Raw genomic sequence first — 72,089 nt, 5'->3', positions numbered from 1 at the left:
TGAAAAAATTCCGAATAGTTTTTCTTCAATTCCTCTCTCAACTTGGAATTAGGTAAATGTAGATGAAATAGGGTTGCTTTTAAAGAAGATGGCATCCATGATGATGTGTAATCTTTTTGTTGGACAGTAGCCCTTATACCTAGTTTGAGTGGAGCAATATCCAAGAAGACATACTTAAGAGCTCTTAAGCTTATCTCTTCATGAATACTTCCGGAGAAAGAGTTTCTATACCCTTAAATTGGGAAAGGACTTTGAGAATACATCTATGGGAGATTTATTCACATGACATTGATGTGTTGATGGGTTATAAGATCATGATTGGAGTGTTCTCCTTTATTATTTGACATTTAAGGGTAGGAATTTTGCTTTCAAATTGGTAGAAACCAATTTGTAACAATATTTGAGAAAATGGAAATGATTTGAAATCTAGATTTTGGAAGCAAAACCCAATTGGTTTGGGTATGGTCATCAATGAAGGTGATAGACCATTTAGAAGCTAAAATATTTTTACTTCTAGAGGGACCTTAAAAGAAGAAGCTTCCATATTATATTAGAATAGGGGCATGATAATATTTTGCAAACTCAACACATCCCACAATGAAAATCATGGGAACCAATTTTATCAAATGATATATGAAACCAAGTTTCAAGAGCAAAATTTGGGTGTCCAATTGTTACAACCATATTATTTCAATTTTAAGGGGTTATTGGTTGGTAACAATAACTATTGGAAAAGGATCACCAATCTTCTATTATGTGTTAAGATATTAGAGTCCACCTAGCTCCTCACCATGCTCAATCATTCTCCTTGTTACTTGGTCCTCAAAAATGCAATGAAAGGTTTGTGTTTGGTCTTGGTATTCATTTTCGATGAAGTTTGATATTAGAAATGAGGAAATTAGAAAATGAGTGATGATTAAAGGATTGGTAATTTAGTCCTAGTTTTTACTGTTTCAAATTCTTTTGTTTTAGCAAGTGGGCAAATATGTATATAAGAAGTGGGATAAAAAAAATATAATTTATTATTCAAGTATTGCCATAAGCTGAGACATATAAATGATACCTATTAGAAAATACATGGCAAGTCACCAATCTAGGGGAAAGACAATAAGTTTGCTAGATAGAATGGTAGAGGCTTAGAAACTGTAATAAAAAATTCTTTAAACAATTCTATTGCTAATCTAATTATACGGGTTTATGAGTCAAACACACTTATCTTCTAATCCCTCTTCTTCATCCAACCTAACCTAAAGAGGTAATTTTTTAACTACTTTGGATGCCATCTCAAGAAATTTCATTCCTTGAATCATAGATTCAGGGGATAAACTCATCATATGACTAGTGTATCAAGTGTATTTTATACTTATGACACTTATTCAAATAGGAAAAAAAATTAAGATTTTTATTGGTCATTTTCTTTTGTTTGTTAGGAATCTAAGATTACTTTATTTTCTAGCCTTGGATCTTGTAAAGTACATGCATCTACCCTAAGCTTTTCTAAATCTAAATCAAAGCAGAATCAAGGCATTCAAAACACCAATATGATATTAAATTTAGAGAATACTAGAAATATACCTAGATTTAGATGCTCCTAGATCAATTCTAAACCATAGAAGATGTCGAAGAATTTGAAATCGCAGAAGACGTCGTAGATCTCATCCACCCAATAGTCTTCCACCCGATCTGTCTAAAAATGGTCTAAGCATAAGAAAAGGATGACATTTTCTCTCTCAAGGGTGGCTAGAGTTTTTCTCTTTGGATATTTAATAGGAAGAATTGAAACCTTAACCCTTAACAAGGGTATTTATAAGACTTCTTATGGGCTTAAGTGAGTTGAGCCCAAAATGGGTTTAGGTCATCTAATCTCAACTCAACTAGATCATAATTAATTAATTAACCCATACTAAAAAGACAAGTAATAAGATTTAGTGCAATCTTGTGTTTTTATTAAAACATCCTTATGTACACTTATGAACCAGAAACCCAAATCCCTCAAAATAAACATGCCTCTATGAAATAAGAGTTGGAGTGGGAAACAATAGACCCATAGGAATACAATCATAATCTAATTTTGAAGTTGATTTAATACTGCACTACAGAGAATCAATTGCAGTCTAGTATCTTATGAAATTACAACGAGCATAGCTTGGGTCCATGTTTACTTGGGTTTGTGCCTTATTATCTACTGCATGAAGAGTCCTTATGAACTAGTGTCCATAATCTAACTGGATAGTGTTATCACTTATCAAGGTTACCTCTCCAATCCTTGAATCATAGATCATGTTTATTATGTGATCAATTGACATACTCTATCACCAAGGTGCATATGTTAAATTTCACTAAGTGAAATGCTATGATCATAGTCTCTATATCACATGTCCTTTGGATCACCCAAGGGAATGCATTGTCTCAATACCATGAGATATCATGATGCCTTTATTATTGATTACTATTCAAAAAGTGCTATTTGATAGCTTGTAATTAACTCTTTTAAACACTTTTGAGTAGTAGTTATTACCTTTTAACTCAATTGGCATGTTAAGGACCCTTGCAATCATTTCTAATCAATTTGTGTAAGTTTTGGTGCTTTTGATAGTAATTTGATCACCAAAGCAATCCAAGATTAAGGAGAGCTCTATGGAATCCATGGCAAAGCAATTGGAAGCTCATTTACATGAAGAACCTAAGCTTTGGAGCTTTATAGTTCTTTGCCATAAACAAATCATGAATGTAAGGATGAAAGCAAAGAGAGAAATCTAACATGAAGAATTCAAGAGGACATCAACTGTTTGACACTTTTGAAGCACTTCCTGAAGTCTATTTGATGCATACTATATGTTGTTTCGAAGCTCGGGAAGTCAGCAATCCAACGCTTCAAACGGTGCACGAATCGGAGTTGAAATGAAGAAGTTATAGCCATTGGAAGCCGATCACACCAAGCTGAAGGCCAATTTCGCAAGCTGCGAAATCAGCCTTTGGCTGCGAAATAATTTCACAGCCATCTTGTACGTCTACGAAATTTCGTAGCCGTCTTGTACATCTGCGAAATTTCGCAGCCATTTTGTGCGCCTGCGAAATTCTCCTGAGTGCTTCCAGATATTTGCGACCGACATTTGTTGATATTTTGCTTCAGATATTTGATGTCTAAATCCCAATTTTCTCCTTGTAATCCACCAATTATAAGATTCCTTAGTTGTTAAGCAAGAACAAGAGGGTGAATAACCTCATATATGTTTTTTGGTAATTTTCAATATATATATCACTCGGGAGTTTCTCGGGTACGATCAACTTTTTGTATAGTTTGAAAGGAAGTAAAATACAGAGCTTTGCTCTGCCTTACCTACTCAATTTGATTGCATTTTTCTTTTAGCCAAACAAGCTCTGAGGAAGTTTCCTCAGAGAATGAGTGGCTAGGCTTTTAGTTCCTTGGAGCTAAGGTTGCCGGGAAAGGTTCCAAATGCAAGAATTAGTAGCTTTGTGGTTTCAACCATTAATGAAGAGAAAGTGTGATCCTTTAATGATTTCTATGTTTTTATTTAACTTAAAACTCCTTCAATTCACCTGAGCCAACACTTGGTAAGGCAAGTGATCTCCGTCCATGGAGATGCACTAGTTTACCTCTTGCGAGCTTTTGTGAGTGACTTGAAGGTAGGATTTTCTAGAATTGCCAACACTTGGTAAGCTTTTGGACTCCAAGGAGACATCCATTAATTATCTCTTGCGAGCTTGAGAAGGGAAGTCCAAAGTTAATGATCACCTTTAATGGAAAATGCTAGGTGAGAGGCACGAGCCATTGCAAGTTGCATCAGTTAGAGGGAATTAGTGCTGAAATCCATTTAAGGGATGCATTTGTACAATACCTGTTAGAGAATTAACTATATGTTAATTCTCTAATGCGAGGAAATGAACCAAGTGACCGGAGCTCTGTTTTTGCATGAGGAGCCTCCCCTGTGAACCTAAACCTCCAAGGAATGTTTTTCTTCATAAGTAATTTCCATTACTTTCTTTTTAGTTAGCTTGAAACAAAACCTTTTGTCAACCAAAGTTTGTGTTTTCTTTCTTAAGCTAACCTTGAAATGAAAAAGCACCAATTTAACTTTGAATTGGTATCAGTGATGAGTTGAAAACCCTTCCCAGTGAACGATCCTAGAGCCACTATGCTATACTAGCTAAAGCTATCCTGATGCATGGTGATATAAGTTATAAATTTTGTTGATTATTCCCTCAATCAAAGAGCACCAGCTAGACATGAATCAGCTGAGATACCAATTGGGAACGTATCAATTATGAATATTTATTGCCACCAACCTCCATTAATAATGACCCTATCCATAGGGATATATAATCACTTTAGGGTCTAATCCATCGATCAAAGCCTCTTATTGATTTTATTACAAGCTCAATATTTTCTGAAGGTTGAGAATTTATGTAGTATAGTAGCTTGGTGAATCATGACAATTGATAACCTTATGTTATGATTTACCGTAGGTCTTGTCCAGTATGTATCACATGCACTAGTATACTTACCATGAGAAAACAATTATGATGACCAAGACAAGTCATCCATCCAATTAGGAGGTAGTGCACTACAACCTCATATGGATTATCCAAATCCATGGGCCGACTATGGACTACTCATCAATTTTCAAGGAACCCATGTGTGGACCCCGCATTTTCGGCTCAATGCGTTTCCCACTCGATGGCGAGCTCGATTTTTAATTTGAAAAATTGATTTATATTGATTATGAAAATGACTTGGAGTCGCCACTTATTTTTGTTTTATTTTTAAAGGGTAAACAAAATAAGAAAGAAAAACCCTAAGTGTGACTCCTTATTTTGGAAAAGGTGGTTTGTGAAAAACCGGATCGGGTTCGGGGGTCAGGTTACTTATCAGGAAGGTACGGTAAAAACCGTAGCACCCTTCTAAGTCCCTAAAAACGGGTCTCTACTAATAAAATGAAGCAATCATGGCAATTGATGAGGAAATCAATGAATACTCAGAGTGATCATGCACACGTGAGAATTTAAACATGCATATCGAAAATGACCCGAGCGGATGTAGATGCGTACCTGGGCAGTGATCCATGAAGCGCTATCAAGAAGTGACGTTAGTGCACAATTAAGAAATAATAGCATGCACGTCGTAGAGCAGGATAAATAAATAGCGCGTGACAAACAAATCAATCAATCATAAAATCACGTATGTGGGGCCCCCACCAAAGCCCGATTGATCTTGCACGAATTAATCTCACAAATTCCATTGTTCTGAAATTATGAAAATGACATTCATGCTTATATAAAATTAAGAGAAAAAGAAGATTATTTGAAAACCAAAGTGGAATTAAAATTGTTCGAGTGAAAACTGGATTTTTGAAATTTATTTGAAAATTGAAGTCCCGAAGATTATCTGAAGAAAATTGGGATTTTAGAGTTTATTTGAAGATCGGACTTTCAGGAATTAAATGCGGGAATGAGAATTTTTAGAAATTAAATTTGAACGAGGTTGGAAACTTTGAAAATGATTTGAGAGTTCGGGATTTTAAATGAGGGGATAAGTGGATGAGTGAATAAGTAAAGGGATGGAATAATAACGATGGTGAAGTAACAAAGTTTAGGTAAATAATTGCGAAAGATGGAATTTTAGAGATTTGAAGATGTGAATTTAGAGATTGAAAACTTAAGAATTTATTTAGAGATGAGATCTTTGATATATGAATAACTGAATAAGCGAGTGGATAGGATAGCGTTAATAAACGAGAATAATCATTAAACGACGATATATGGACGACGGAGCTTTTGAGGTTAGAAATTAGATTTGGAAGTTGGGTTCTGACGAATTGAACTTTAACGATTAGATTAAATAGATAATATGGAATAATAATGCTACTTAATGGAAACAAAATTTTAAACGAATAGAAAGTGAGTGGTGGAATTTTTAGGATTAAAAATTAAATCAGGACGTTGAATTTTTGAAGAGTTGGACCTTAAATGAATAAAAAGATAGAGGATAAGAATTCTAGTTAACGAAAATAACGTTTGGGCGAATAATAGAATTTCTAAGGTTGAAAGTTAAATTGAGATTTTTGAAAGATTGGACTTTAAATAAATATGGGATAATGATTCTAATTGATGAAAATGAAATTTAAATGAATTGTAGGATTTTTTTTAGGATTGAAAAATTAAATTAAAATATGAATTTTTTTGAAGGATTAGATTTTAAATAACTAGATGAATATGAGATAATAACCTTAATTGATGAAAATGAGATCTAAACTAATCATTGAAAAATTAAATTAAGATATGGGGTTTTGAAGGATTAGAATTTAACTTTAATGAGTGGGATTTTAAAAGATGATAAATAGATGCGTACGAAGTAATAATAATAATTAACAATTCTAATATTTAAACTAGTGAAATTGAATAGTATAAATTTCAAGATAAAAAAAATATAATTAACAATAATAATTTGTCTTTTAATTGTCTTTAAGATGAATTAAATAAATTGGTAGAAATAGAATAAGATAACAAATAAGAGGGAATGATTGAATTAATTAATTATGGATAATAGAGGTTTTTAAGAGGATTATTTGGATTTGGGCAACCTAATGGGCTAAATGGATGGGGGCATGGGCCAATGAGGGTGGCTAGCATAGGGGGCATGGGGCCTTTCATCAACATGCTTGGGTTGGGCTCCAACTCAAGCCCAAACCCGTCACCAAGAGCTTAGGTCTGGGCTCCAACTTAAACCCAAGGCACCATCACATAAAAGCTTGGGCCTGGGCTCCAACTTAAGCCCAAACCCGTCACCAACACATACTCCATCACAGCCCACTTATTCTCAAGCCTTCCATTTATATACCTGGGCTGGGCTTCTAAACTCAAGCCCAAATCCGTGCCATGGGCAAATCCAAAACAAACATCCCCCACAACATCGGGCTTGGGCTCAAACCTCCACCCGTGGGCAAGCCTAAGACCCATTCCTCATCACAGCTTGGGCTTGGGGATGGGCACGTCGGGTACAATGGGTATGGAGAGCATGAGGATGAGGGTGGCATGAGTTATGGGCGTGAAGAACATGAGGATGAGGGTGGCATGGTGTCTCAAGCGTGAAGCGATCCTTTATGGGGACTTAGGCATGACGGGAATGGGACTTTAATGGAGGAGTTGGGAGAGGATTCGGGGTGATCCTTGCATGGTGCGGGGATGGGTAGTGGTCATGAACGAAGACGGGTATACGATGTGGTGTAGAGAGAGAGAAGGTGGTGAGGGACATGTGAAGATTGAAAGGGTATATGCATGGGCATTAGAAGATGGTGGCAAGGTGGGTATGGAAAAGTGAGTAGAAGTGGCCATGCGTGGCCATGCAAAGGTGGTGGGGATAGGTGAAGGATGGGTGCATGCATGATGAAAAATTGTGGGAAGGGACCAAGAATGTGTGAGGATGAGTGTAATGCGGGTATGGAGGTTAGGGAATGGATATGAAGAATGAAAAGGGATGGTGAGGTTGAAGAGTGTGAAGATATGTGGTGTAGAGAGAGAAAGGTGATAAGAAGAAGAAATAGGTGTGTAGGAGATGGGTGTATAGTGGCATGGTATTGGGAGATAAAAGGCGGGGATATGCAAGGAAGGCTAGGAATTCATGCACATGGAGGTCATGAAAACGAGTTGATGGGTTAGATGGTGGTAGGCTCGAGTGGATGGTGATCATGAGATGCAACGGATGTGGTGATGGAGGGTTTGATGGGTAAGAAGTGTGGTGTAGTGAGATAAAAGATTAAATCAATCCATGCAAACCCGTGTACACGATAATCTTGAACGGAGCTCAAGAGAACAAGATATTAGCAGAGCAAGCATTCCCAAATAGTGGATGAAAGTTCAACAAACAGAAAAAAAACACATGAAAAGACAATATGGTAGAAAAAAAATGAACTAGAAATGGACCATACCTGCGCTTGATAAAATTCTTCTCCCCCAGAAAATCCTCTGAGCTCCCCCTTTCTTCCCGCTACCTCTTTTTCTTTCCTCTTTCCTCCCATCTTCCTATCTTCTTTGGCAAGCCACTACTTGCCCTACTGTTTCTTCCCTCAGCAAGCATGGTGTCTCTGACCACCAGCATGGCTGTCCATGTCTCTTGCCGTGTCCGATGCAGCTTCCTCGTGCATGGAGGTCCCCCCCCTTCAAATGTCATCCTCCAGGCGCTTCCCAAGTGGCAGGAAGGCTAAATATAAATGCATATATATATAAAAAAAAAACAGAGCCAAAGAGGGGGTCTACACCATGACTTAGAATTTCTATCAAACTCCTAATGCACCTAAGTCATGTACAATGTAAGTGATATGAGCATGTATGGTCAAATAACCAATTAATGCATATGGGATAATAAACGGGAAACCAAGAAATATATATAAATAATATTATAAATGAATCTCGATCTTTACATCATGTCATGCTTTTTAGACTTCAATCCCAATACTATTGTTGGAAATGATTCTACTAAATAGTGTTGCATGTTCCTCAACTAGCTTTTAATCTTCTTTCAACTAGCAAATTGACAAATGAAATCTTAATCATATGACTAAATTTTTTCCTGCATATGAATTTCAAAACGTGTATATGTTGAGAAGAAGATTGACAATTCTAAAAAGGATGATGGACTCTATTACTTCAAGGAGAACCTACATGTTTTAGGGTGTTTGTCTTAGACTAATTATGTTGGTACTTTTTTGTCTTATGGGAATGAAATTAAATTGTGGCATTGTAAATTAAGACATCCAAGGTTTTCATACTTGTAAGTTTTATATTCAACTTTATTCAAGAACAAAAAGGTTATGATTTTCAATGTTAAGTGTGTGAATTGTCCAAACATCATCATACTCATTTTTCTATCCAAACCTATGAATAATCTCAACTTTTTTTACTTGTGCATAGTGAAATTTGAGGTCCTTCACATGTGACCAATGTATTGGGAGCTAAATGTTTTCTTACCTCTATGGATCATGCTTGTATATGTTGAAAATCTAAAGCAGTTAGAGTGTTCCAAACATTACATAGAATGATTAAACCAATCTTAAACTAAATTTTAAGTTTTCAAAATGAATAATGAAAGGGATTTTTTTTTTCTTCTACCTTTTGTACCTACTTGATTAAGAATGAGATTGTTCATCAAATATCTTATGTTGATAGCCCTCAATAAAATAGAATAATTGAGAATAAAGATTTACTTGATGTTGTCCAAACTTTTTGTTATACACCATGGGAGTATCAAAATATTTATGGGGAGAAGTTATTTTAACATCTTGTTATCTCATCAATAGAATGCCTACTTAGTTCCTTAATATTAAGGCACTTTTGGACTCTTTTAAACTTATATTCCAACCTCTCCCCCATTCAATACTCTTCCACTTAAAGTTTTAGGTTATTTAATATTTTTTCATATCCAGAAGTATGATTTGAGTAAGCTTGATTCTTAAGTCAGTTAAGCATGTTTTCCTTAGCTATTCTCCTACTAAAAATAAGTATGAATGTACAAATGTTTTTATCCTCTAAGTAAGACATTTTATTTTATTTATTTTTACTATGAATGTCGTTTTCTTTGAGTCACAAACCTATTTCACCCAAACTTCTCTTTAAGAGGAAAAGAAGAGTATAAAAGATCAGTCTTAGGATGGTGAGAGGTCATTAGGACCTATTACTAATTTTTTGTCTATATTAAACAATCCTTTGCCCACATAACCATACCTTCTACCTTACTTTTGGTTGAAACTAATTGTGAAAAAATTCTTTCTAATGACCAACCAATTGTGGAGTAAGGGGAAACTGAAAAATCCTGTAAGTTTTAAGTGTATTCTTGAAGAGATAAGTTGAAGAAAGGTTACTAATCTTTTTATTCGAACATAATGCCTTTACAAAACATAGGAAACTTTGAGCTTTGTCTTACTATGCCTACTATTTATTTGAATATTCTCTATTGGTCTCGTTTTGGTTTTAGAATATTTATTTTACCTATCGCTTTAAGAAAAATGTGTTAAGACTTTGTACACAACACTTTATAAATGAGTGTTTATTATGAAGCCTAAGAGAAATGGATCAATTGAAAGATACAAAGTAAAACTTGTAGCAAAAGTTTTGCACAAACATATGAAAATTTTTTGTTTTTGTTTTTGTATTTTTTTATTTATTTATGAAAAGAGACTACAACAAACACATGAAGTTTACTATCAAGAGACTTTTGCCTTAGTTGATAAGATGAATTCAATTAGGATATTGTTGTCTATTATTGCATTTGTAGAATGAACACTACTTTAGTTTGATGTAAAAAAGGCATTTCTTTTTATTAAATTGGAAGAAGTGTATATAAACCTCTTACAGGTTTTGGGAACATGTAAGGAAAAAAAAAAGGTTTGCAAGCTTAAGAAGTCCCTCTATGGTTTCAAGTAATCACTTAGAACTTGGTTTGAAATGTGAGAAAATAAAGGCTAATCTTAAATGAGAAAAACACCCAAGAGGGGGGTGAATTGGGTTTTTAAAAATTCTTTTTAAACACAACAAATCTAAGCATAATAGGAACAAATAAATAGAGATAGAGTTAGAGAAATAAAAATCAGATTTTATAATGGTTTGGTACTTCCTTGCCTATGTTCGCTCTCCTCAAGCTCCTAACCAAGTGAGGGTTCCACTAGTTTGAAGCTTCAACCAAGCTTCTAATCTCCTTTACACTTAGATTCCATATCCAATGGGCTCTTACACAATCTCTTCAAGATTCAACTCACTTGAAGGCTTTAACACTCAATTTACAAGAATGAACTTCTCTCAACCTAGCTAATAATAGCTCAAATACAAATCAAAGCTAGGATGAATCACAAATGTACACTAAAGGATACGTAAGTGAAGATTTAATGCACCAAGAAAGAAATGAGAGCTTTTTAGGCAAGAACAAGTGGGCAGACAAATAAATGCAGGTGTTCTCTTGCTCATAAATGAAGTAGAGCTCTTTATTTATAGGTTTCTAACCTCAGGAGCCAAGAAAAACAAAAAGTAGCATCAACCAGTCGTGTTGGGGTCGATTGGATCACTAGCCGTTGGAGCATTTAATGCTTTGGCAGGTTACTGTTGCTTCGACCGGACCATGACCAGAGATCGATCAGAAAGGAAAATACCTCAACCGAGAAGGAAAGACTATTTGAAGAGAGAGAGAATTTTTTGCACTCCTCGATCGGACCTCGGTCGGGAAAAGGGAACCTGTCGATCTGTACCCTGGCCAATTGAGCCAATTGGCCCAGTGCCTCAACCAGTTCAACATTTTTGGCCCGAAAACCTATCTTTTTCTAGTATTTTCTCTTCTAACACTTAGGCAAGGTCTTTAAGTGAATTAATATGCCAATTTTGAAGTAATTTGCCTAAGGTTCATTTGACAAAACTTGGGTTTTGATGGAAATAAAACTTTAAAGAATAAACCGAGTTTTTGAAAGATGCATGAAATGATATGTAAAACCTAAGTGCACCCATGCATTCATCTTACATTTGTTTCCTATGATTAAAGGTCTTCCAAACGTCTTGATCTTGCATCTATTAGGTCATTTGATAAATTTCCAAATTAATACCTGAGATTCTTAATAATTCAAACCAATTAGTAACTTAACCATGGTTTGTTATCATCAAAACCTGATTAGGAGAACCCTTAGGCTAACAAAAGACACACAATCTCTTATTAGATGTAAGTACTATTAGAGTTGAGATGACAACACTATGCTTTATTAGACACTCCTAAGGATTGGATAATAACTATTCTTATGCTTTATGTAGATGACATCATCATGATCAGAAATGATAAGCTTGAGATAGAAAATTTGAAGCAACCTCTAGTTATAGAGTTTAGGATCAAAGACCTTAGGGCATTAAGGTACTTTATAGAAATTGAGGTTCCAAGCTCATGAAGAGGGACATTTTTATCACAAAGGCGTGAGATTTTATTTTTGAACTCTCATGGTTTTGACATGGAAGGCATAGTGGGCTTTTCTTAAAGCTCTTCTAACAATCCTTTGGATGTGGGTTGGGTCTTTTCAATGAAAGCCAATGAAGTCCATTTGAAGGGAGTTTCAGAAAGGTCATTTGGTAAGAGTGGAGGAGGAGTAATAGAAGCAAGTTTAAGGGAGGGTGCTTTGGTGGTCTATCAAGGGTGGTGTGGACCCGCATTTTTCACATGCATCCCCACTCAATGGACGAGACTCATTTTTATTGGTGAAAAATTAGCTTTGGAAAAATCAGAGTTGCCACTATTTTATTTTATTTTAAAAAGGAAAATAAAACAAGAAAAAAAACCCTAAAGAAGTGACTTCATAGTTTTTGGAAAAGCATGTCTTTGAAAAACCCGAGTCTAGGTCTGGGGATCAGGTTACCTATTGGGAAGGTACCTTTAAAAGGTAGCACCCCTTTAAGCCCTACAAAGGTCTCTACTGATAAAGTCGAGGGGAATGTGACAATTAATTAATTGATTGAAGATACCTAGGTAGACTAAGGTGATTTCAGAATTAACATACCAAGCCAGAGAGTTCAATCATGTTCATAAAAGAGAGTCAAAGTGTGTACTTGAACTGCTTCTCAAGCGCTATCATAAAACATCAAAGTTAGTATAGAAATATGGTACACAACATTTGTTTTATCCAAGCAAATCAAGCATGCATCTAAGCACCCAAGAATCACATCAAGTATGGATATCAATAGCATACATGTCCATAAAACTCTCGAAAGTAAGTGTGGAGGAGTGTACCTAGATAGCAAGTTGAGTGTTAAAATGGGGAAACAAGGTTGCTTAATAACAGGTGCAAAATAATCTCACGTACCACAAAGAGGAAACACAACCAATCAGATATCAAGCAAACAACATTGAAGAGAATATGATGGATGTCGGGCCCCCACCAAAGCCTAAATTACTTTTGCATGAATTAATTCTATGAATTCCATTGTTTGGAATCATGAAACTTATTCGTGCTTATTAAAAATCAAGGAAAACATAAAATTATTTTAGAATGGAAGTTTTAAAAAATAAATTCGGAAATTGGAATTCTGGAGAATTATTTGAAGATTAAATTTGACAATTGGAATTTTTATAATAAAAAAAAATTGAGAATTGGAATTTTGAAAATGAGAGTTTGAAAATTAAATTCGAAAATTGGAATTTTGGAAAGTTATTTGAAAATGGAAGTTTTGAAAATTGGAACTTTGAAGAATTATTTGAGAATGAAAGTTTTAAAAATTAAATTTGGAAATTCGAATTTTGGAAAATTATTTGAAGATTAAACTTTTGAAAATTAAATTTGAGAATTGGAATTTTGGAAAATTATTCGGGAATGGAATTTTAATAAAAATTAAATTTGAGAATTGGAATTTTGAAAATGAGAGTTTTGAAAATTAAATTCGAAAATTGGAATTTTGGTAAATTATTTGAAAATGGAAGTTTTGAAAATAAAATTTTAGAATTGGAATTTTGGAAAATTATTCAGGAATGGAATTTTTTATAAAAATTAAATATTTAACATTAAAAGATGAAGAATTAAAAAAAAAAAAATCGAACACTTGGCCCTTTGGGTGGTGCATTGGAGGACTTCCCTTTCAAAGCAGCATGCGTGTGGGTTGTATGGTGGTCCACCTTATTAGCTATATGGAGTCCCATTGAGAATGCGTGGTGATGTGCGTGAAAGGCAGTTGTGTGTTGTCACATGATGCCCCTTTGCATGGGTGAGTAAGTTGACTTTAGGTCTGCCCATCCGAATGCCATGTAATTCATTAACCTAGTTGCTGCCTCAAAGCCAAAATCAATTGAATTTGCATCAGCACTCACCGTCCACCTAACCCTATAGTTTGGCGACAACACCTTACAATTCTCAAACATCATGGGCACCCCATCAATCCTTTTCCTAGTTGTACTCGAGTTGGGCTCCATCGCCAGCTATGACGCTAAATCTGGGCTTACAACAATATTCCCCGATCCATTCCTAGGACTCCCAGAACGTCATGCCCAAAATTTGAAAATGTGGGAATGTCTCAAATGGCCAACACGTCGATTCGATCCTAAGTTAAATTATTCCTCAAAAGAACCACAAAGCTCTTATTTTTATAGGTTTTTGTTCCATTTATCACCGGAAAAGACAAACCCATAAGCGAGATTAGCAAAAAGGGGTCCGAAGGCGCCCTACCAATGGATGTTAGACCTCAAAAGTCCCAACTGTGCATTGTGGGAACTAAGATAAGGCAAAGGCCCACTAACAGTAGATGGCAAGCTTGCAGATGTGGTAGTTGGGCGAGGATAGTGAGACTAAATAATAGCAGGGTCATTGTTTATAGGTGGTGTAGCCTGAACAGGAGGTGAAGACTTAACCTGCAAATCCTTGATGTCACTTCCACGAAATAGGATGTATTCATAAACTGTCATTTGGAATTGGAGAGACTTGGGATCCATCATTTTTTCATCCTTTTGTACTAAATGACCTTATGTTTTGCGATCCGATGCTGGACTCCTCAGTGTTGAACTTTTTAGAGAACGCCCTCGTACTTGATCTAGCTTTTGGATGTCAAGCTAATCAAGCTCCTGATGTAGGAATCGACCGACGAGCTCAATCTCAAAGCTTCTACCACCATGGAAGCAGAGCATGTGAAGAGAGATAAGCCAAGGGTTTTAGAGAGAGAAAGAGAATAGCAGAATGGGGAGAGCGAGCAAAAGAGAAAAATGGTGTGTTTGAATTCAGATTTTTGTTGACTGCCTTGAAGGAGGTGCGATGATGTTAGGGTTAGATTGGGGATGATTTAGTGCTCACATTTAGGGGAGTATAAGTAGATTCCAGCAAACAAAGACAATCACAATTCTCATGTAACGCACAGTAAATAGAAAAACGGAGCCTTACAGACGAAACTCAAAATTAGAGACCTCGAAAGAAAGAAATCAACAACTACAACTATCTAAACAATCTAGTTCTGATGCAAACAGACATACGACCTCTGTCATTCTATACTCAATCATCCAAAGGAGAGTCAAAATCTAACAAAGATTAATACATAACAAAAGGATAATGGGAATGAAGGAGTCTACAACAAACGTACCTGGAAACGTTTCCTTTCAGCAAGAAAATCTCCACTGGTTTGTAGTCTCAAATTTCTCCCTCCGCTTTGTCATCCAAAACCAATTCCCTCTCTCTTTTTTCTTAGCATGCTAAAAGTTTTCCCTCTTGAAAAACTTCATTTTTTCCTATATCTCTTTGCCTGCTCAAAAACCCATCTACTAGTGTTTTTAATAGCAATTAGCAGTCATTCCCTCTGAGGAGTCTTCCTCTCTTTGAATTTTATGTCTCATCCACCAGAAAAACTCTTTTTAAATTTAAAAAATGAATCCATGCATATCACGTAAGGAGTCCCATCTTTTTAAAAAACTTCATTAGTAGTTTTTCCTATAAAAACTTCAAATTATTAAATTATATAAATGAATAAAAAATAAATAAATTAGAGAATGATAAAATAATAATAATAAATAAATGAATAAATAAAAAGATAATAAAAAAAATAAATAAAAAATAGTAAAATAACTAACTAAATAAAAGTGATTGATAACAATAAAAATAAATAAATAAATAAAAATATAATAAATTATTAAATAAAAGTGATTGATAATAATAATAATAATAATAAATAAGTAAATGAGATAAATGAGTCATGCAACTATACAAGTCACGCTGAGAATGTCTAATGGGCCTAAGTGAACCTAGATGGGCCTAAGGTGTCTAAATGGGCTTAAGTGAACCTGGACAGGCCTAAGGTGGTGCCTAATGGGTCCCGTATACTTATATGGGCCTAGGGTGAGACTTGATGGGCCTAACTAAGTCTAACCTAAAGTGCACCTAAGTGAAACCTAATCTAAACTTGAAGGGCAGTCAAGGCCATAATGTGGAGCCGGATAAACCCCTTAACCAAAGTCTCCAAAGTGGCTTAGAAAAGATAAGCTACATGAGTAGTAATGAGCCACCAGGGAATTGTTGTAAAGTACCAAACGAACACATAATGGAGGGTCTACAAGTGGCCTTTTGGTTCTTCCTTGTAGCCCACCCATGGGCTGTAAGATAGTCACTAGTAATTGAAGACAAGAGGATTGGCTAGGGGCATGCTAGGTTTCTAGATTTTTGGGGCTTCAGTTTTGTTTGGGTGGTGGTTTGTTGTTTTTTCCTTTTACTTGCCTTTTGTTTTTATTTGTATACTTTATGCGTACTTTGTTGCATATTTTTCAAATGTTTTTGTTAGAAAAATTAGGCTAATCTAGCCTATGGTAATCACCCTAGAGGAAAGGGGGGGGGGGGGTGAAAAAGGTGATGGTCTCTTTTTTTGTAAATTTAAAATATGTAAATATAAGATACAATTATATGCAAGTATATAATAAAACAATATAAAGGCAATTGCCTATAAAGTAAAAGAATAGGGAAGAGAGAATGCAAACACAAGATTTTATAGTGATTCAGCGCAACCCGACCTACATCCACTCTTCTCTAGCTTCAATCCCAAGCTTGAGGTTCCTCTAATTCAAGGCTTCCAAACCAAGCCTTCAAGCAATACAATTGGATTATGGTTCCAATCCACCCTCTTGGACTTTTGGCTCCAATCACCCTTTACACTTCTCAAGAGATACCCCACTCTTGAACAACTCCTCAAGTGATACCATACACTTGAGAAACTTCCTCTCAAAGATTTACAAATAAATGATCTCATAAAATCCTAGTACAAAAACTTTAAGCTAAGATGATACAAGAAAACTAGGATTGAAAGGTGCACTAATGATATGCAAGTTTTAGAACAATGGTGCACTCAAAACACTCTTCCAAGGCTCAAATATATTCAAGAAAGGTTTGGGAAGGTTAAGTTCATAAACAATGAAGATTTGAAGCCTTTTTATAGAGGAAAAAAGTCAAACTAGTCGTTGGGGGTTGACCGGTTGACTAGCCGTTAGCATTTAATGCTAGGCAGGTGATCGTTGGATCTCGACTGGTTCCTCATCCAATTGAACAACCATTTTAGAAAAGAAAGAAGGTTTTTTGCACCCCTTGACCGATTGAGCTAGGGGTCGACCGATTCCTCATCTAGTTCAATCGGTTGAGCCGTTTTTGGCTCAACAACCAACTTAAAAACTTAAAAACTTTTAAACAAGTTTGAAAAACATTTGACACAAGGTTTTAGTTGAAAATATGCAATCATCCAATTTTAAAATATTTAAAACAAAATAACTCTTGGATGATTTTGGTGCAAAAGTAAAGAATGTAATGCATGAAAATCCTAGTGCACCAACAACCTTACAAAGAGATCTTATGAAGCTTGGGTCTTAAAAAACACTTCTCTTTGAAGTGGTCTTCTTCTTCATGATTTCTCCTTGGCTTGATTTATCTTTGTGATTACCACTTTGGAAATCATCTTGGCTAATCACACTTGAAATATAATCATTATTTCTAAACCTTGTTTTGTTATCATCAAAACCGAGATTAATCAAACCTTGGTTTCACAATTTTTAATATATTTACTTTTTTACTCATAAAAAAATATCACAAAAGGAAGTATGTGTTGGATTTCTTAAAAGAGGTTAGCATGATGCACATGCGCAAACAAAGTGATGCTTCAATTGACAAACCATAGGCTAAGACCTTATGCTGAGAGAAACTTGTTGATAAAGATTGACATTAAAGATTGATTGGGAAGCTAATTTATTAATTTTATACAAAGATTAGTTGTTTTTGCAATCAATATAGTTAGTTAATTTCTATACCCATGAAGTCAAGCTTGTATGAAATTAGTTCCTAAGGTTTTGAGATATTTGAATGTCACAACTTAGGTCTTTTATTTGTAAAAAATGATTACCTATGAGTAGAGGCTTACATAGATGCAACACGCTAGGTTGGATACGAGATGTACTTCAAGGTATTACATATTTGACGAATATAATCTATTGACTTGAAGAAGCAAAACATAAGTAGTTGTGGCTAGGTTAAGTGCTGAAGTTGACTTTAATGTAATGACACAAGGAAATTATGAGTTACTATTGTTGAGAAATCTTCTAGTAAAATTAAGACCAAACATGCAAAAATAGAAAGGGTAAGACCAAAATTGCTCATAACTCAGATCAAAATGATGAGACCAAACATGCAAAAATAGAAAGGAGCTTCATCAAGGAAAAATTAGAGATGGGTTTGCTTTGTTTGTGACAAAAACAATTAGCAGATGTTCTCACAAATGGATTGTCAAAACAAGAGTTTTAATCTCTAATAAGTAAGTTGGATAGGATACACATATATAATGACTTTAGGGGAGTGTAGAAAGTCAACCTCCAAATTTTAATTTAGATGATTTTAGGTGATTGATACATTGTATTTAAATAGTTTTGTAGTTTGCCTATTTTCTTGGTTTTCTATGTGTTTTTCTCCTTGAGTTATTTGAATTTTATAGCCGTAGATTGTTCCCATTGTATTTATGTATGTGGCATCTTGTACCATTTTGTAAGATAATAGAAATATGCTTAGAATTTGCACATAGAACCAAAGATAAAAATATCAGTAATTACAGATATATCGGTATTTCGATTTTATGGATAGATCATAAATATATTAATAAATATTTTGGAAAAAAATTATCGATAAGCCTAAAATTGATCAAAAGTCATGAAAATGTAAGAAAAATCTTATAGAAATGTAATTAAATGTATAACAAACATTTTAAAATTGTTTTGTTAAAGAATTTGATATATATATATATATATGATATTATTTATCATATTTGATAATAATATTGAATGTGTCGATAAACAATATGAATTTTATAAGTATATATTTATTATTAAATTACATCAAATATTATATCATAATAATATTGTGATATTTGTTTATAATATATATATTTTAAAAATATATTTAACATTAAAATTATGATCCATTTAATTCAATTGTATTAAATAATGTAGAATAAATGATGATATATGTACAATTTTTAATATTTAATTAATCTATTAATGCTATTAAAAACACTATGAAGAAAATTATCATGATAATTTTTATATTTTTTGTAATCAATTAAATGAAAATTTTCATTTAATTATAAAATAATTATAATTAATTTGTTCTCTAAAATATTTTGTTTATATGATGACTTTTAATATATATATATATATATATATATGTTTGGTGCAATATATTTAATAAAGGGTACACTTGCCTTAGTGGTAGGCTAAGCCTTTTATTTAGGGTTTGAGTCCCCTTAACTACAAAAATTAAAGGCATTTTTGAGCTTTGATTGTAGCGCCCACGTTGACCAACCTAAAATATTGGGCAATATCGATGATTTTTCCCGAAATTTCGTTTGGTTGATATTTCACCACCTGATATCATTTCCATAGGTCCTGATATGTGATATATCATCGATATATAGCAAAATTTTCATCGTTGTATAGAACTTCCATTTCTAATAAGAATAAGATTTCCAATTTGGAGGCTAAAATAAATAAGAATTTGATAAGAAAATAAACTATTAAAAATAATTTTAATAAAATAAGAAGACACTAAATAGAATGAGGGACTACTAGTGTGGTCCATTGCAAAAGTCTAGAAATTGCTAAACTACCTTTGTTTAAAATAAACATAAGAAATCTTTAATAAAAACTAACTAGGGGCTTTTTTTTAACTAAAACAAGACATATTCTAAAATAGTTGACCTAAATTAGTTTAAGGTTCAAAAGGAACTTAAGTTATCTTTTATGTCTCGAATTAAGAATGGGGCTCTGGAATAGTTCTTTTGTCTTCTCTAGTAAGCATGGTACCTCATAAACAAGCTAATATGAACTTTCCCAAGAGAAGATAGTGTATAGTTTTCAAAGGGTCTATGGAACCCTGTCTTGAGAAATCTTATTATTTTATTTAACTAAATAATCCAAATGATGTCCAATATAGTCCTTACTAAATCAACCTATCTCTTAGAGTACTTACAAGACCCCAAAGTGATAGGTATTAAATCGACAATACAAGAAAATCCAAAACCGCTCATTCAAAGAGTTTGTTCCATAACCTCAAAGCGATAGGATAGGGAAATAAAAGATGATGCTTTGACTTAGTACAATTATAACATAAGATATAATGCTTGTTAGCCCAACTGTTCTTCTAATCAAGTTTTGATGATTACAAAACAATGTTAAGTTTATTAATAATTCAAATCAAGTGAATTTTCAGGTTTAAATGAGAATATTTAGAGAAAGTTCAAGCAACTATTAAAGAAAGTCAATATCATGAAGACTTGGACCTCTTGAAGACTTGAAGTAACCAAAGACATTCTCTCTCTCATGTATAGAGATGGAGAGAGCACCAGAGGTTGTTCACTTATTTGAAAAAGAGGGAGAGAGGTGAATCTTATAATGAGAAAATAAAATGTAGGAAAGGTCATCAAGTTCCTAATTTGATAATTTTTTTTTTCAAATGAAAATTTCATACATACATCACCATTACTGGCCTTGGATTTTTTAGGGTGCATGCAATATATTTCTAGAGCTCTTTAGATCTAATTGCTGCTGAAATAATAGACATTTAAAAACCTAGATCTAGATATTAGGGATGTTTTACCTTTGATCTAGATGTTCCTAGGTCAATTCCAATCCGATGAAGTCGTGTAGAGTGAATTGCAAGCCTTGCCAACCAAGTAGCCTTTCATGAGATCGCTCTCTCTCACAGATCTAGGTGTTAGAAGAATGTGGTCTTCCCTTTAAAGGAGGAGGTTGAGGGTTCTCTTTGAAATCTCAAAGTGAAAAGCACAAAAACGATGTGCTAAACCCTTAAAAGGGTTTATATAGCCTTCCTTATAGACTTTAGTGATTTGAGCGCAACTTGAAGTTAGGTCATTTAATTTAGTCCACCTAGGTCCTAATTAATTAATTAGTCATATTAAGTTTCAGTTAATTAGCCTTATTAAGGTTCAATTAATTAATTAGTTTAGTTCAGAAAGACTATTTATATGATCAAGTGCAATTTTGTATTTTTACCAAAACTCCCTTATGCATACATATGAATTAGAAACCTAAAAATACCCTCAAAATCGTGCCACCATGAATTAGACACTCAAATAGAGACCATTGAGACCTATAGGAAAATACTGGCTCCCTCATAATCTAATTGTGAAGTTGATTGAACATCCTACCATAAAGACTCAATTGCACTCTAATATCCTATAAAATTACAATAAGATACAAATTAAACTTGTAACCTACTATCAACCTCCAAAGATTACCTTTCAAGATTTACTTCTCTAATCTTTGAGTGACAAATTTTCTTATTATGTTATTAATTGATGTACTCTAACTCATAAGAACATATGTCACATTTCACTTAAAGAATTATTGCAACAACAAATTTCATGATAACATGATTATAGGATCATCCATGAGGACACACTATTTCAATCATATGAGATATCACTTTGACTTTTTTTTGTAATGATGATTGTCCTACAAGTAGTTGGACAATCATTATAGTTTTGGGTGGCTGGCAGGTACCATCAGTTGACATCCCATGAGCTTGGACTGTGCAGTTGCTTGTCCCCTCAGCTTGTTGATGGTCTAAAGCTATGTGCAACAATTAATTGACATGGATTTGAGGGTTAGAAGAGGTCCCATCGTCCGTTCACATGTTAGGCGTGAATGATCACGCATGCCAGTGGGTCTTGAAGACTTGACTTGACAGTCCTTCCTGTTTGGAGGGTTTAACCTCCCCTTGTCATCTGGCCCTATGGGGAAAAGGGTCTTCTCATGCTTGGTGCCTGACAGAATTGGTCGTGATCCGGACGGAATGACCCAGACAGGTTGCATGCCTGTGCTAGACAATCAAGGTGTCCGGGTTGGGAAAGGGACAAGTGGAGGGGAGCCCCCCACATGATGGATCCAAAATTCAATAGTGAAACCTTTGAGGGGGATGAAGGACAATCAACCTCTTGGCATTCTCTATCCTAGTCTCTATTTTATCATTGAGTTCATACTTTTTTATTAGTTCCTTGTGTGAAATTTTGACTCGTATCAAGAACCTGATGACCTATCTCATCTTTTTCCTTATCATTATAAGATTCACCACTCTTCTCCCTTGCCAAATTAGTGGGTCTAATTTTGGTTCCTTCAAACTTCTCCCTCTCTCTCTACTAAATAAATGGGTCTAGCCTCTCCCTCTTTTTCAAATAAGTGGGCGTAGCCATTTCCAAATAAGCGGGTGTAGCCATTGGTTTCTTCTAGCCTCTCCTTTAATATTCTTTATTAATTCTTTGTGTGAAATCTCTTTCTATCTCTTTTTTATGACTTCTTCCATTTTTTTCTCTCTCACTATAAGATTCACCTGTCTCCCTTTTTTCCAAATAAGTTAACCTAACCTTTGGTTCCTTCAAGCATCTTGTGAAGTCTTTTGTTATTGGTATAGAGAACTTAAAAGCATATTATAATATAACAATAAATAGAATTTATTAATTTTTATATTTATATTATGATTTTGGTTCTCCTTTCTTTATCTTATTTATGCATGATATATATTGAGCATTTAGATTCAATATCCCTTACTTATATATTACTTAGGTGTATTAGGAGTTGTATGAAAGATTTAAGGTTATGTTTGGTTTTCGAAAAATACCAAGGAAAGAAAAAAATGATAAGGAAAATATTTTTTTTATATTTGATTTCATTATAGAAAACACAAAAGAAAATTAAATATAATTACAATTTGTTATAAATTTATGCATTTAAAATTATTTAATGTTTATATAATGGGGAAGAATAAGTGAAATGAATTTGAAGAAGGATATAAAAAATAATTTATTGACTTTAGATTTATTTTTTATTTTCCTTTGTTTTTTCTTTCCTTCTACTTTTCCTCTTTATTTTCTTTCTCTCACATTTTCCGAAAACCAAATATAGCTTAAGCGTTAGGTTTCTTACAAGTAAATGATTTATTCACAACCAGTTCATGAACTTAGGTAATTCATTTAAAATAGTACACTACCTCCTAATTAGAAGGATAACTAATCTTAGTCATCATAATGAGTTTAGTTTGATAAGTGCATTAGTATGTACGATTATATATTAGACATGACCTATAGTGAATCATGATATTAGCTATCAAGTAATCATGATTCACTAAGCTAGTATACTACATGAACTCTCAGCTTTGTCAACACTACAGTGACATTCACATTAGTACTATATAAACCCTCCAAAAAGCACAAACAAGGTATGCGCGCACATACACCTATCCATTCTCTCCCACTAAGCAGCTTGAGCTATTCTTGTCTGACTTAAGCTTTAAAGGGGCATGCCTAAACCACCTGTCTGGACATCCTTTTGTGCAGGAAATGAGTCCACCCAATGTTATTATTGCTAGGCGGACCCTCTAAGAGGTACAAAAAAAGAAGGAAGGTTGTCTGACTTAAAAAAAAACTGGATGAACCTAACTCAAATTGGCTTAGAATCAACACATCATCCATTATGATATGAGTAAACTGAGAGAGGGTTGAGAAACGCTAGGAAAAGGCTTTGGAGGGCACTTCTATTACGACATAACAACCATGTTCGCACCCCAATTGTTGGAATGCATCCCACAAGCACTTGAAGGTTAAGGATGACATCTCTAGTCACCTAATTAATAGAGTTCTATTCCTCAAGAGATGTCCGAGAGCATAAAGGTAGTTCGTGGGCAAATGAGCTGGGTAGGACTGAATTCATAAGGGGCTTTAGGCTACCAATTCAGTCTATTGGAAATTTGTTCTGGTCCCAAAAGAGAGGGGCCCTTGGGCTTTCCTCCTAGAGAGAGGTGAAGAAAAGTCGGTGGCTAAGCACTCATCTTACAATTTATTGAAGGCAGAAAGCTGAAGATGCATTAATTATACTGCCCATTGAAAAAATCATGGGAGTTGGGTACCATAGAACTCGCTCCTTTGCTTTTTCCCTGGCATTCCTCTTTTCTAGAAACAGTGTTTCAAGTACAACACACTCAAAGCTGAAAAGGGGTTGACTTCGAAAGAGAAAAACTGAGTCCCACTTTTATGCACATCAACTGAGACGCTGCTCAGTGACTGGGGACTGTCTTACTGCGCGCGAGAAATTTCCAATTGCAATGCAGGAATTTAAAGCAGTTTTGGCTGGGGCAACCAGACATAAAATTAATCAGATGCAAGTTCCAGATTCTGATGATTTGCTAAGTTTGAATGGTTATATCCACTGAATGGCTCTTGCTTTTGTTTTTCTCAATAAAAAGAATAATACCACCACTGCTGCATCGCACCAACTAGATTGGAGTATGTTATCCAGCCTGTGTTCCATGCTCCGTGATAACAAATAACAATCCATTTCCAGCACAGTTTGTCAAATGAATTTCATAGAAAATCGGTCACTGACATATGCTTTTGGCTTGCCTACTCACAAAAAAAGGTTCATCTAGGGGCAATCATGGCCCCTGAGGAATTTTTATTAATCGAATTAGTCCATTAGATTCTACTGGTTTGGTTGACTGATTTTAAAAATAAAAAATAAAAAACATATCCAAACAAATATTTTTTTATTAATTTATCTTATATTTAATTTTTTTTTTAATAAAATCAATCATAAAAAATTATTTATTTTAATTTTTTTTTCTTTAGTATCATTCCTTGTATTTTTCCGCAAGTGTGATGCTTATGATGTTAGTTTAACATTTAACAATTTCCTTGCTATCATTTATTGACTTTCTAATTTGTCTTTTTTTGAAGCAAGAGAAAAACAAAAACAGTAAAAAGTCATTGGGTATGGTTGGGACATTAATCCTACTTGGCAATACTTTTCTAAACGTGTATGGTTATGATGTTAGATTCCATGGATAACGTGTATTGATCTTCTTCTTTTTTTTTAAAAAATAAATAAATTATTTTCTTTAAATATGAAAAAGGCAATAATATTTATTATGATTTTTAAAAGGACAAAAAAAAAAATTTGAATCAATTAATTGAAGTTGACCAAATCATATATTTTCTTTTAACATTGATTTTCATATGTGATGTACTTTTTATTTATTAGGGGAGGCCCTCCTATTTATTTCTACCCCATGTTTTATTGTTATTTAATTTCATAAAAGATAAAATGATAATTTGTTAAATGTGAATAAATATTAAAAATAAATAAAAAAATTGGGAAAACTTAAGAGAGTGGTAGTGGGCCCACAGAGTCTAGGGCCCATGATAAAATGGGAGCGTCCATTGCAGTTTGAGAATTTAAAACGAAACCGCCTTTCTCCTGCCTCTAAAACCTAAAACCCTCTCCTGCTGTTGCTGTTGCTGTTGCTTCTTCTCTTTCTCTGTTTTATTTTCTACCAACTTCGAAATCGAAATTTGGCCGGGATTCCATTTTGATTTGCTTTGTTTTTTCTGGGCTGGAATTGCATTCCCATTGAATCTTGCAGATCTTTGTTTCTCGCTGATTTATGGCAGAGAATGCTCAACAGGAACGGGGCCGAAGCGCCTCTACAGGCATGTGAATGTTCTTTTTATTATTTTCATCAATTTTGAATTTCCATGTAAATGCCTTTTTTTTTTTTTTTTTTTCCTATTTTCATTCCTTTTTTTTTTCTTTTTTTTTTTTTTGTTGATTCTATCACGGGATTATTCGTTTATGTTTTGATTTGATTTAATTTTATTGAAGCGGTGACACTGTGCTGCTTCAGTAGGATATTCCTGGAAGAAAGGTTGATTCGTTGTAGTTGAATCATCTGAAAAACCGCATGCGGGGCTTCTAGGGTTTATACATCTACTCCAATTTTGACACGCCCCCTTGGAGATTTTGGAATAGAATACTTTGAAATTGCACAATTGCTCTCCAACTCTCAGAATTTATGTATCTCTCAACCCTTACGATCTGTTTCGATCAGGGAATTTCTGACTTATAGAATGAGGGAAGGAGAATTTGGAAGAGGATTCTTGGAGATTCTTCAATTGCTCTCCATTTTGGATCTAAAAAATGAGGAGAAGGTATTAAGGAGGAAAGGAAAGAAAATGTGATTGAAAATAAAATTTAGTTTTAAGCTCAATAAATTTTTCCTTTCATCTTCTCCAAATTTACCCTCTTTTATATAGAGAATAAAAAATTAAAAAATGTGTAATTTCTTAAATAATTTAATTATGTTTTGTTTTCATTTGCCCTTTTTCTGAAAAACTAAATATGACACTTAGAGATTCCCTATCACCTTCTAGATCCAAATGAAGAGGTAGGCTGACTTTGGAAGAGAGTTTGGGAAAAAGAAAAAAGGAAATGAAATAAAAAGTGAAGAAAAAAAAATCATTTTTTAAGTTAAATAAATTTTTCTCCAATCTTATCAGATTCGATTCTCCTTTTGTATAGAGAATGAATCATTTGAAAATAGTAAGTTTCTGAATGGTTTCATTAATTTTTATATTTTTCTTCATAATTTCCATTGCAAACCAATATTTTAGATTACTTCCTATTTTTCCCATTTCCCCTGATACTATGTAAGATCCAAAGGGAGAGATAGGTATCTTGATATTTTTATTAGGCAATTTCTAATTATTTGGAGCCAAAACTTGTTCCAAGTCTTTATTACTAGTAATCATGCTTCTTTTCTCCTGATACTAGTATAGATTATTATTAGCTTGTTGTAACTTGCTTTCTTGGATTGGGAGAGATTGTGTTGCTGGGTCAGATTGCAGTTAGGCTGACTGCACTGGAAATTGCATTTAAAAATATTAGTGACTTAACTGTTAGTTCAGTTTGAATTCTCATGTTTATCATTATCACCATGTCTTACTCTAACAGGAGTGATTATGTTGCTGGGTTGAGTTGTAATTAGGATTTTTTTAATCTTGTTTTTAAAAAGTTCTTCTCAGTAAAGATTTTTTTTTTTTTTCCAGACTTCTAAGAAGTTTACTACTTATTATGTGAACATATGAATTTAATCCATTCATTTCATACATGTCCCAGAGTAAACCTATTTTTTGGGTTTGGCTCAAGGCTTTTTCTCCCTGGTCAAGCTTTCTAGAAAGAGAACTGACATGAGAAAATATTCTTTTTTTGTAGTGTCTTAACTGCACATTCTATTCTTTAGCTACCTTGTGGGGTTTTGTACTTCCTCTCTGATTTTAAAGGAAGAAGAACTTGCAAGAATAAGAGTTTCTGGTTTGCTTCCATTGAAAAACTTGCAACCTTTAACATGCAATGACTCTTGCACATTCTATTCTTCAGCTGCCTTGTGGGGTTTCCTCTTGTCTCTCTGATGATTAAAAGGAAAAAGAACTTGCAAGAATAAGTGTCTAGTTTGCTTCCATTGAAAAACTTATAACTCTTTAACATATAGTGACTCAAGCCCACAGCTAGAAAGTTTTTAGAAAAACAAGTCTTTTGACTTGAGGATTGAAAAATCTTTAACTACTCAAAGATCATATTTCTCATGATTTATGAGCTTCTGATACAAGAAATACAAAAATAGGTAAGTGATCAACAATATTTATAAGAACTCCTGCCCATGTCCTTGACATCCTTTATTATCATTAGAATTAATATTTTATCTTGTTGAAGTTTGTGAATCTAGTGCCATGTACATGTTTTAGACTCAAAAAGCAGTTACCCATATTGAATACTGCTTCCTTGTACCTACCTGCAAGCAGCAGGCATCATTTTACCATTCTGACAACCAGTATCGGCATTATAATCTGACCAATGGTAATCCCCATATGATATGGGCTCATTTGGCTCCTTTTCCAACATACTACATGCTTTTCTCCTCTTTGCACTTCTGTTCAAAACATGGTTTTTTCTGTTCATTGAACTCCAAGACTCTGTTTTTTCCTCTTTTAAAACATTACCAATGCTTGTAATTTGTTTATGGTTGACACGACTCTCTCTGTGTCACAAGAAGATCCTATTGTTTCATGACACACTGAATTTGTTAGTTGAGTATCATCTTGTTTTTCTTCATGGTATCGAGTTTCTTCCCCCTTTTTCAAATTTGTTTGTGAAATTGGTTAGAGTTCTGTCTATATATGTGCACATATCTTTTATTCTGTTTTCATCATGCCTATACATAGAAGTACATTTTTATGAGGTGTGTGGGATCTTGCACCCCTGTGCATATCCAGACCTTGTATTGTCCTCTTTCTGTAGCTTCCTTTGATTAGTTTTTTGCAATGTCTGTGTTTTCCAGTATTTAATGAGTTGTCAAACTTGTTCATACTGGATACAGGAGAGAGACCTGTTGAACCAGCTAACTTGAGAGAACAGGTACTTGGTTGTTAATCCCCTCTCCAATATTATTTCAATAATATGCATTTCTATGGAATTTGGTTCATTGAGGTGTTTGTTTCCACTTCTGTATTATATTATCTCAGCCAAATTTGCTTGAAGATGAAAGGGTTCCAAGAGTTGTCGCAGATCAACCGATATCTTTTGATGCAATTGGAGATTTTAATGCTGGTTACCCACAGGATGCCTATGCTTCTATTAACCGACCTTTTTATTATGGAGGTTGGTTTCTTTTTCTGGTAACCTACATGGGCCACACCTTATATTCTGGTTTTGACCCATTTTGAAATGAATCAATTTCAACCTTTTCTAATGCAAAATTTACAAGTTCAAGGGAATTGGACTGAAATTCTATAATCCCATTTAGATTTTGAGAAGCTATCAAAATTGATATTGAAATTAAAATTCAAAACCTTGGGAAGTGGATCCTGTTGACTTTCTATGGGAATGGATGAAGGCCATGATTGTTGCACTTATCTTCTAGCTTCTGCATCTTCACATAATCTTATAGGACCTCCATTGGTGCTGTGGCATTTTATTTATTTATTTATATTTTTGTGGTTCCAGGCTATGACAATAGTACCAGTTATTGGGATGGATATCCTCATTATGTTAATGCTGATAGCATGCAAGTTTTTCCTCCGGTTAGTACCCCTCATTCTTTGTCACATATGTTTTCTAGTTAAAACTCATGAAACATCTCTTTTTTATGTTTGATCTGACTCAGGTTATCTACAATGATAATCCATCTCTTGTGTTTAGTTCGGGTTATGGCTTTAATCCTCAAATGGCATATGGACAATATACCAATGTTGCTACCCCTCTTCCTTCTCTAATGGTGGATAGGCAGCTATACTCCCCACATCAAAATCCATTCTCTCAACCTTATTATCCACAATCAATTCCTAGTGTGCCGAACATATCTTCAGCAGTTTCAGTTCCTCAAACTGAGCTGATGGCACCAGAAAGTAGCGTCCAAGAGGGTTTCAGTGGCAACATGCGTTCTAGTCAAGGATCAAGTTATGTCATACAGTTCGGATCTTTTGGTAGAGGGGGCCTTTCACAAAATTCTGCCTATGGTCCTGGTTCATCTAATTTTCAGGGGGAGTTTGTACCACCCAACTTCTTGCCTAATCAATCAAATCTTCCAGAAGCAGATGTGTCTTTGTCTTCAGTGACGTCTCAGGCAGCTCATCCCCAACCAGTTGGAATACTTGGTTCATACGAGCTCAATGTTAGACAGGTTTGTTTTCATTTATATTGCAATGCCTGTTTTTGCTGCTGGAGCAACACAGTAATTGTAGCTATTATTGTCTTTCAATAGCAATATTCTTGCCATTTAGCTTGGGTTTGGTATCAAGTTTGATAGAAACATATTATGATTTTGGGGGAACCTCATAGATGGTTGACATTTGCTTTTGATATTGATTTATTATTTAATTATATATTTCTCAACAACAGAGAGCAGCACATGGACTGGGATTGGTACCAAGTTCCTCTAACATATTCTACCCAGATGGTGGCCTTTATGAGAGCACTAACTTTGGTGGTGCATCTGTTTCTCCGTTGGGAGCTAATGATCGGAACAGACTCATTCTTGACAAGGGAAAAATACGAGAAAGGGATCGAAGTTCAGGTGTCTTTTCAACTGATTCGTCTAACTTCTCCAGTGACCGTAATCGGGGACCAAGGGCTTCAAAGCCAAAGGGCCAGAGCACCTCTGGACAGGGAGTTTCCTCTTCTTCCAGAAAAAGTGATGCATCAAATTCTGTGGTTCACTTTGATTCATACAACCAACCAGATTTTGTTACAGATTACGAGAATGCCAAGTTCTTTATAATCAAGTCTTACAGTGAAGATAATGTTCACAGAAGTATCAAATACAGCGTTTGGGCCAGCACAGCACTTGGAAACCGTAAATTGGATGCTGCTTATCAAAAAGCAAAGGAGATAGAGACCAATTGTCCAATCTTCCTGTGTTTCTCGGTACATCACTTTAACTCTTTAACTAATTTAGAATTTTTATGTCTTTGCTTATAATAACTTAGCTAACTTAGCTAACCAGGTCCTAATTGATCTATATTTAAGGAGGATAAAATTAGAATTGCATTTGGTGCACAGTACAAAGCAGGAATTAAATGGGTCCTTGGACAGATATTTTTTAAATTGGGGGCTATGAGAATGTTATTGGGTTCTGAATAAAAAAGAATATGTGATTGGGTGACACTAAGGTGTTGTTTGGATGGATACACTTCTTGTTTTCTATTTTTAAAAATAAAAATGATAGTAGATCCTATATGAAATGCAAGAAGGCTCAAAAACCTACCTTGAAAATTATGGCTTCTAAAAACTATTTATAGAAATTGAGGTATTAGAAACTTTTTACTGCCTCAAATTTTAAAATTTGAAAGTAATTTTTAAGAACATAAAGTGAGTGTACACCTTTTTGTCCAATAGTTCTTTCATTTTTATATAGAAGTTACTACTATTTTTTGTTTTAAAAAAATACCAAGTGTATTCAAATGTGACCTAAGATTTTTGTTTTTGGCTTGTGAAATGGTTACGTAAAGACGATCATTGAGGTTTCCCCTTTCTTTCTTTCCTTTATTTTTGGCAATGCAGTTCCATTGGGCTACATGGAGTTTTTACAGTAGCTCCTTGCACTTAGAAGTCATTTGAGAGAGCACATGGTCACTAAAATGAAGTTGGTTTATGAGCAAGTCAGGTGACTTTTTCTAGTCTGGCTAGCATTTGTCAATTTACTTGGTCTGCATTGGCTTCCAAACTGGATGCTAGCTCCTATAAATTTTTTCCCAATTTTAAGGCACGTAGAGTGCATGTCATTAACTCATGCCTACCAATATCAGCAAACCCCTTGTGAATTACTCCTTGTTATCCTTTCTGCATTCAAATGCTGGTTTTTGTTATCCTGTGTCAGTTGGTTTAGGTGGTCCTGATGGGTTTGAGTATGGGCCCAATGAAAGGTTCACTTGTAAGTCAGTCATATCAGTCATTGCTTCTTATGAATTAAAGCTGTAAATGGAATGAATCCTGAACTCATTCTCTCAATAAGATGCATTATTTGTTACCTCTTTTCAAATTATTAGATACCTAGAGAAATTCTTTTCCATAGTTAATGTTTTCTATTAGTTTTTATGTCCACTGAAGTTGCTTCTGGTTTAATTATTGTTTTTTTTCCTTATATTTTGTTGATTACAAAATTGTGTAGGTCAATGCTAGTTCGCAGTTTTGTGGAGTAGCAGAAATGGTTGGACCTGTAAATTTTGAGAAAGATGCAGAATACTGGCAGCAGGATAGGTGGAGTGGGTTGTTCCCGGTCAAGTGGCATATTATCAAAGATGTACCTAACAGTCTATTTCGTCACATACTACTAGAAAATAATGAAAACAAGCCTGTTACTCACAGCCGAGACACACAAGAGGTAACGGTGGATTCATTTATTGTTTATTTATTTTTTCTAGAAGGGTTCATATGCCTAACCAAATTTACCTTGATTATTTATTATTTGTTTATTTTATCTAGAAGAGGTCATTTGCGTAAACATGATTACCTTCTTTAGTTGGTTCCAAGTGGCACTTCAACTCCACAGTAAACATATGCTTAATGTAATGCAGTTTGTTCTCTGGCAAAAATTTGAAGTAATCCATTGTTGACATGCTTTGCTCCCGGGAAGGTGCAATATCTATCACAAAGATCATTGGACAATAGGTTCAAAAGGTCCATACACATATTGAACTTCTACAAACGAGTTAGGCATCCCTGCACCAGTGTGATTGTAGGAGTACGTGATGGCTTAATGCTACTCATTGAACATTTACAAATGAGCCAGGCATTCCTTGGTCAATGGCACCAATGTGCACGGTTCTGACAGGATACATCCATGATCTTTTACTAACATTGTTCTTTACTCTGCATTTCATGCTTCTCTAATCACGAACAGTAATGATTTCATGGGTTATAGGTCATCTGTAAGTCACTTTGGAGTTGTTATAATAAGTTGTGGTCCTAAACTGAAATGTAATGTGTTTCAATTTCTTTGTACTTTTCTGTCTTCCTGTCTTCAGTGGTTACTTGCTTATGGTTTAAGGAGGACATCAAACTAATTCTCTTTCTTGATGCTTGAAATATTTTCAGGTGAATTTGGAACAGGGTATCGAGATGTTAAAAATTTTTAAGTCTTATGATGCACATACATCCATCCTAGAAGATTTTGATTTCTATGAACAAAGGGAGAGAGCTTCAAAGGAAAGAAAGGCCAGACAGCAAGCTTGTTCAACAACAAAAAGTCCAGGTTCTGAGGAGTCTGTAAACCATGTTTCCAATAGCTTTTCTCAATCCCTCCAGTTGGAAGAGAGTGATAGGGAAGTAATAGCAACTGAATGGGGTGACAATTCAAGGACAGAATCAGGGGCCCACTGCTTGGAAGAGAGTGGTGAAGCAGTGGAACCTGAAAGGGGTTGTAGCACTACAACAGGTGCTCTGGTTTCACTTGCTGATGACTCCATGAACCAAATGTCTGATAGCTTTGCTCAAACACTACGGTTGGAAGGGAGTATTAAAGAATTGAGAGCTGCTTCTAGCTCAGGAACTGATGCTGAGGTTTCACTTGATGATGCCATAACCCTAATGACTTTAGAATCCAAAAAGAATAATAAAGAACTACCAAGAGCTGGAAGGATTAACAGCCCAAGACCAGATGCTTTTGTTTTACTTGTTGATTACCCCAAGGGCCAAATATCTGATAGCTCTGTTCAATCCCCACAGTTGGAAGAGAGTAGTAAAGAAGTGTAGACAACTAGAAGGCTTGGGTATCAGAATTAATCCTGTCAACCTGATGGTAACAGTTGTATTGACTGGTCAAAGTGGTGGTGTAGCTGTAGTGGGCATCCCAGGAGTGGTTGCATGCATCTTGGACATGCTGCTGTAACCTAACATATTCCTTGTTCTCTTTGTGACTCTAGTCTTCGTCTGCTGACTACATTTGAGGTGGTATTTTGGACACCCAAGTGACCCGGATGTTTTCCATATAAGATGTTGGTTTTTGTGTTTTTTTCGTTTTTTTCTCTTTCCATTTATAGTTCTGTTGATTGTTTGGAGCAGAGAGCCAGTAACATTCAGGCAGGGCTTTGGATGCAGATGGTGTGGAATTCAATACTCATTAGCCCGTCTTTTCCAGAGTTGTTTCCTATGAAGGAAGGTGGTGTTGAGCATATTGAAGTAACAGGTGTGGGGTGTTCCGCTCAAGAAGATTATGACCCTGATTCCATTCTGGTTGTAATGGTGGGATTTTTGTTTTAATGGTTTGTATGAAGGCAGTTGGGTGTTGTAATCTGCTTCTTGATAAAAAGGAGTTGTAAACATCCCCAATTTGGGATGATAAATTGTAAAAGAATGTTACAGATGCATCCAAGAATTGTGTAAAATCTTTGTTTGAGGTGCATGGGAAGGCAATATGGAGTGAGATGGTTTTTCTTCTTCCTTTGTTTGCCTATCATTTGCTGCTCATCTGCTCATCAGCTCATTCCTTCTGACTGTGAGGCTATTTAGGTCAGGAGTCTGTTGAGGTCTTCCTACATATCATTCTCACTCAAGTGCATAGACCTCTTTTACCTTTTAAGGTTGTTCCTAGCTTACCTGGGCGTTTAGCATGTTTCATTCCGGACGAAATTTGATTTAGACTTTGCATTGAGTTGAAACTGCGAAGTCATGTCTGTTAAGGGCGTGTTCGGAATGCTGGGACGAGGAATGAAAGCAAAGACTTATTTTATCTTTCATTCAATATTGTCATTCGAATGATTTACTAGAAAGTGAGACCTACACTTGCTAGCTGTTCAAGCGTGATGTGTGGTTCTACCTCCACGTAGAACCACCTATCGTTTCCTGTATATCTCTCATGAACGCTAGCTACATCCTTTAACCTTTAACTGGTCGGAATGAGACTAGATGAGCATTTCTTTCTAATTCCTCCTTATGAAGGATTGAGTATAAGCAATGAATTGAAGAGTACAAGGGTGTGTTTAAAGAATATTTTTTAAAAATAGTTCTCAAAAAGCAGTTTTTTATAATAGTTTTCAAAAAAGTTATCTGTTATTTTCTAGAATTAAAGTCACCTTTTTTTTTTTTTTTGGTGTTTTCCAATATTTTTTAAAAATAACTTTTATTTTAATACTTTAATTTCAATCATCTTCACATTTGTATAATTATTTTTAAAAATAAGTCCTAAAAAAAAAAGCAAAAATAACATAAATTAATTCAAATATATTTTTAGAATAAGTTCTCAAAAAGCTATTTTCCAAAACTAGTTTCAACTCATTTGGATATCCCCCGCCCCCATAAAGCTAATAGGTCAAATATTTGTCAATGAACTAATATGAAATGTGGTTTCATAATTTCAAGTTTCTCTCCCCTCAGCCTAAACCAACGACAAATCTCAAATATAAGCATGAACAATAAAGATTACATTTAGGAATGAGATGGAGAAACATAAAATTCACTCATGACAAAAACTCGCAACTAAGACTAAAAACCAAAGAAATAAAGAAGGAAAAAAACTAGCATGCTATGTTTAAATGGATGAGGTAAGCTTCAAAGCCTACCTCACCTCAATATTGGTTGAGGTAACAACATATCCAATACTAGTTCTTTCAAAGATTATTACAAATAGAATGACCCAACTTGTAATCCCTTTGAACAAACTTAAAAATAAAGAGTGATGCACCAACATTGCATAAAGTATACTTTGTCTAGAAAGTTCCTAAACTATATAAGAATTCAGAAAAAAGAAAAAAAAAAAAAACTTATATCTAAGATTTATCAAGAGTAGAACCCATCAAACCATGATAAACTATTCCTCTAGTTAATTATGCATTGAAATTTTCGTTGTGTCAACTTTACCTTCAGCATAATACTTATATGGAGTTCAAAGTAAATTTGATGATTATGAGTTCATTATCAATAAACTTATGCACATTTTCATCAAAACCCTTTTGGTTAAATCCATGTGTGGGAAGGTCTCTAACATCAAATTCTTCAAGATTTCATTCAAAGGTAAATTTGATTCAATACTCACCTTATTGCTTTCAACTTGAAAAGAAAGGATGACTATCTTAGTATTAATTTCATCTTAAGCTTATGAAATTTGGGCAATAAGTTCATTTCAATTGATATTAAATTTTGTCTAATTAAACAAGGATTTCCTAAGAAGTTCTGCTAATTTTTGTTCATCTTTAGAATACTTTCAACAAATGGGAGTGAAGATGCTATGGCATAAGGAGAGTCTTGACCATTCTCCTAATTGAGGTCAATATTGTCAATTCCTAGCTGCATTAAATTTCCTCCTATCAATGCATTTAAGATCTCTAAGATATTTGTCAGACATTTTATCTAAAAATTGTTGTGACTTAAGAGTTAAACCTTCATAAAAATATTCCACAATTTGCTAAGATGTTATATTATGCAACAAATCAACATCCAACAACTTTGTACATCTCCTCCAACACTCTCGTACCATTTTTGCCAAAAAAAAATTCAATTGTTCGAGGAAATTGATTGATGTTGGTTGAAATATGCACATACAAGATCAATAGAATGATTCATCAAATAACTCATATTATATTAATTAACAACCAAAATGTAAACAATATTGTAACCAAACCTACTAAACCTATATCTAATCTAACAACAAATAATTAATTATCTCAACTAAAAACAACTAAACAAGGTCGTTCTTCGGTTATGGTGCCATTTTCTCGATTATAACTCTCTGTTTTAATATTAAAATCTTGATTATCATAGAAATCTTGGCCAAAGAAAACCAAAGAGAGGATGACTACCATGTGTAATATTTGGATATTGTCCTTTAAAATTGATGCACTTGACTATTTATACTTTGACAAGGTAAGAGCCTATTTGGCACTGCTTTTAATGGAAATGTTTTTTTTTCTACAGCACTTCTAGGAAAAACGCTTATATGAGAATCTAAAAAAGTGACTCTAATAGTATTTTTGATAATATATTGCATAAATACAAAAATGCTTTTAATAATAATAAATTACTAAAAAGGACATCTATTAAAAAAATATTATAATAAACCAAAAACTTTTATTACAAAAAATATATAAATATTTATGTTGTTAAAAAAACTCAAAATTTTATTTTTACAAAAGGGAAGTGAAAGAGGAAGATGAGAGTGAGAAGGAAGCGGAGAGTGAAAGGGAAATGGAGAATAGTGGGAAAGGGTACTTCAGGAATATATGAAAAAATTTGAAATATATATATATATATATATATATATATATATATATATATATATATATATATATATATATATATATATATTTAAAAGAAACACCTTCCAAGTGCTTCTCTAAAAAACACTAAGTGTTCTTCAAAATATTTTAGGACTAGAAGCACTTTTAAAAAACACTGCTAAATGGGCTTTAAGTCTTTTAATTATATCTAAGACTCTAAAAAGATAACTTTACAAAAATAGAATTTTTATCAACCAAATAAAGTAATTAAATATAACTAACGATTTTGAAGTTTTCACAATCTAGTTTTAGACTTAGAATAATAAGAGAGAAAATTCTTGATCTAGGATTTAGGAACAAAGTTGATTTGAGACCAAATTGAATCTTGAAACCAATTTGCCCCCATGACTTAGATTTAAACTTAAACAAATAGATCCCTAAACTTCATGAAATAAATTGGTTAATGTAGTTTTATGTTCATGCATTAATATCACTTATGCATCTTGTTAATTTGATTTTTGATTTGATCCCAATAGATTGAACCAAGTTAACTAATGATCAAGTTGTTTACAAGCATCACTAGTACTTTGGTATATATTTTTATCTTGTCTAATTTCAAACTACACATAAGATTTAATTTTAACAAGTCAAACATAAAAACATAATCGCACCAATCAAACTTTATTAAAAACATGTTTGCATCCTACACTCTCATGTTACATGTCTAGAACTAAATCCTTCAACCTCTCATGGTAAAGATTGCACATTCCTAATCCATAAGAAATGGGGAACTAGTATGTTTATTGAAAAGAAAAACAAAAGTGTCCAACATACAAATATGAATGAATGTATGAAAAGCAATGAAGTGTAGTATGTTGAACTTGTACTCAAAAACCCTAATAATAACAAGAGTATATATATATATATATATATATATTATATAACCCTAAAATGACAAGTGACCTAGTCCTAATGTGTCACATCAATAAAATGGAACTAATTAAATCAAAATTATCAAATTTAGATTTCAACTTCAACTAGGTGTGAAATTCTAATTTAAAATGTGCATGGAATTGTCACTTATGCTAGTTTGCACTAGAAAAATCGATTTCATAGTGGTAAATTTGAAATTTTGATGTTGGTGCAGGAATGACTATAAAAAGTCATTCTAGGCTTTAGATTATTAGGGATAAACAGAATATCCCAAACAATCAACATAATAATAATAATAATAATAATAATAATAATAATAATAATAATAAAAATACTCAAGATAATCAAGGATATAATAATGGACATAGAGATTTTTATGTGGAAAATTCTCACACTAACTATGGAGAAAAAAATAGTATTGCATGCTCTACTCTAAGTAGAAAGGAGAAGAAAATGGTATTGCAGACTTCAGCTAATTTGAAGGTTCTTGAAGGTTATTGTTCAAACTTTAGAAACCTTGTGTCCATGGAAGAGCTAAAGCTTAGTGGTCTTAAGTCCCATGATTATCATGCACTTAAGCAACAACTACTACCAATAGTAATAAGATCCGTGTTACCAAAGCATGTCAGATATGCCATTACAAGATTGCGTTTTTTCTTTAATGCAATTTGTGCAAAGGTGGTGGACGTTTCAAGATTGAATGATCTACAATAGGACATAGTGGTGACTTTGTTCTTGCTAAAGAAGTATTTTCCACCTTCCATCTTTGACATCATGCTTCATTTAATAGTGCATTTGGTAAGAGAGGTTAGATTATGTGGACTAGTGTATATGAAATGGATGTACCCATTTGAAAGGTACATGAAAGTCTTAAAGGGTTATGTTTGAAATTATAATCATCCAGAAGGGTGCATTGCTGAGTGCTATATCGCAAAAGAAGCCTTAGAGTTTTGTACAGAGTATTTATCGGGCATGGATGCAATTGGGATTCCTTCTAGTATGAAAGATGAATGGAAATGTGGGAAACCATTACTTGGTGGTTGTGCAATAACTATTCATGATTATAAATTGGTGGAGCAAGCACATCATTATGTTTTACAAAATACAACCATTGTACAACCTTTTATTGAGTAAGTGTCATATATGTGAATATATGAGTTTGAAACTCTAGCTAATATTTATACAAACCATGACTTGCAAATTTTCACTTGATAGTGAACATATGAAATATTTGAAGACAAAATATCCTCGTCAATCAAAGAGAGTGAAGTGGTTAGAGAATGAACATGTGCGCACATTTAGTTATTGGCTTAGAAAAAATGTATGAAACTTAATATTCATACTCCCCTTAAAATTTAATGCTTACAAAATTAAAATTACATTGACTTACATATCATTAATGAACCTTCTAGGTTTCAGATGACATAAGTAAGAAAGAACCTATTGAATATAGTGGCATTAATGGTTCTTACTTACCCTGGATATATCATTAATGGTTGTCGTTACCATATCAAGGACCGTGATGAGGCACGAGTCAACCAAAATAGTGACATCAGTATTATGGCATCGACCATGCGAATTGCAAGTACCAAAGATAAGAATCATGTGCTTGGTGACATGTGTTTTTATGGGATTGTCACGGAGATATGGGACCTTGATTATAACATGTTTAACATTTGTGTTTTTAAGAGTAATTGGGTTGATAGCAAGAATGGTGTCAAAGTTGATGAGCTTGGGTTTACATTAGTTTATTTGAGCAAGATAGGACATAAATCGTATCCTTTCATTTTGGCAACGCAAGCCCAACAAGTATTTTATGTAGAAAATCAAGTTGATCCAAGATGGTCTATTGTATTATCAAGGCCAAAAATGGAGTTGTTCAGCATAGAAAGTGATGACAACATAACCGACAATTGTATGGAGCATCACCCATTTGCGAATGGGATGCCTAATTTTAAGTCTTTTGATGAAGTTGAAGATTATGATGAAATTTGTATGCGTACTAATTGTGAGGCGATTTGAATTGAACATCAAGCTTAATTATTATTTTTTTTCATTTTTTTTTGTGTTTTGTGACTACTAAGTGTATTATGTGATTTTTGGGTTATTTTTAATATACAATGTGATGCTCAACAATGTTATGTTTTTATTTTATTCCTGTTAAATATATTTTTACATTATATACTTACTAAACTATTATAAATAAATGCAGTTAGTGTCATATTTATTTATATTGAATAGTTTGAACTTTTATTTGAGCTTAATTGATATGTAGTTAAATAAATGTTGTTTATATGTTGATATTGTAAATCTAATTTCAAATTAGACAAGATAAAGCCATTACTCACCTATTTCATATTGATTCAAATTTTCAATAATTTAAGGGGTAATCTCATTGAAGGTTTCCATGGACTTGAATTAAAAACTTTAAATCAAAGTGTTAAATTATGTACTATGCAAAACAAAGCAAAAGGTTTTATGGGAAGATGGATTGAATCCACCAACCCATAATGAACCAGTTTGAAACATTAATAAATAACATATATGAATTAATTGTAAACATAATAACAACATACCCTATATGAAGTTGATCCTCGTAAGGAATCATCTAACGATGGAAAAATACATTTTAATTGATAGTTGAATATTCTTATTTCCAACTGAAACGGTTTATGAATACCATAATTTTTATTTTCTTGGTCCTTCCTTTGTTTTAGATCACTTGTCTATGATAGATATATAACAAAGCTTTTGAGAGATAATTGATCAAGTTGCAAATTCTGTGTAATTGAATAACATTAGTTTTAAAAAATTCGAATAAAGTTTCATTAGTGTGAATCTGGTGGATTTTTTTACTTTATGTCAAATTAAAGAACATCTTCTTCAATTTGTTTAGCTTTAATGAATGTAATCTTTGGTTTATTATTATTAACTATTAGTGACATTACTCTATCCTCAATATTGCGTAAGTGAAGCCATATATCCTAGAATCATTAAAGTTAAGGCAACCACATCTCATTACATATTATCAATGCTTATATGCTTAATAGTAGGAAAATCAAACACCTTTCAATGCATCCTCAACCCACACTCTTAAACTTCATTTTATGAGTATTGCATCCTAATTAGAAGCGTGCATTCCAACTAGGACCTTATAACAGTAGTGACTAAAATAGATGTAATTTAACTAAGCTATAATGGTATAATGTGTGTGTGTGTGTGTGTGTTTATAAGATAAGTCATGGCAATTTTCTTTCAACTCGATGACATGTTGTTGAGGTTTAGCAATAGATTATCCTCTTAATTTTATGCATATTTCATAATCGAGATTTAAGATTAATTTTCATGTATTGCAAAGTTTGTACACCAATGATTTATTCCTACTTATGAAATCATTTTGTAACTAATTTCTTTATATTTAGTTGAGATACATTATCAAGTGTTGTTTATTATTGCATAATTCTTAATTATTTGGGAACTTGGGAGAAAAATGATACATCTTTACGGATGTCTCCACCAAGAAGAGATAAAGAACAGGTAACTATTAAAATATCATGCTTTACTTTTGAATATAAGATATATATATATATATATATATATATTATGAGATTGATCATATTATTTTGATTGTCATGTAGATGGATGAAAAGGAAGGAAAACATAAGATTACTTCACCAAAAAGGTTAAGAGACCCAACTTTAAAACTTGAAATTGCTAAAAAGAGAAATGTTGCTAAAAAGAGAAGTGAAGGAGTGAAAATTAATATTCAATATAATGATGATGGTGAGGGAGTGGGTGAGGGATATGTACAACTTGTATCATACTTGGGCGTGCTAGCACGACCCATGGTGGCAGTATATCATACTGATTAGAGAGTAGTGCCTATGGAATTGAAGGAGAAATTATGGGATTGTGTTAAGGTATACAGTAATCTATTGAAATTATTTTCCTATATTTTGTGTACACCTTACATGATTATTAAATAATCAAGATCTTCTTATAAGGTATATAGTAATCTACTGAAATCATTTTCCTATATGTTGTGTAGATCTTGCATGCTTATTAAATAATCAAGATCTTATATTTTAAGGTGCATTCTTGGTTGATGAGAATAGAAAATACAACATCATATCATCCATTGGGACTAGCTTTAGGTCATTCAGGCACACATTGACGAAAAAGTATATCCTACCTTTTAAGGATAAGCTTGATTTCCTTTTGCAGCCACCAATTGAATACAATTACATTCCAATTGAAGACTAGAGAAAGTTAGTGGCTAATAGGTTGCCAACAGAGTTTCAAATTACATCAAATAAATAAATAAATGAGGGCAAAATACGTCTATATTCGTCAAGTGAGTAGGAAAGGATATGCAGGGCTTTAGGAAGAATTGGTAAGTTGAATTAGTGTATTTTATTTTGTTGGACATTTACTTTTGTAAAGTTTAATTACTTCACTTTTTTGTTTTTCGATAGATGCAAAAGACAGGTTCAAGGAAACCTATTGATAGATGGGTCTTGTGGAAGCTAGCAAGAGTGAAAAAAGGTGAATATGATGATGTTACGAGGCCTATAGCGGAAAAGATTGTAAGTTGTCAAACCTATACTTAGTTTTAGTCAATTTCATTTGTTTTTTATTTAATATGTCTCTTGAAGCATCTTATATTTTTTGGAGGATGAGTTGGCAAAGGCTATTGAGGAAGGGAATATTACATGTGTTGGCCAAAAGGATATCCTCACTTTAGCATTGGGTACATCGAAGCATCTTGGATGGGTTAGAGGAAAAGGTGGGGAAAAAAAGCCCAAACAATTCTTCAACACACTAAAACCCACAAAAAGTCTTGAAAAAGAGGAATGTCAAAGGATGTTAAGGGAAAAAGTAAAGAGCTTGGAAAAGGAGATTATTGCTTTGAAAGTTGGAAAAAAAAAAAAAAAAACCCTCACACCCACTCTGAAGTGAACAGCACAAAGATAAGGAAACAATTGTTGCAACATGAAGAAATACGAGGGAAGACTTATTATAGTGCTCATGTGGAGAACCTATCAACACAAGGGACTTGAAAAACTTCTCCACTAACTTAGGTATATATGGATTTTCCTAAGTTAAATTTATAAAAACAATATATAAAATAACTAAAATGAAATGCTAAGGATTACAAAATATGTTTTTACAGGTTTACAAATGCAAATTAGCTCTTGAAACTGAAGAGAACATTGTTGCATATGGAACTTATTTATGAGATTCAAAGATTTCCATTGATGGTACTGATATATTAGTGGTCATCCTTTACCCTCTTCAACCTAATGCACTTCTTCCATTCCCACTTTTTAAAAAACATTAGTACAATAAGGGAGGGTGTTGGATATGAGGTTTTGTGGCCTGTTGCATTTGTGATAGATGATGAAAATGATGAGGTGAATAACGTTATACCCAAACTTTCGAAGTTGAGTTATATTTTCCTATACTCTTGGTTTATTTTATTTTATTTTTTTAATGCCATGTGTCTATTTATATGTGTTTAGAATGTTGAAAAGAGAAAGAATAAAATGAAGAAGATACAAGCATCCCTAAAGAAAATCAAATATGAAAATCTAGATATATACAACTGTTTTCTAAAACAGTTTCAGCAATATTGGAGGGTAAACCAGCACCCATAGTTGACTTTCCAATCAATGTTTTTGGGATGAAATTTCAAACCTTTCTCTTGACAACTAAAATGAATGATGTAATTTCTGCAAAAGAGTTGACTATGAATTGTATATGTTTCTAAATTTGGTGATATTTTGTTGTAAAGATTTATGTTACATTCAGGATATAAATAAGTAGAAGTTGTTTTTTTTTTTTTTAAGTAATTCTAAATTGGGTGACATTTCATTAGGTGGTTGCATAAACATCTGGATGATACACTACATGAGAAAATTATATTTGTTCATCCAGGAATGACGTCCAAGGATGGATCATAGTCCCACATATTGAAAAAAGAGCAAGGTTCATTGCTAATCACCTAATTGACTTCAAATTGGCAGACCTAATTTTTCTTCCATATAACTCAAAGTAAGTTGTTAATCATAATTGTTTTTAATTTCTTAGCCTTATAAATGCTATTTATCTAAATTGTATGTTAATATATTGTAGGTTTCATTGGGTTTTGGTTGTAATTGACCTCAAATCACAAACAATCTACTATTTAGACTCGCTATTACAATAGTCATACCAAGATATAAAAGATATTGTGAACATGTAAGTCTGCCATAATTTTAGTTTTCATGTCTCACAATGAACACTAATGTACTCTTATTTTTTGTAGGGGGTTTCGAATTTTTGTATTTCAAAAGAAGAAAGAATCTGAAAAAGAGCTAAAGTGGATAGTTATTGAGGTTACATTTTTTTCTTCTCCTAAACTTTTTGTTCATTTTCTAACTTTTTGAAGACTTACCTACATTTAAGTTGTTTTCTTGAATTAAAGTTTACTTGATTTTTGAAATGTAAAGATTCTATATGGCTTTCTCTCACATGAATATATACCTATATATATATATATATATATATATATGAATTTTCTTAGCTTATAATTGTTTTTGTTATTATTTCATATTCTTAACTTGAGTTGAGAAGGATACTATATATGTTTGTTTCACCACCTTATAAAAATATAATCTAAATTGCTATGAATACAATGTACTTATATGTTCATTATTCCACTAGTAATGAAGTAGTACTAAAAAGGAACAGACCCATTTTTTCATGTGATTGAAAGATTTATGATCCATTTTCACCTTCTAAAATTAATATTTCAAGGAATAGTAATAGAAACTAGAAGAAAAATAGGAAAATTTTTGTTAAAAATGCATTAGTACAAGACTTTTTTTCAATTGCATTCTGATGTGGAAGATCAAACCTTAGAAAATTTAAGCAGAAAAAAAATTAATATATACATAATTAGTCAATTTGAAATGTTGGTCATAGGAAGAACAATTATTAAATTTTGATCACTATATCCATAGCATTTACAACCCTTTAGAACCATTTAGATGTGTGTGGGTAAGGAAGCAATGGGGATCCTTTAGATAGCTTTGATCATGTTACTTAGGTGTGAGTTGTTCTTTATATCTTTTTTTTAGCCTTAGTATGTCTTATATACATCCTATATTTAGTTTAGATGTTTCTTGTAAGACACAACCTCTCTCAATCTCTCTCTCTTTCTTTTTTTCTTTCTCTCTTTAATCTAAACTCTTTACTCTTTTATCCATCTTCAATCAAATTGTTCATATGTAAAACATTTATTCCTTATAATTACTAATTGCATTTCTCTTCTATAATGTCAATCTATGAGATGTAAAAGGAGATTAATACTACATATTTCCAAATATATTATCGATAATTGCTCTTGAAGCTTGATTGATTTACCTTAATGAAGTCTTAAAAGTCATGATCTTTTCTAAGGAATATTCTCACACAGACAAAAGTTAACTATTCTTTTTTTCTTACGTTAATCACTATTCTTAATAAATATAATTAAGCATTACCTTTATCTATTCCTTTTTTTTATCCATATTTCACATATACGTGTTATTTGACATTCTTATATTTTACCCAATTTAACCCTCCAAGTTTTAAACATAGGAGCTTAGGGTATTATGTTAGATATGTATTGATTTAATTTAGGTGCAAATTTTACTTGAAACTAACATTATGTCATCCATTGTTTTTATAAATTTAAAATGTGAAGGATGAAAAAATTGACCAAATTTATATGATGTCATATTTGATTGTGAAATTTTGTTGATATAATTTTGCTCATAAGGGCCCAAACAGTTGGATGGTGTCATGTGCGGATATTCTGTCATGCGAGACATAATTGCAAATAGAAGTCTCCTAACATCTCAGGTTTATTTACCTATGTATTTTCATAAGTACATAAGAACTTATACATGTATTTAATGTTTCACATTAACATATTTTCTCTTATCATATATTTTAGTTTGAAAGGAAAAAACCTATTAGCTGAGTTAGAGGAAGTGAGATCTGAATGGGTCTCATTTTTTAGCACTCTTATCTTAGACCAAGTATAGTGGGTATGTGAATTTTATAATTTTTTAAAATAAAATTTCAAACATAAATTTCAATTAATGTTGCATCTTTCCTCTTTACAAGGTATATGGTGACATTTGCTATTGTTGCAATTTTGAGATTACAAGATCATATTGTCATGCATAGATGTTGAAGTTTTGGATACTTTTAGATACATCCCTACATCTTTTAAAAGATACATTTGATGAAAATACAAATTCATGTTTTTTATTATTATTGTTATGTATGTCTATTGGATTCTTTTTGCATAAATTTTGGTATATGTTAATATCATTTTAGTAAAATTTCAAATATAGACTTAAAGTAATGTAGTTTTTTTTATCTACTTGAAAAAGGTTGAATAACATTTGCAGTAGTTGCAATTTTGAGAATACAACATCAGCATAGGTTTTTGCTATCATGTATGTAAAGTTGCAATTAGTTTTTTCTTTTATTGGATATTTTTAGGTACTTATCTATATTTTTTCCCTAAAAGTTAATTGCTAGATTTTTTATTTTTTTATTTTTTTATGTATTTGGGTACATGTTTATATCTTTTTAATTAGTACTTTTAAATATAAACATAAACTAATGTTGTTTTTTTCTTATTTGCAAGAGGTTGGGTGATATTTGCAACATTTACAAATTTTAGAGTACAAAATCATGCATAAGTTTTTGTCATCATGTACAACTATTGGATTTTTTGGTAAATATCTGTCATTATATATATATATTTGATAAGAGTACAAGATCATGTATAGTTGCTTGGTTGTTTGTGAATACATTTGGATATATATGGGTACATGTTTATATCTTTTTTTTTTTTAATTTTGAAACATAAACATAAAGTAATGTTTTTTTTTTTTTTACTTGCAAGAGGTTGGGTGACATTTGTAGCACTTGCAATTTTTAGAGTACAAGATCATGTATAAGTTCTTGTTATCATGCATAAGTATTTAATTTTTGGTTTTTTTTTAGTAAATATCTTATATATATATATATATATATATATATATATATATATATATTTGATAATAGTACAAGATCACGTATACTTGCTAGGTTGTTTGTGGATACATTTCGATATATTTAGGATGCATATTTATATCTTTTTAATGAACTTTCAAACACAAACATAAAATAATGTTATTTTTTTTCATACTTGCAAGATATTAGGTGACATGTTTAATATGCATTGGACATGGATTCTTTTCCATTGAATTTTTAATAAAATTTTAAAAATAAACATAAAATAATGTTACTTTTTTCTTTCTTGCCAGAGGTTAGGTAACATTTGCAGTATCTGCAGTTTTTAGAAAAGAAGATCACGCATAAGTTTTTGTTTTCATGTACAACTACTTGATATTTGATTATTTTGGATAAATATCTATCCTTCTTTTAGATATATTTGACAAGATAACAAGATTATATATAGTTGTTAGGTTGTTTGGGAATACATTTGGATACATGTTTATATCATTTTATTAATCTTTCAAATATAAACATATACTGATGTTTTTTTCCTACTTGCAGAAGGTTAGGTGGCATTTGCAACTGTTACAGTACTTTTAAAGGCACAAGATCATGCATACATTCTATTTATCATGTATAACTATTGGATTTTTGGGTACATATTTGCCTTTTTTTTGGATGTATGTGATGGTAATACAAGATTAAGCATGGATATTAAGCTTTTTTTTTTTTTTTTTGTCAATATATTTGCCTACATGTTCTTTTTTTTTTTTTTGATATATTTTATACATTCATGTACTTTATCTATATATATATACACAACATGTTCAATTTTGATGCAGATCATTTGGGCAACAAGTTAAGTTGACATGTTCCATATGCAACCTTGATATGAAATAAAACAATTTCCTTGATTTATGAATAAAGAAATCTTGACATAAAAGAAATTGTATTCCTTGACATAAGAATAAAGGAACCTTAACATATTAAAATTTCAATTTTGAAAAAAAAAAACATCCTTGACATATGTGTAAATTAATTTAAAAGCATATAAAACAACATTGACATATATCATACTTAAGCTTAACATATATTGAATATAATCTTGACAAAATTGTGAGTCAACCTTTACATATGTTTAACCTAACCTTGACTGAAGTGGAAGAAACATTAACATATGTGATATTAATAAGATTCCTACATTGATAGAAATGAGGTTTACCTTAACATATGCATATATCAAGTTAGTTTTTATCATTTCTTGACACTAGCATAGATGACATATGTGAATACCGATCTACCTTAACAAATATACCTATCTTGACGATGAAAAACTGTCAATGAAGACCTTTTTTCTTGTAGTATATGTAGTTTTATTAATGTAGAAAATGAGTAAGAGAAGCATAAAGAATAAGAGAAAAAAAAATGGTCATGTTAATGAAATAAAGGTTTTTGCTCGAATAAGTATTATGATAATGCGAGAGTTCCTAACATTTTTAATCCACTTGTTTTCATAAATATATATATCTTAATATATTAATTTGTGTGATGGCAACATGATCTTAAGATTGGAGACTTTCCTCCTCAAACTGACTTATGGTTCACTAATTGATTTAGCAAGAAAAAGAATAGTTGAGTTTATTTGAGATCACCATAAGTCTATGTAAATTATAATGCTCATTTCATTCATTTTAATGTATATTTCTCAAATGAATTGCTGAATTCTATGAATCCACTGTGAATAACTTATCATCTTGCAAGAAAACTACAACTTAAATCTTCTGTGCAGCTCATAATTCACCTAAATTATGTACAATGTAAGTGATACAAACACTCAAATAATAAATAATCAATCATGGATTGAAAAGAGAAACAAAAATCGTAATATATAAATATATTAATGAAATCTTATTCTATTATGCATCTCTTATTTTTAAGGGCTTAATTCTAACAAATAGTTCTTTAAAGACAATTGACCATCTTTCACTATTAGTAACACTTTTAAATGTCCTACATTTTTGTCTTCCAGGAACCTTACACCTACTTAAACTTGATGATAATGGATCATCTTTCATCCTGTGCTCAATTTTCACCTTAAATGATGATTGATTGTTTTCTAAAAGTGTTTGATCATTTCTGTCGATAACTAAAGACAATTACATTTTTTACTAGCGTTGTCAACTCATGTCCAACCAACCCCATATCAATTTATTATGGTAAGAAAGATATATGATTACCTTGTTTCCAATTAATTACTTGTACTAGCTTTAGTTCTACATAATTAATCATTAAAATATGAATTTGGAATCAAACACATGTGAACTTTCACTAAACTTATTGACAAAGAATTGCTTATATTTGGGTCATTACATGTATCATATAGAAAGTTTTCTCTAGCATTAGCTACAATGAGTCCCAAGTTGAAAAAAAAAAACAAAAGACCAAAAGGAAAATGGGTGCTCTCTTGACCAAGTAGGTACTAAGATATATTGTGTGGCCTAATTGACTAAAGTGGTACTAAGATGAATTGTATGACCTAGATGATCTAGGGAATTATATAATAACTTCTTGATCTCAAAAAGAAGTATAGTAAAAATAAAACCCACTGATTTTTAACCTTTAAACCATGATTTGAAATGAAAAGCATAAATCCAATAATAAAATGAGTGGTAAGTCCACAAAATAGGACTCGCCCAAGACAAGACCCTATTATGTGTAATATCTCACTGGACAACCACCTTGCCTATGTTCTTTCCTAGCGTATCTACTTAATACTTTCAAGTGGAAGGGGAGATATAGTTGGGAGATAGGATTCTTAGAAGGGTTGTACTAAGGTGGTTTTAATGTACTTTGTGATTAGTAAACCCCTTAATGCCTCCTAAAGCACTCACAAATTGTCCAACCAAGTAGAATGAATACGAACTTGAAATGTTATTGTTCTAACACTATATGCCGATCAAAATTTCGCCCAGAGGCTTAAGGCGAATTGATCAATTGAGCAGAATAGAAGATTTCTGCACTAGTCATGAATTGACCTGTAAAATTTGAAAATTTTGGAACTTTCTAGACTTTTTAGTGATGAAGTGGCACCGTGAGAGGCTATCATGTGTTCAGTATATGTCTATAAATCGGTGTTTAGAGGAAGGCTTAAGAACTTTTGGATTTTATTTTCAATTTTGAGAGTCAATGGAAAAATAATCTCTCTGTTTTTGTTACCTTTTCCTACATTTTCTTAGATGCCAAACATGGTCTGTGAAGAGATTCACAGGATTATGAGTGGCTCATTTTCTCCTAACCCAAAGTAAGACCCAAATGGAATAAAGATCTAAAGGAATGAAGGAGTCTCCAAATTTTATGATTGAATGGATGAAGTTTACTGTAGATCTCCCTTAATGAGATATAATTGATTCTTATATTGGTTTGATGAATACTTGTTTATAGTTCAACTCATTAGTAACAGTTTATTTATCAATTGTATGCAAATTTTTTGACCGTATGTTTTGTGAGGAGATTACAATACCAACCTTCTCATTTTCATATAGATAATATCCGTTTTAGATTCAATGAATCCTCACAGTTTTATACTTAAAAAAGTGTATATATATAATGCTCAAAACTTCTCTTTCCAGCATGGAATATCACAAGACATTATCCATTTTACACTCAATGTTCTTGATCAAGTTTTAGGATTCAAAGACTTTCCTATGGATTGAGACTCCAGAGTAGATCAACATCTAGATATTGTTAGCTTCTAACTTTTATTTGCATTGCTTATCTGAAATCACTCAATTCACATCATAATCAGCATTCTTAATTCTCCAATTGATTTGTTTGATAAGACCCTTGCATGATAATATTGTTGCAAATATTACTGATCTCGAAGGACGATATTCCAAACTACCATACCTGTAGCCTAATACTTGGGTTTGATTGGGAATGTGAGTCAATTCATCTCTAAAGATGATAAGCGGAAGTCTTAATTGAAGATCCAAATTCTTGGTCGGTGATGAGTTGATACATAGGGTCACGAATGCATCAATCATGCTTCACTTCACTTATAATCGTTCTCCTCTTCCAAAATTCCTTCTTTATAACGTGCTTTGAGTAACGCTTATGTGATTTTGCAGTGATCTGCATCGGTTCTTACACAGTTATACCTCATCACAACAGCATATGGGACAAGATCAATAGAGTAGTTTTCCCATATATAAAGCATGACCAATTTGGGCGGAAGTATCAAGTAGGTTTGTCTTCTAGGGGAGCTGTGCCACACTTCACTAGAAACTCCAGCTGCATTGTAATGCTTGGGACAGACTGAGATAACCATGTTATGACTGTCATTATGGCTTATGAACCAAATAACTCTCTTCCACTTTCTATCAATAGTTAAAGAGGAATGATACAATGGAAAAAGGAAGTGAGAGATTTGTACTCTCTTCACAAAATATAGCAGAAATAATCATCCTTGTAGCTTTAACTTGTACTACAGAAGCTGAATGGCTTAGTATTATTGACAACATTAAAAATTAACATCTCACTCTTACTGAGTTGTAGATGTCAATGTATTTCCCTGCCGTGTTATTCCAGCTATTGTCAATTTCCATAACCTTCTGTATGGTTGTATTCCATTCTTCAGGTTCTGCATCAGAAATTAACTAAATGAATAGAAAAAAGAATGCAGACATCTCAAAGCAAAGCTTCATACAGTTTAATTTGGTCATAGATTCTCATTTGGATAGGCAAAACAGAATTTTAATCCAGAAGTCAAATTTTTGGGCTGGCAGTAAATGATACAAAATCAAAACTTCATGAGGCGTTGCTGGTATTTCAGAAACCACAAGGATATCTGAAACTTGGACTAAGGTTTAGAAAATAGTATCTCTGATATTCAGGCAACACATTGAATTGTTTTCACCACCTGCTAACTAGACTACTGCTCCTTTTCATCCACCCAGCATAACAAAACTGGTTAAAGGAGATAGTGGAACCAAGTCCAACAAGGCCTTTTCCCTTGAGCATTAGCATCAATACCAGTTAGAAATTAAGTTAGGGGCTAAGCTTTAGGAAAACTGTTCACCATATATATATATATATATATATGTCAGAAAAGAAACACAAGGTCCCAACAAAAGCCAAACTTACTCTCCCTATAGAAAGAAAATGCACGGTCCAGAGCCCAATTCAGAGATCCTTCATCAATTCCTTCAAAAACAAAACTTAAAGAAAAGAATACACACAGTAATTAGTTAAACTTCAACACCCTGGTCATAAATCTGTTAAGGATAAAAATAATATTGAAATTCCTAATACAGATTACTAGATACAACCAGGTAGATCATAGAGAAGCTAAAGATTTAAATAGAAACAGAACATCTAACAGATGGGATCTAGCAGAAGAGAAAAGAACAAGAGAAATATTTGAACAATATGATTTAGGGTTGTTTATCTTCAAATTAGTTCTCTGTTGGTGAAGGGTTGTGTGAAAGGCTGAGTAAAGGCTTCCAAGGGCTTAGACAAGCTGTCCTACATTCTCCTTTTTCTCTTGAAGATAACAGATCTGTTGAGGATTAAGATGATTAGGACCCAGAATAGAGAAATTTTCGATGTTATTTGAAGTTTACTGATGATACTATTTTCTTCTCCAGGGCTACTTTAGTGGAATGTACAATCTCAAACTTTCTTTTTGTATTTGGGTGGATATCTAGTCAACTTTCATAAGGGTACCCTCTCTGGCAAGCTCAATCAAGGCCAACTCCTGCTTACCTTGTTAGAGTAAAGGACCATGAAATGGTCATTCTTATATTCAAGGCTTCCCTTGGGTGCAAATCATACAGCTCCTCAAGTTTATGATTTGGTTTTAAATAGGATCTTTCATAGTTTTGGAACTTCATATTCCTTTGATGTACTTTTATAATCCATTTCAATGAAGTTGTTCCTGATTAAAAAATAAAAAATCACTCGAGATTGCTTCCAAGATTGAGAAAATACAATGAGATTTCTTATGATAGAGTTTTAAAAAAAGGGGAAAAGAGATTATCTCATTGAATGGGATTCAATTTATAGAGCTAAGATTAAACGGGATTTGAGTTTTTGAAATATTTCTTTGAGATATAAAGCCTTTCTAAGAAAGCAAAAGTTTCAGGCACAAGGTAAATAGATTATGATTTACAATCCAATGGTTCAATGACAAAACTACTCCTGTAGTCACATCAACGCCCATGTTGCCGAACGTTTCTTTAAATTTTCTTGATATACCTGGTTTCAGTTAGGGATGGTTTGAAGATTTAATTTTAGGAAGACTAAGGTAGAGTAACAATTATTTCTAAGTCTATTTTCTCATTAGCAGCAATTTTATTGAAATGAATCAAAAAGTACAAAAGGACAAGATATCATTCATAAAAACACATGATCTGATCCAAACAAAAAATATAAACTACTCCAAACAAAATAGCCAAAAAAGCTACACGGTTGAAAGATGTGACAAAAATGTGCAAGCCAGAAATAGCACAACAAAACTCTACTAGTAAAGAGTACCCTACAAAAAAGTCTCAACAGTTTGTCTCCTGCTTGCTCAACTGATTTGCAAAATGATTAGCTAAACATGGAATACAGAGAACGAACATCCGAAGTCACTACCAACTTTTATAATTTGGCGAAACCACCTATTGTACCTTTCACAAATCCACTTTTTGTTAGACACCTATCAAATAACAATTGCAGAACCACCCCCTTCCAAAGAATGGAGAGAGTTGAAGTTTTGGATACTACAGACCCTCCAATAAGATGCTAAAACCTCAAACAATGGCTAAAATCTCTATCCTAATCTCCACTTAGTCTTAAGGTCTATAGTTTCTCTTGTTTTTTCTGTTCTAGATCTTTCAACTTCTTCCTATTCTTATGCCCTGTTTGAATCGATCTTTCAATTTTGTTCATGTTTAATAAAACTGTTACAATATCAATACTACCTTTAAAAATTGTGACTTTAGCTTCAGCTTCAGCTTCCAGCTAAAGCCCAAAGCATGAAGCTATCCCAAACAAGGCCTTAGAATCTTAAGTCTCGTCCTCACTGATCTTACTTGGAACTTGAGAATCTTACCACCCTTATGTATTTCTTATGTTGTGCTTATTTGTGGCACTCTTTTCTGATGGGTTTCATTTTTCCTTCTATGTTGTTCTTCCCTTGCTCTTTTTGGCTCTCTCTTCCTCCAAGCATTCCAAAGCGCTACCTAAACTCAAGGCTTTTGCATGGTTGGTAGCAAACAAAAATGTTGATACCAACATGTTATGGTTGAGAAGGCCTTTAAAGCCCTACCTCAAACATAATATCATTGTTCGAATAGTGGAGAAACAGGTGAACATTTATGCCTCCATCATCCAATAGCTTTGATTCTTTGTCTAATTTAGGCCATGCAATTTTTAAAATAGTTCGATTGGATAATATATAGATGCGTCAATCTTAAAAAACAAAGTGAAAATTTGCCTCTTGAATTGTCCAATTTGGTTAAAAATTGAATTATCTCAAAATTAAAAAAAAAAATCAGAAAAAAAAATGTATGGCACAATTGTTGGAGAAAATGATTGGCACAAGAATTATGCACATCTACAGGCAGCCAGTGATGTGGGGCTGTGTTTCACATGTCAGCAAAAGTTGGATGAGCTGGAACATGTTTCACACACATTGGGAGGAGTCGGGTATGTAAGCATGCAGAAGCACTTGATACCATGCACCAGAGTCCTCCCTCTCATGGGACCCTCACACACATTAGAGTGTGGCAAATACTGTGAATATCCAATCTATTCATTGCTGGCATAATGAGTATAGGGCCTTATTTGTGATATCTTCTTGCTTTTAGCTTTAACTAGAAGCCAAAGGTGAGTCCACACCATCCTTGAAAGGGGCAATCCTAGCATTGTTAATGTTTCATCAAACATAAAATAACTTACTGCATAAATTAAAAAGGTTTCCACAAGAAATAATATTACTCTTGCTTCCATGGTAAGCTCATTTTCAAGTTAGAAACTCTTTTAATAATGTTATTGAAGCACAAATAGAAGCTTTTATGGAGTCATAAAAATGGGATCTGGGCTTTCAGAAAGTCAATCCAAACAAGGCCTAAATACCTCAAAGAAAAGATTTTTGAGCTGGTTTTTCACAATCTAGAGCAGCTTGAACTGCTCTTCATATGGACCCAAGGTGGGGCCATTGAAATTTCAAAGATACTAGAGGATTTTCCTAGAATTGGCCTTGAGCATGAAAGAAGGGCCAAATTAAGTAATTATAGAAGCTAAAAGAAGAATTTTGTTTTCAATAAAAAAATTGAATCAAGATTTTATATATTTGTATATTTTGGTGATTAAGAGAAGAATACTAAAACCTCAGAAACCTGGGTTGGTACTCATTGAAGTTCCAATAACAAAAAGAAAAAAAAAAAGAAAAAAGAAAAAGAGGTACCAAGTTGTATGACAAGCATGTTCTTTTTAGTGGTTGATTTTGTTAAATCTATTTTTAGTTAAAATTGAAATAATATAATTTCTTAATAACCTTTAAGACAAGGCATTTGAACTCTACTATAGTATGGTCAAGTACAATAGTTCTTGAAACTCTTTCATCACTAATGACACTAAAAACACAATTTCTTTTTCTAATTGAGTTGTTTTAACAGGCAGCATTTTCATGAAAACCATTTGAAACTAAACTCTATATAAACATGGCCCTTGCATCCTCAGTGAAGGTTATGATGCACTGACCCTGACATAAATTAATTCTCATGGTACTCATGCAATAGAGGTCATTGTGAGGCTAGCAACTTGCACAGTCATTGGTTCAAGTCATTTTAACCTTCTGTCTATACCAGATCGAGTGTATTACCAAAGTCATACCATCTTTATGTGCTATACCAATCTAGTTTCCTCGATATGCATTGTATAAAATATTAGAATACATTATCTGCTTTTGAAAATGAACTGAGTCTACTGTTTTAGTTTGGTACTGCTAAAACCGCATGCTATACTTTCTCTTACTACCAGCTCATTCAAAAATTTTACAGTCAGGATAGTGCCATAGACCAATGAAAATTAGAGCTGCTAGAGATTCAGGTGGCACCAACAATTATTTTGGAGACCTAGTTTCTTATCCTGGTACTAGTTTAGACATAATTGATTCATTTTCTTGTAGCATTGTGTTATGTTATTTATATATCTCGAAGGACTATTTATTCTCATTTTTTATTTATCAGTATGATCCTATAGCCAAAACTTAAAGGATATGTTATTTCGGTATTATTGATCATCTTAACATTTTTCAAAGTTTCACCCAAAATTTCTATGTTTTGAAGTCAACTTCCATGATTTCTTTCATTTTATTAATATCAATTTTTCAATCAATATTTGAGTAAAATCAAACTACTAGTATTTCTGCCAATATCAGCATTTTCATCCTTACCTCTGGCCTAACCTCCAAATATTGATATTTCATTCATATTTTCCTAAAATCAAACCACTAATATTTCTATCGATATCAACACTTTCATCCTCATCTCCGCCTACTCCAACTACTCAAGGAAACAAAATAATAATTAATGGCTTATCAATGAGATAATGGCTATAATACCTAGAGCACATAAGTTACCTCTAAAATAAAAGTAGTTCAATCCAAACAAAACACCAGCTATGACAGCCCAGTGTTAGGTTGATGTGCTTGAATCAAGTGAAATGAATTCAAAAGCACATATATTGTTGATAACACTTTTGCACATTAGATCAAGTTCTCTATACAAGGCTGTGAAAGGAATATTGACTGATAAAGTAATAATAAGTGTCTCTCTAAAAGGCCAAAAAAATGAGTTATCAAGATTAAATGAAGGCATGGTGGCTAACATTAACTGCAGATATGACCCTAGATTAGGCAGATAGAAAAAAATAAAAATAAAATTATTCAAAAACAGGATAATGGGGTAAGGTTTTGTCAAGTTCAAAGAATAAGAAAATTAAAAGTAGGAAGTGTAAATACCCATTGGCCGTTTCACGGTGCAACTGATCATCCATGTCAAAAACAGTGTCAGCAAGACCACCAGTCTTCCTAACTATTGGGATCTGAAACAAACATTACAATCCAAATAAGACTGCTTACCCCATGTCAATGCTCTTTGACAAGATAGTGCAGTGGTTAGGTGAGATACATAATATTTCTATCCCCTACACTTTCTAGGTTCAGAAATCAACAGATCAAACAGTCATACATTCAAGCTCCATGTTGTTTCATAGAAATTCATCAGTTGCATGACCATCAAAAGAACACAATATGAATGTATTGGCATCTATGTGTTACAGGTTTAATTTAAGTATTACCGCTCCATAACGCATTCCAATCATCTGGGCAAGTCCACATGGCTCATAAATGGAAGGAACCAACACCATGTCAGCTGCAGCATAGAGCATGTGGGACAGCTCCTCACTAAATAGGAAAAGACCACCAACAAGAACGTAAATTCAGCCAGCAAAGACGAATATTGCAATATGTTTAATTTTTACATACAAAGGTAGTCCATCAGAACCATGGAAGAATGCTTTGGCCCTAATACGCACACACACACACAATTTACCCTGACTACAAACAAGAATATCAAAATCTTAAGAAAAATAACAAACTTTAAACAGCTCAAGAAAGATAAGGAAATTCATAGATTAGGATAATTACCAAGATGATTTACCTACAAATAAGGAGTTAAAAACTGGAAAACTAAATTGTACAATGTTCCAAGAATTTAAAGATGGCTCTTATTTCTCAGGAGAGATGCTTAGGCTGCAATAAGAAAGGAATTCCATCCTGCCTACAAATTAGTTGAGAACCAAGATAAAATACCTATATGTCAAAAGGATCCGGATGCTGGGCCCTTGGTTATGCTACAAAGAGCAAAGATAGTTGCATTTTTTGTCAGATCATCAGCTGTTTGCATCATTTGTCAACTACTAAAAAATTACAAATCTTTCATAAAGGAAGAAGAAAGAAAAAAAAAATGAAACTGACAACTTCACAAGAGACTGTAAATCTTATATGCATATCCAACATGAGCAGCAGTTGACTATTGGAAAACATCAGGTAATGGTGTATGGACCTTGGAACATAATTTTTGACATCTAAATTTTATCAAGGAAAAAACAACCAAAAGAAAGAAATTTTCAATTTCTCAAGAGAGTTTAAAATCTATATGTATATTGAACATAAGAAACATCATTCAAAACCTATTATGGACTGAAAGAAACATCATTAACTTGAAATCCAGAACAATGCAAAGGTATCACCCTCAAACCCATTACCAAATTTGCAAGACCTTCAAACTCTGTTTGAACCCGACCATCAGAAGCTTTTCCCAGAACAATTATCTGCCCACCCTACAAAATAACTCCAATATAAGAGCAAAAGGACACTGAAGTTCTATTAAGAAATTAGCTTAAATATAGATGAAGTCAGGAAGTCAAGTTTGGCATGCAAAGTAAAAACAAACACAAAAGACAATATCAAACATGATGGAACTTTGCATAGGGCACACATGCTATAAAGCAATGATGCTCCTATATTTGCTTTGTTTCTGTGTTGGTAACCTGTTGTTGAATATCAGCACCCATATCTGCATCCAGATTTACATCTTAATATGCTGTAGGTCATCATGTCAACCAATGTATCCATGTTAGACACCAAAAATCCATGTTTATGTCCTCGTTACTGAGGGCACATTGAATGCTAATTTGCCTCAGCTCCCCCAAATTCAGAGCACATTCATAAGATCACATCTTACAAGGGACAATTCACTCAAAATTTTCATTTTTCTTCAAATAACAATGTTTTATGCAAAATATAAGGTAAATTACGTTAGCCATGTAAAAGCACTGTATGGTAGCATGATGGCAAATTTAAAATTATGACTAGCATAGAACTGGTATTCAGGCATGTCACAAATACTTCCATGCCCGTATATTGTTTGTCATAAAATAATAAATTTGAAGCAATGAACTTTAGAAGAAATTCTTGTCTCTGATGCTTCACCGTGCCTTGATAAAGAAAAACATTGACAGAAATATATAGTTGCCAAGTTTCTAAACATTAGAGCCTCATGCATCATTTACAACAATTAGATCAAGCATAAAGATCCAGAATATTTTGATGGCCACTAAGTTTTGTTCACCGATGCCAGAACTGTAATCAGTGAAGGCAATTTGTATATAGAGTTAATTTTAAGAATACTTCCTAGTTCATATAGAACAAAGGAAAGATGTGCAAGTATGTGGTAAAGTTACGTAAAACCTGGGGAGGCCAACAACTACCCTTGGAAAAAAGGATGTCTTCAGCCAGTGACAAGAAGAATCATCCCAAAAAAATTAAGCTGAGTTAAAATTTAGCAAAGATTCAAGAATATTCAAAGGTAAACATTGAGAAGAGGAAAGGATCTGGAATAGTTTGCCCTGTCAAGTCAATATCATCTAAACCAATTACTGTTGACTTTGATTTGTCAGATAGGAAGGTTCAGTAATCACCTATGTTGCATAGACTCGGATATGGAGGCCAGGTACAGTTATCAGTCTAGGTGTCTGATCCTTCATACCTAGAAATTATAAGATATGGGGATTTGACTAAAAATATCTCAATAGCAGGCTTGAATACAAAATTAAAAAGAAAGAAAAAGAAAAAGAAATTAGAAATCATTCAAACGCATAAATATGATTAACAAAAACTCTCCCACTTTTTTCTTTTATCCCTGTATTTTACCTTTTATCCTTAAATATTTTTATAAAGTCATTTTCCAAAAAAAATCTCACTTTTTCAATGCAATTATCCACCAAGGAAGCCAGAAAAAAAATATATCAACCAAAATCAAGCAACCACATCTAAAGTAAAGTAGTACCCGACAAGGATCCCATAGCCCCACCCATGTTGACCCTAGTACTTGGAGTCTAGGTATCATAGGTTGTCACAACAGGATTAAGGCAGGCTGTAAAAATGCAAAAAATCTAAAGGAATATTTGGCTGTGGCAAACTCATTGAGATGACAGTATATGATGGAAAAGTGGAGAGAGAGAAAGAGAGAACAGCTATGTTTAATGAAAGCCATACTTTAGGTTATTTGTACATTAGGTAAGGGATTCAAGCCAGTCACAAATAATGCTTGGAACCAATGTGATATGCCTCACTTCATTCTTAAAATGAATGAATATGAGAATTGTGCTATTCATTTATGGGCAAAAGGCATGGCCATTATCAGTTTGATGGAGTCTTTCTATGGTATCCATCATTTTGCTCAATGATTGCAAATAGATAGGGCGAAGAATCTTACTGAGAATTGTAAAACATAGTGTGCCATACATAATTATCTAATCCAGGCATGACCAAGAGAGAGAGAGAGAGAGAGAGAGAAGAGCACATCTCTGCAACAATTAAAAGTAATGATAGACTTACACGTTCTTCAACTTGCTTAATCGCATGAGTAATCAAATGAAGACCCTTTTGAGCAACCAATCGACTAATGCAAACGATCAAGGGTACCTTGTTTTCCATCTCATTGATAAGTTTACTAGCTGAAGTGCCTTTTAAAATTAAACCAAGCCCTCTTTGAACATAATATTTGCATATTTTCTTCCCCTCTGTATTTCGAGCTACAGGAAATAAAATACAACTTCAAGTCAAATAATGAGATCAGAAAAGAGAAGAGGTGCTCCTTTAAATTTAATATTCATGTCAGATAATGAAATCAGAAGAGAACTAAAAGGATACTGTCAGCATGAAATAGTAAAAATGAAAATGTTAAATAACTCTTCTAGCCCTCTCATGGTGGATACGAACTCCAAAGCCAAGTGCTAAAAGATTTGCAATTTCAGTTACAGAAACTCAAGCAAGGCGGAATATTACCATTGAACTTAGATGGCAAGAAAACATCTGTAGCAGGGTTCCACATTGCAGTATCTATTCCATTTAAAACACCATAGTACCTATAAAAGTAGATAAAACTACATAGTAAGATACAAGGAGAATGCTTTCGCACAATCACAAAGCACATGCATAAAAAGAAAGATATATTCTACTCCTAGAGCCTAATAGCAAACCGAGTTAGAGAAATGTTCAAACATCAATATTCCACTAAAGATGCAAGTTGTGTCATGCCATATTGTTCAAAAAGAAAAATGTAAAATATATGAAGCTAGTAAAACTAACAACTCATACAATTGAATATAACAGGCTCAGACTTGGAAGACCATGCAGATTACTCAAAAAGCACAAAAAGAACAGCTGCTATGACACACAACTATATAACGAGGGCACCAGCATAGATTAGAATTTCAGAAAGATGTAACAAATGGAAATCAAAATCCCAAAACGGTGATCAAATTATGCCCATGCCAATCTATATGGCTGCAATAGTGATGTTCTTTCCAATTTGGTCAAACAATGTAAGTACAATTGTGGCATGCCTATAAAAGGACAAAATTTAATGGACTAGTCATGAAATGACATGTTTCCTAAAGTAGCTAAATAAAAAATAAATAAAAATTCCATGTGTCATAAAACCAATGGTGCAAGTTTGAAAAAAAAAATTGTCATGTGCCATTATTTCAAATAAAACAAGATTATGTGTCACAATTGGTCTTCAAATCAAATAAACGTAAATAAATTATACATTTTAGAGAGATATTGGCATGAATGTGCTTCAAGATCCTTCAAAGTTCTTCTAGTTCTTCAAAATTCTTCAAGTATCTCCAAAGTTCTTTAAGATTTCAAGAACAAATTCAAAGATTTTAGAAGATTAAGATTCAAGATTTATAGTTCTTCAAGAAAGCATCTTTGGCTTTTTTGTTCTTTTTGTGTAGCCTTCTTTGTTTTGCGGAGGTTTGCTTAGTTACTTTCGATCAGGTCTGTTTTTCATAAGGAGGACCTCTCGTCTTTCTTTTGTTTTTCTTAATATATTTGTTTGTTTCTGATTAAAAAAAATGCCTCTTTGATCCAAAATTAAGTACTAAAGCACTCAAGAGGGTGTTTTTCACTCTTCTGTAAATAGGAAGTAAGGGATAAAATGGAGATTTAACTATCTCATCGAATCAATAAAATTTTAATTTTGTCCACAATTTCCATTTCCAAGAAATTTGTGCGTACAGATTTTAGGCAACCTGGTCAAACAATCTCTACCTCTCATTTCTTCTTTACAAATTAGAAATCACTATTTTGACATGGAGTCCAAGAAAAAACAAGTCAAATCTACCTAGTTCGATCTTGCCTAAACTACTGACTCTAAAAAAGGCCTTGATCCCATGACTCGAAGTAAGGTAAAAGTCGTTTCTTTTCCCAAGACAACCATGGCTTTTGAGGATACTTCTCCCAAGAATCAAGACATCAATTTAGTGTTTTTAGTGGATAAAAAAGCTATACAGTTGAAAAACTTGGATCATGCTCATCCACATCTCAAAGTACAACACTAAAATTCCTTCAACTCAAGAAGACAATAAGTCTAGTAGTTAATCTACACCTATGTCCCATACAAGAATCCAAAAGCGACACAGCCAACAACAATTGAGCTTACATGTTCTGCTAATACCATCATGTCAGTCATGATAACAATGTCAGTCCATTTAGAAGAACACCTTGTTTTCCATCCATCTATAGGATTTGAAATTTTTCTAAGATGTTGAGGCTTCAATGACACAAGATCAACCTAAGTGATGCTAATAGGCCAACAGCTACTCTAATAAGCAGTCCACATCTAGCTATTGCATTTTTGTTGCAAGTAATCTTATTTCTTCACGTCCTAAGAAATAGACTATGGTCGTTTGTTCTAGTGTTGAGGTTGGGCATCGTTTATGCCTCATACTACTTTTAAGATGCTATGATTTCAGTCTCTCCTTATATAGATGGGTATTGATTTTCCCACTCCTATATTGAAGCATTGTGACAATCAAGCAAGTAACCATAATTTGAATAATTTTATCTTTTATGAGCATACCAAGCATACGGAAGTTGATTGCATTTCATTGAAGATTTTTACTATAAAAATAAATTGTTACACCTTAAATTTGATTTGATGTGTAGTTGTGTGACATTCTTACAAAGTCATTAGCTTGCAATACCTTTCATTGATTGTGCTCCAAGCTAGGTAAGTTCAGCCTTTTTAATTCAACTTGAGGGAAAGTCCTAAAAGTATATTTTATTTATCATTTAGCAAGATTATTATTACAATTTTGGTTAGTAATATAAATAGATGAAATGAAAAGGTATAGGGAAGTCATGATGCAGGATCATAAAAATTCCAGCAGTACAGAGGGAACAAAGAAGATAAAAGGAAAGAAGTGAAAACTATTCATTGGAAATCACACCAAGGCTCATAGGTAATTGCACATAGGGTCCCAAAGCAATCTCACTTGGATGAAGGCAATCACACCTTTCTAGAAGCTAGATAGCTACTAAACTCTCAACAATTTCTATTAATAAAACTAAAATACTGCATATATTTAGATAGATTCATGACATCATTTTTTCCTAATAAGATGAAGACTTTATTTCTTAGGAATGACTCCTTTTCCTAATCAAATTAGAAACTAAAATAAATAGACATCAACTAAACAGAACTACTAAAACTAATGCTAATAAAAGAAAAGAAAAAAAACTTAAAATAAAATAAAAAAACTACAATTACCTTTTTCTTTCTTTCTTTTTTTGAATATCAAGGAATCCAACCCGACAGCAAAGCATTTATCCTCACTGTTGGAAAAGCAAACCTAGACTGATAGGGTCCTGTCCCTCTATCCTATACTACTTAAATAATACTAGGGAAGCTAGATCTTAGGACATCTAGTTCATGCTAGAAGGCACTACCATAGAGCTACACCCTTGAGCAACTCCAATTAAAACAATAAAATGCTATAATTACGCAACCAACATTGCTGAATATTTTTCTATTTTCTTTCACTAGTCTTCCAAGGATGCTTTCCGTCTTCTCCATAGTGAAATCTAAACCTTGCTATCTTTCTACTAATTTCTTCTTCGTAACTGTAGCATTAATCTCACAAGTTTTTACTTCCAACTAGATTAAACAAGGGAAAAGCTTATAAATAATAAGCTCAAGACATTTGCTTAAAAGAAGGATCTTGAAGGCATTAGAGACAGGTATTAATAGTACTAGGAAAAGAAGAATGAATGGTAGACTACTGATAGAAGAGATTAAAAATTATAAAATAAACAGGCAACCTATTTGTCAAACTAACCATCCTAGTTTAAGATGTGCTACTTGTTCATATGTTTCCTATTCATGAGCCATTTAAACTATGACATCAGCACCTCCTTTTTGGTATGAAGATTATAGGATTTATTATAACAAGGAAAAGAAAGAAAACGAAATCAAAGATATAAATCATTAAGAAGCAAAGGGCCTTCAATTCAGTAATCATTGATTAATTTACCCTAAACTTACACGTAAAATTTACCAAATTGACAAGAATGCCCATCATTATTGAGGATCAATATAGTTATAAGAAATAAAATACTATCTCAAGATGAACTAAAAGAATGAATGTGCCTCTCATTATACTTATAAATTGGCCTTAAGAAGGTTTTCCCTTCTCTGATTTGAATTTTCCTTCCAACTGAAATGCTTTATTTCATCTCGAACCTTTCCACACCATTCCATGATAAATGAAGGACATTCAAGTGAACAAGATATTTAAATGAGTGAAAAAAATAAGTCCAAATATCAAACTACTCTATAACAATTTGAATTAAAAAATCAACAATATTAACTTGGACAAAAACATAAAACAAAGGGATTAAAAAGGCACGAACCAGTAAGATACTTTTTTTTTTTTTTTCTAAAGGCTATTGAAGTGACATCAGTAATTCATGACTTATTGATCTAGACTTTCAAAGAGCATCATATGGAAATTCAAAACAATTACTTAGAAAAAAAAATTGATTCAAAACCACAACACATGGAGGATCTTACTTGTCACGATTTAATATCAAAGTGCTTGCAAGCCATCCAGAGCATAGTGTTTCCTTGAGATATGTTGGAGAAACTGTACTGAAAATAAAAGCAGAATTCACAAACTTGATCATGTTAATAATAATTCCAATAAGTGATATTTTAGTGGAGAGGTGCTTACTATAGCACTACAGACAATATAATCAAATTCTCTCTTTTTTGAATCCTCTTAGATGAAACATCTGATTTCTGCTCAAATTTGAAGTGCAAGTTCCAAGTTGTTGCAAATTTTTGCTTTTATGAAAATAAACAAATTCCAAATTCTCTTGAAAGGCAAACAGATTTGAGAATGAAAAACACCCAAGAGGAAACATAACATTTGCAGTTGAGTAAGAAAATTTTACAGCTATCTCATACAAATACATATTTGTAAGCGTGTGAAATATGTACAAGCATAAATACATACACACATATATATATGCCTTTTTACCAAAATAAGGTTTTAGATATGCTCAGAAAATCTAATTTTTGTCAATAAAAAGGCATAGGAATTTTACCTGGATCATGGTGTGACTCATTCAATATCCACATATTACAGTTAGTGGTTGAAAGCAAATCACAATAATTATAGTTTCTTTTTCCACTTCAAACAGATACGAAACTATATTTTGTTAACATGGTGCTTGGGAAAAGTTTTTATGCACCCTAATATGAATCCTATGCATATAAAAAAAAAAGTAAATACTATAAAATTAAACTAGTCACAACTAACTAAAGTTTGAGATCATTAAGAATAATAAACTAGCAACCACTTATGATGAAAATTACATACATGTGAATTGCCAGAATTATAAACCTCAACATTTTTTTTTCTGTTGGTAGGCAACTTCTCAACATGTTGAAAATCAAAATTTAATAAAAAGAATGAGAAAAGAATGAATACAAGAAAAGCAGCTAATGTGTTGTTGATAGGGTGTTTCCAATTATCTAGGTTTTCTTAACTTTATGTTGAATCCTCCTACTCCAATCAGAATCTTTTGAGTAGTAGCCTTTTTACAGCACTCACCTAGTTGTTAAATTCCAAACTAATCATAAAATTGACTCAGCTCCCTGTCTAAGTTAGTTTTATAGTTTGTGCATGTAGAGAAGTCAGGCTCCTTTATTTTCACTTCTTCTCCTACTTAAACAATAAAAAATAAAGTTAAAAAGTTGTCTCATAAGTTCATAAGTTTGATAGGCTTGAATATTCAATTATTAAGATTTACCTCAAATAGGTTAGGACCTAGGATTCGAATCGTTTGGGCTAGAATTGAATTTGAATTCTGGGACACGAGCGAGTCATAGAATCTCATATTGATCAATATATTACTTGTAACTTAACCATTTTACCAACTTTCTAGTCAAAAAATCAAACTGAAGAAAGCAAATTAAACTATTGAAAACATTGACATCTTTTTGGGAAATGAAGATCAAATTTCAAGGAACTTAATGGACCTTGCCAACCAAGATTTTTAGATGCCATTCCAGACACCACATGATGTCCATCATCCATCAGTGTCAAATACTCCAGGAAGTCTCCAGACTGGTACGGAAAAACGTTCTAATTCAAGTGATGCTTTTGTTTTTCTATGAAAATGACAATGTAATGTTACAATTTAAGACCTATGAAAGGAAAATGTAAGTTTACAATCTAAGGCAGCAAATTCTGGTAAAACAATATAATTGTCCGAAGATAAGCATGCCAACTTTATAAAAGTACAAAGTAAAGCATCGTTTTAGAAGAAAAAGAACAGGAACTACCCATCTAGACAGAATATTCAAATATCAAGTCAAGCAAATAGCATATATAGATACATGACTTAAATTCAAGGAATCTGCAAGGTCACTTACATGACAACATTACTGTACACGATTCCACCTTTCAACAAGCTCAGCCTCTCAGGGTTGTGTCCTATAGTTCGGTCGTCAACAGCCTGCACATTGAAGAAATTCATAGAGCTAGACCATTTAATTGCTATAGATAACCTCATTAAAAACATTCCCAGACATATGGTAAACGACACTTAACAAAAATGAAGACAAACAGTATCTCTTAGGGGTAGAATAACTGTAGTGAACTCTTGTTTGTCTCTCATTCCTGCATATTTCCTTTCAGCATCCAAAGTTCTGGTCAAGGCGGCTAATAGAATTGAGCAATTGCATAGAGAATTTCTTTGGTCAAGGGTGGAGGAAGGTAAGAGAGATCGCTTTGTTGGGTGGGACTTGGTGCATAATCCCAATGAGGGAGGCTAGGTGTAGGGAAGGTCTCTTAGGGAAATAGAGCCCTCTTAGGAAAGTGGTTGTGGAGGTTTCCTAGGGAGAATGATATGTAATGGCACAAGGTCATTTTGAGTATCTATGGACCACATTCTTTGTTAGCATGCTAATATTCTTGTCAAGTGGTCACACCACTGCCCCGAGGAGGCTATTGCCCAAATCTTACCTAATTTCTCCTATTTAATTCATTTCTCTATGGATGATGGTTAAAAAAATCTGCTTTTCAAAAGATACTTGGTGTGGTGATCCACTCTTTTGTAGCCAATACTCAAATCTTTTTAGGGGGGCAAGGTAATGGTTTTTGTACCCTCATTCCCCACCCCAAATTGAAATTTTTAACTTTTGATGAAGTCTTAAGAATCAAGAATATGTTAAATTAGCTTGATTGGTGACTTCTATACCCCATGTGTATATATTACCTTGCTACCAAATGTGAGGGTTTGGTCTTTGAACTCTTCAAGCTTGTTCTCAAATACCTCTTTCTTTAGAGCCCTTTCACATTCATCTTTCTCCATTCCTTTCAGTCCAGCTACATTCATTTGGAAATCTAAAGCCCCATCCTAAGTAAGGGCTTTCGCATAGCTTGTGGCTAGTAAGAGGGTTAATACCAATGATATGCTTAAAAAACGGAGGCCTCTTAAGGCTCTTAATCAAAAGTGGTGTATTATGCACAAGAAGAGTGGAGAATCAATTGATTATCTTTTTCTTCACTACCTAGTGGCTTTGAGGTGTTGCAAGCACTAGTATAATTTGGTCAATCTGGAGGAAAAGGAATGGGAGGATCTTTGAAGATACAAGGAGGTTAGTGGATGTGGTTTATGACTTATTTTACTCTTCTTCCTCTCTTTTTGCCTATACTAGCAAGGCCTTTAGAAACACCCCCTTGAGCCTTATATTGTTAGCTTGGTGACTTGTTTGCAAGTCAAGGAGGTTGGCCAGAAAAACTTTAGAAGTATGGTCAATGAAATTAAAGGAATAGTCAAATTGAACTTTGATGAATGTGCTTTAGGCACCTATTGGGATTAGTGATGTGATTAGTGATCATTGAGGTTCCGTAATCAAAGCATACTCTAAACCTGAAAGTGATGGTTTTGACATTGAGGCCAAGGCCGTAATGCTTCTAAAGGGCCTTGTACAAGCAAAAGCTTTGGACTTGTCTAATTTTGTGATGGAGGGGGATTATGCTATTGTTATCTCATGCTAAAAGGCAAAAGAGGTTCATGGAGACTCGATGCATGGCTACACCAAATATTCAATATCTTTACAAAGTTGGGATGCTCCATTTGATAGGTTCCTCGCTTAGTTAATTAGGTGGCAATGGGCTAGCTAAAAGAGGTTCATGGAGACTCGATGCATGGCTACACCAAATATTCAATATCTTTACAAAGTTGGGATGCTCCATTTGATAGGTTCCTCGCTTAGTTAATTAGGTGGCAATGGGCTAGCTAAAAGAGGAGCAAGGCAATTGGTATCTTTTGTTGGAGATTATGTTCCTCCTTGATACTATCTAATGTTTGTTTCAAATGTTGTTTCACTGGTTGTACTCTCTCCTGTTTGTTTAGCTATATGGGTCCAAGTAAATGGAATCCATTCCCTTGACTTTATCTAAATTTGTACATTGTATAAGGATATCTCATCCTTCTCAATCTTTTTAATAAATAGAAAAGATCTATTGGGTTTCTAATCAAAAGAGGAAAAAAATGAAGAGAAGCAGACCCGGAGAAGATAACTAATGCAAACCACCCCATCCCACCCTCCCCCCAAAAAACAAAATAAAATAGCATGTGAACTCAAATTTCAAACTGGATATGAATTCATCATCGGGAATCTTTCTTTCCCTGATAACAATGGGTATTTTGACTAGAACATCTCTATATTAGTTTGACTATTTCATTGCCATGGGCAGTACATATTTCCATGATGTTCCATCAAGGCACTTAATCCAAATTGAAAATCATGTATACGTATATTCTGTCATTTTAGCAACTATGAATCCCTTTTCTGAATAGTTATAATTTACCTTATACAACCACAGATAGATTGTGAGTAATAAAACAGTTATACCCAAGGCACGCACTGGCACACATGTGCACAACACAAAACAAGAGTTTTCCACATAGAGAGCCCACCTTGTCAAGAGTTGCATATATGGATCCGTCAAGACCACACTTGCTCAATTCTTCTTTGCTGCCAACATAAACCAAAGTGCATCTAGAAAATGATTCTTTACAAACTTGAAAGAACTTCATAGAATGTTAACCATTCTCTTTTACTAATCTTTTATGCTAATGGATCTGATAAAGAGCATGAGCACAAATTTCAGAATACTATTAAAACACAAAGTTGTATAAGCTGCGGAAAATTAGAAATGGACCTAAATAAGAAAGAAAATCATGAATTAGCTTACCGGCACTCCCCATAATGCTCCATATTGTGGATTGTCAATACTATTCGTGGTTTCTGTGAAGTCCAAATTTGAATATTACAGTTATAAGACACAATGATCTTTCCATGCCATTTTTATCCCTTACAAACTCAATCCAGGAAAGCCTCTAAATAAACACAGAGAGTACCTTAAGTGAGAGATAGTGGTACATATCCCAGTAAAGCAGGGGTAAAGAACCTGTCTGCCATTCATGGATATGAATGATATCAGGCTGCGTCCCAGTCACCTGCTCTGATGTAATAGCTTCTTAGAAATCCGAAAGAACAGGATTACAAAACGAAAGTTGATATTAAACTCAACATACAGAGCCAACCCACAAAGAACTTAGATAAGCATAACAGAGAAATCATTAAGTTGAGCAGCTACAAAATTGATTTACTTTTTCCCACTTTTATGACAAAGAGTAATATCAGGACAATGCATTTCCTTCCATTGTTAACTCCACTAATCATAAGAACCTATTCTGAGCAATTATAAAGACTCAGGTCCAAGAGACTCAAGCTGCCATATTTACAACAACTATAAAGACTCAATCCACTTACGTTTATGAACAAGTAGGTAAACTTGAGCTTCCCTGAATCAATTCAGATAATTCACAAGTCAATTTATTTTTGAGTAGAAAAACTTATAAAGGGATACTTGTTATTCGTCCACAGACCTGCATCCATTCAAGGCAAGCACGGCTAAAATACAGATAAGCCTCCAGTTCATTGTATGAACCGCCATATACATATTGCCCCTTGAAGAAGTAGTTGGATGGTTGAATAAAAATCACAGGAATTCCCGAAACCACTCCTCGATATGCATTGGTAGGGACCCAATTTCCATCATAATATGATTCATATGTGGTGATTAACTCCAATTCACTGATCTGCTCCCTCTGGATGCACTCATAGAAAGGCAGCATTATATCCACCTTATGGGCGCGCGATAGACATGCTCGTGCCAGTCCAGTTACAACATCACCAAGGCCCCCAACTTTGGCTATGGGAGCCATTTCAGCTGTGACATGAATTATGTGCATAAGATCAGAATCCTTCTCAATTTCAGCGGGAGCTTGTTGGCTCACATCCCAATGAGGGAATTCCTTGTTCCAGAAAACAATTTCATCATCAGGCGACGGCCAAACAATGTCCTTGACCCTAGAATCAACTGAAGCTGTTTGTTTCTCAGCTCCAACCTGAAACCTATAATCATTAATTTGAAATTTGATGAAGAAATAAAGAATCTAAGATTCACTCTTTCAATCACCATAGCAAATTGAGATTGAAATCCGTAGAAGAAATAAGTAAATAAACCTGAGATCGAATTTTGAATTTGCATGTCTGCTTCTTATTATGATCATGGAAAGTGAATCTGGAAGATAGCTTCGTGGTTGTGAACGAGGGTTTGGGTTTTAGCAAATGGTTGAAGCTGAGAAATGCATCTATTTTCATCTCAACAACGCTAGACATCGTTCCCATTCTGCCAGAATGCGCCAAAACTGCGTCGTTCTCCGGCTAAAAGTTGGGCCACGAACACAGGATCACCCTCAGGTGGCCCCACTTTGGAACTGCACGCAACTAAAATCAATTCAAAATTTTAAGACCTAATTAAATACTAAACTAAATCAAATCCTTTCCCATCCTTATCTAAATTAATAATGCAATGTTCCCGTGAAATCAAACTGAAGTCTTAGTTAAAGAGAATCATTGAATACATCCAATTTTTTTTTCTTAAATCAAATATGAATATGATAGTACCAAAGTTTTTTTTTTTTTTTTCTTTCTTTTCCCTTCTTTTCTTTTCCTTTTCCTTCATTAGAGAGAAGAGAGAGAAAATGGAGAAGAACTAGGTAAAAATTTTAAACAGAGGTTTGAAAAAGTCAAAGAAGATGCATTTTAATAGTTTTATGTGTATGTATATATATATTTAAAAAAAAAAAAAGAATAGTCATTCTCCTAATAAATTGATCTTGTGAATTTAAAATTTTGATTTCAATTGATGAAAATTTGGAATTATTATATTTAAAAATAAATTTGGAATAAAAAAAAATCATAATGTGTATGAAAGATTAATGGGAAATTATGATAATGTAGATGGAGTAAAAACGAAGAATTAATAATGGATTAAATGCCACATCCAGAGATATGGTTAGGATGAGATTTACACTTGAATAGGATCGGTTTTAAGCATAGCTCATAAAAATGAGAAATAGAAATAACCTAAAGGGGTCAATTAAGAAGGGAGTGAGATCCATGGTTTGAAAGACATAAAAGTTTATCCTAAAAAAGCTCTATATGAGGACTGTATTTAAGTACAAATGTGTATCCAACAATCGTTGTCTTTCCATATGATCTTCCACTTACCATCCTTGATCAAAATGATGAGCTTCCTTTAATGTTTTGTTGCATACAACCTAGACATTCTCAATTAATTCCAAATAGGCACTAACAAAACCTTAGACTTATGTAAAGTGATTTGCATGCTTTTCTTTTCTTCTTTTTTTTCACAAAATAGTCCTTTTGAGCACTTGGAAAACAATTATTTGCATACACATCCTCCCCCACTAGGCTCTGCTAGTCCTTAGCAAAACAAGGGATAAAACTCAAAAGCAACCCCTCACTTCCATTCCATATACTCTAACTCACATAAAATTTGGTTTTCCTTAATAAAAATTGAACCTTCTCCCAAAACTAAGTATTAACTGAATACTCAAATCTTCAAAACAATTTATTTATTCTATCTCCATATACACAAGAAGTTCCTAAGGTTTAATGTCTAACCTATAGTCCTCCATATTAGATTGAAAATTATTTTTAAGAAAGACTCAGGTGTTATAT

The 72,089-nt window shown here is 33.2% G+C and overlaps 2 protein-coding genes across 7 annotated transcripts; one reads left to right on the top strand and one right to left on the bottom strand.

Annotated features, from left to right (window-relative positions):
* Positions 1-25,255: 25,255 nt before the first annotated feature.
* Positions 25,256-33,802, top strand: LOC100241633 (YTH domain-containing protein ECT4). 4 transcript variants are annotated; one of them, XR_786908.3, is made up of 9 exons: positions 25,256-25,524; positions 28,209-28,285; positions 28,393-28,528; positions 28,874-28,950; positions 29,034-29,549; positions 29,768-30,292; positions 31,536-31,748; positions 32,462-33,313; positions 33,428-33,802. XR_786908.3 is itself a non-coding variant. In XM_010658393.3 (8 exons), exons 1-8 carry the CDS (start codon positions 25,479-25,481, stop codon positions 33,116-33,118), a joined length of 2,208 nt encoding a protein of 735 aa, XP_010656695.1. In that variant the 5' UTR covers positions 25,256-25,478; the 3' UTR covers positions 33,119-33,802. The 4 variants fall into 4 exon arrangements, 3 of the variants coding, with proteins under 3 accessions (XP_010656695.1, XP_010656694.1, XP_059596678.1); XM_010658393.3 differs by having other exon boundaries at positions 28,248-28,285; positions 32,462-33,802; XM_010658392.3 differs by having other exon boundaries at positions 32,462-33,802.
* A 17,064-nt stretch (positions 33,803-50,866) lies between these two features.
* Positions 50,867-70,975, bottom strand: LOC100233071 (starch synthase VI). Of its 3 annotated transcripts, none has more exons than XM_010658385.3 (15): positions 70,566-70,734; positions 69,926-70,454; positions 69,395-69,493; positions 69,229-69,281; positions 68,951-69,008; positions 66,396-66,478; positions 64,527-64,604; positions 60,452-60,531; positions 60,002-60,198; positions 57,868-57,942; positions 57,413-57,453; positions 56,899-57,004; positions 56,561-56,643; positions 51,694-51,767; positions 50,867-51,190 (listed from the first exon to the last, which is right to left on the bottom strand). In XM_010658385.3, the coding sequence occupies exons 1-15, from the start codon at positions 70,610-70,612 to the stop codon at positions 51,078-51,080; spliced, it is 1,716 nt and encodes a 571-aa protein (XP_010656687.1). In that variant the 5' UTR covers positions 70,613-70,734; the 3' UTR covers positions 50,867-51,077.
* Positions 70,976-72,089: the final 1,114 nt, after the last annotated feature.

This window comes from Vitis vinifera, chromosome 11 (genome assembly GCF_030704535.1).
Source record: "Vitis vinifera cultivar Pinot Noir 40024 chromosome 11, ASM3070453v1".
In the NCBI taxonomy this organism is placed as follows: Eukaryota; Viridiplantae; Streptophyta; class Magnoliopsida; order Vitales; family Vitaceae; genus Vitis; species Vitis vinifera.
Note: the sequence above shows the minus strand (reverse complement) of the source record. Positions and strands in the feature narration are given on the sequence as shown.

Coding starts and splice junctions, on each gene's coding strand:
- LOC100233071 (XM_010658385.3), bottom strand. CDS start 70,612: ATGATCATAATAAGAAGCAGACATGCAAATTCAAAATTCGATCTCAG. Junction 70,455..70,565: donor AATTCAAAATTCGATCTCAG/GTTTATTTACTT, acceptor TAATGATTATAG/GTTTCAGGTTGGAGCTGAGA. Junction 60,199..60,451: donor CTTGCCATCTAAGTTCAATG/GTAATATTCCGC, acceptor TATTTCCTGTAG/CTCGAAATACAGAGGGGAAG.
- LOC100241633 (XM_010658392.3), top strand. CDS start 25,479: ATGGCAGAGAATGCTCAACAGGAACGGGGCCGAAGCGCCTCTACAG. Junction 25,525..28,208: donor GGGCCGAAGCGCCTCTACAG/GCATGTGAATGT, acceptor TGTGTTTTCCAG/TATTTAATGAGTTGTCAAAC. Junction 30,293..31,535: donor CAATCTTCCTGTGTTTCTCG/GTACATCACTTT, acceptor AAAATTGTGTAG/GTCAATGCTAGTTCGCAGTT.